Source organism: Eurypyga helias, unplaced genomic scaffold (assembly GCF_000690775.1).
Source record: "Eurypyga helias isolate BGI_N326 unplaced genomic scaffold, ASM69077v1 scaffold4054, whole genome shotgun sequence".
Lineage (NCBI taxonomy): Eukaryota > Metazoa > Chordata > Aves > Eurypygiformes > Eurypygidae > Eurypyga > Eurypyga helias.
The window spans coordinates 1-50,942 of record NW_010248102.1 but is presented as its reverse complement, the minus strand read 5'-3'; the positions used below and the strand labels follow the sequence as shown (position 1 = coordinate 50,942).

The following is a 50,942-nucleotide window of genomic DNA, read 5'->3' as shown; positions in this document are numbered from 1 at the left end:
ATAACACTGCATGATGTTCAGCTTTCCTGTGAAAGTTCATAAATGTTTTTCTGCTCTTTTTATTTGTAATTTTTTTTCACAGTAATGGAATGGAGAAGAAAGTGAAAGCAGCTCAGGTTTTGACAGCCATTGACACAGACAATCCAACAAACAAACAAAACTGATCACTTCTTACAAATATTTAAATCACGCTGAAAATGACAGCACACACAGTGTCTCAAGGCTTTTACGATGTCAGATTTGACTGGAAAGTTGTGACAGAGCTGCTCAAACATTCAGCTTGCTTAAAACAATCACAACAGTAACACAACACTCAGTCTTGTATCTCTCAAAAAACGTCTTAATTTCACAGGAATTTTCAAATTCTACTGAAGATAAACACAACAGAGATCTTCTCATGAAACGTGACTTTCTGTACCAGTTTGCCCATGTTTTAAAACCATATTTCATTTTGAATAAGAAGTGAAAATATTTGTGAGTGATGCAAAGCTAAGATGAAATTTATACAGCGCATGCTATGTTTCTCAGCTTAGGTTAAGCATCTAAAAGAACAATCATTTTCTTAGAAATTTTTCTTTTCTTAGAATACAGTATGCAAGAAAACGATTTCAGCAACCACTTGTCCAGCACTAGATTCTTTCTCCTTTCAATGGAGAAAAAGCATATAGGCTTAAAAATTGGCAGAAGGACTAGAAATTAACTATTCAGAAAAATGTCATCCTGAAATGATACAAATATCTCAATTTGTGGAGCCCTCAAGAAGGAAAAAGAAACTTCAGCCAGATTGCTGCGAAGTCTTTGTATCATTAAGGTACATATAACCCAGAAAATTGTAATTGAAATGGTGTGTTCCATCGTGTTTTGCAAATTATGTTCCTGGAAACGATGAAGAAAGTATTTGCCATCGTGCTTCACGTTCACCCTACAGCAGCTATGGGAACTACTTCTCATTAATGGCCAACTCAGCTACAGTTCTGGAGTAATGTCACTGCACAGAAATCCTAGCCCTATCAAGTTTATTTTCCTTGCACATCCATTGATATAAAAGGGTTTGACTGCGTTTTCCTCTGTATTTTGGTAAAGTTCTCTTAGCTGTTACATGATTAAGTACACTCTACTGTACTATGATCAAAAGCATCTGGAAAGGTGGAAGTGAAGAAATGCTCTCTGGGAAAGTGCGCTTAATGCTTGCACTTCAGAGTCGCCCATTATCAACATTTCATAGCTAGTTTCTTTATTTTCAGGTCCCCAAGGTAAGAACAGTAAATTATGACTTGAACTAAACAAGTCACACTTGGCTCCAAAATCAGATTTTCCTACCTCCAGTTTCAGGTCCCAGAGGCGGGCAGAGGAAATCCTGGTCACAGCCAAAGAAGTCATTTTTGGCTCTGAAATAAATTTTCCTGCTTTACTAGAGCCAAACCCTACCATTGAGAGTACCATAGCTTTAAGCAATACTTTAACATTTTTTTATATATATTTTGCTTTAGCAACCTGATTCTTCAGCAATATGAAACTGTTTTCAATACCTCAGAATTAGGGTTTTGGCCTCTCTTTCTTAAATCAGCATTGTTTATTATCAAGTACACTTCAGAGCTTTAATAATTTCTTTCTTCCTAACACTGACAAAGTGCTTTAGACTCTTCTCTTCGTGAAAATGAGTGAACGTGAGATACTACATGTTGAAAATTTTTAAGTGAGGCAACTGGAAAAGAAACTAAATTATATTCTTTAAAGGTTCCACAGAAAATAACTTATAAAAGCATACAGTTACTTCAGGAGACCAAACGCTTGCCATTTAATACCACAAGTCGTGGCATATATTTAGCACAAACATATGGAGAAAATAAAATTGGATATTAAACATCACACTTGACAATGAGTTTCTTGCCCAAGTAGACGGATGTCTGGATCCAAAATGTTACAATTCAAAATATATAACAGAAGTTAATGAATAGGATGTTAGCATCAGATAACATGTATCTGGGATTACACATCTTTTGCTGTCACGTTATTTATGTTCTCTAATATTACAGTTCACTGGTATTAGCATCAAGTTACAAATCATAAAATACAGCTAGAAAGCAGGTTGATCACAGACAAGTAATATTAGTGGAGATGAGCCAACATCAAACTGCCAACATAAAATATTGGTCTCCAAAGGTACGATTCTACAAACCCTTCTGATTGTGCACAGTCCTCGAAGTATTAAAGGGATTACTCACATAAGTAAAAGCTATGTGCAGGAGTAAGGGGTTATGGAATTGAGTCTTAAGAGGACTTTTATTAACCCAAAAAGCAGACATGCAAGTGTATTTTCATGCAGAAGCAGAGTACTTGTTAGTGATTTAAATCAATCCCAGAAGTATATCATTCATGGATATTCCAAGGGAATTGGTAATCACTTGCATTTCCTATTTTTAAAGGGATGTCATTATTAATCATCTTATCAGGTTCTTCATTCGGTATATCTACTTAAGCACCTATTGCCATGTACCTGTGTTCACAGTTTTATGTCTATACAGGTCTAATGCAACTGTATCACTGTGTTTTGAATTTTCTTCTGTCTGCTCAAAACTCAAGCTCCTCCCAAAACTTCAAAGCTGGAACTTTTAAAATTTCCAGGTTTTTTGGTTAGCCTACAAAATCTAAAGAAACACTAACTGACTATATCATAAAAGCAAATGTTGTAACTGTGCTATAAACCTTAACTGTTTCATTTGGGAAATTACTATGTCCTAAATTCCGACAAAGAAAGATACACTGTACGGTTTCCTCTAATGTTTAAAAAAATCTGGATTCTTCTAACTCCCTGAGAAAATGAAAAAATTCCAACAGAAAAAACTGTTAGTAAGGAGAAACATTTACAGCAAAACCAGCCACCCTGAAAGAAAGTCACTCGGTTGTACTTGGAAGGGAGAATTCGTAACTTCTTAGGATGATGGGCACTACTGACATGCTTGGAAAATGATCCTGAATAGGAAGAAGTATTTGAATAAAATACTGTAAAGATTTTCCTCCTGATAGTCGTATCATAAATTATTTCTCCTGTTTAATGCAATGAGTATTTGAACATTAGCTTTCACTTTAAAAAACAATTCTATTCCCACGCCAGTTCCAAAGGATTTAGATCTGGTCATAAAAGTATGGCTAAAAGAACTGAAGTTGCATCATAAGCAGGATGGCACAAGTATCATTTAAGCCCCACGGCTTGTGACTTTTGGATTCTAATAGCTAATGAATCCGTAGTACAGCCAGCCAAACTCCAACTGGACAATAGTTTAAGGCTTAACTATAGACAATCAATTATCTATAATTAATAAAGACTCTCTCTTCATTTCAGGTAATACTAATAACTATCTGCTACGTGACAGCATCGTTCATAGCATCTCTTCCAATCTCTACAAGTTTCATGCACCTTTTTTTTTTCCTTATTGACTAATTAATACTCTTTTGTTCTACGCAGTTTTACTCACTGAAGATCACTCCAAAGCATTTAGAAGAATTATAAAGTGTACAGGAATAAAACTTTGTTTTCCTTTCTACAGGTAAGGTCTGTTGGTCTAGGGGGACTAAAATAACAACAGTATTATAAATTTGTTAATACAGATTATTAAAATCAGGATATCACACTGTTTTTATGTAAAGTTAAAAATCTTTTGAAATGTAGTGCTTGCTTTTCCATACCCTTTGATAATACATTTGTTTCATTGCATTCTGGGAAGCAATACTATGGGATCAGCTCACCCACAAACATACCAAAAGAATAGTTTCAGGTGAAAAGTGGTGTCATGTCCCATTCTCCCTCCCCTTTTTCTTTTTAATATTACATGCCAATCGTCATTATCAACAGCCAGTTTTCATAAAAAGTAGAATTTAAATTACTTTCCTGAGCTGACATGACCCTGAAAAAGATGCTTAATCTTCCAAATTTCTTTTTTACCTGTGCTTATATTTCTACAAAGCTACTAACTGACCTTCTTCAGCGAACAGAGTGACTATGCTTCACTGTCATTCTTCATGCAATTAAGCTCAACTGGTAAAAGAAATATGCATTAATCCAGAACTTTTTGGGGTATCTGATAAACCTAAAGCCTGGGACAAAGCAAAGTATCATTCAATCTAAAGGAAAGTACTACTAGCTGGATATCACTCTGGATTGAAGTTCTTGAGCAAAAGAAACATTTACAATAAAAACAACCTCCTCTCCTATTATTCGAGAAGCACTGCCATGCACCAGACAGCTCCTCAAACCTGATGCTAAGAGACTGGTGCATGCCCTTCTCTCATCTAGAATTGATCACTGCAGTGCTTTGTGCATTACCATATCTAAATATATACACTCAAACCTTTAGCTGCCTACAATTTGGCAGCTAGTGTTTCTATCCCTACTTAAAAATTTAGAGGTTTCTTTTAGCTCAATTTAAAAAAAAGATAGTTCAACACAACACTGATTTCTCTGAATTTAGTCATCAGTAGTGGGATGTACTGCCCGTGATTCTATTATATTACATATTTGGTTGAACACAAGGTAAAAATCAAATACACTTTTTAATCTTAAGGAACATAATCCACTGTGAACATAATTCACCCGTGACACATTCTTTTCAATTTAATTTTGTATCATCTAGAACACAAAAATACTGACTTATTGGAAATCATTTGGAGTAAATTGTAAGAGTTCCAGCCATACTACAGACCAAGTATTTCCAAAATATCACTTCAGAACATGCTTCTAAAACAAAGCATTTCTAACACTAGAAAGCGTGCTATGTATTTGTTGAATGTAAATGTTTTTATACTGCAGTACAGCATGTCATATTTTAGTAAGACAAAAAAATGTTGCAGCTGAATAAGTGCTTCAAGAAAATGATGCAAGCACTGGAAGAACATGGCACTAGGCAGCCACCACTAACATAACCTTACTAGGCCTTATAGGATGTGGGTTTTTTCCAGCAAGGCTGTAATTAGGCACACACTGTAGACAACAAAGAAGTCTTTGGTTGTTCACTTAAGCTTAGAACACACCTCTAAAACCAAAGCTGTGACTGTTTCGGCTTTCAAGTGCAAATCTATGATTTTCTTGTTTGATTTGGCATTACTCATAACCAGAATCCAGCTGTTCCTGGTATTTATTTATTGTGGTACTTCACTCTGTTTCTTAGCATCAGAAAGCTCTAAAAGCCAAGAAGTTCTAAAAGGTACACATAAGAAAGCAGTGATGTGGCTATTATTATTACCAGGAAGAAGTGTGTTAGCAGCTGGGCTACTACCTCAGCGGCATGCACAGATGACTAAAAAATAAGTCAACTTACAAACTAGTCAATAATGAATTGAATTTTTCAGTACATAGAAATGTACTGTAAGTCTAGAAAAACATTTTTCCATATTCACTGGGGGTAATTACACAACAGCACAGGCAGCAGGATGCTACTTTGGCCACCTGCTGAAAAATAGAAACAGTCTCAAATTTCTTTCATTGGAGGCAATTCAGAATACTATCTTTAGAAGGCAATGAGAACTTTTTGCCTGAAGTCAGATGAAACTTGAATTATCAAAAACGTAACGTTATCAGTATCCAGGAAGAGCTTTTGTTATATCATAATTTCATACCTCAAAATTTCAAGCTAATGAAGCAGCATTAGCTTGGAAAAGGTTTACAATTCCACTCTCTGTTTAAGTGGGAAGTGTCCTACACAGTGACACTACAGAAGGCAATAGGGATTGGAAAGGTGACACACTATGGTCAATGATCTAGCGTGTGAAAGACATGCCTTCATTATATTACTATTTTACATTATGACTACTGTTATCTTTCCCCCTATTTTCCAAAATAATCTTTTGACCAATCCGAAGAACTTATTTTAAACTGTTTTCCTACCATTTACCCTAGATACAGTGGTGGGTTATTTGGTTGTCTAAGTCAGGAAATAACTTCATTTCTATAGCAATTACATTAGTTTTGGGATACAAAACCAGGCAAGTGAAGATGGAAACATACTGGTGTTTGGCAGAGTATAACGTTAACAAGCATTTAACAACACAATAGCCTTCACTAGCAATGTCAGACAAATATTTACGATACATCTAGCACGGTATACATTTATTCAGAATGATGTGAGCCCACACAACCTGCTGTGCTGTTCCTCCTCTTAACTGTGTAGCAGGTAACTCAAAGAATTCAAATGGGATTGAGGAGAATCCAAGGGTAAACATTTAGAAAACATATTTGTGCATATTTGGGGTTTTAAACACGACACAAAAATAAAGCACAACTCTTTCAATGAGGTGTTGATATCCTACCTGAAGGTCTTTCACATTTGGAAACGGAATACCTATGGTTATAACTGCACGGGCATTCTCATCACAGAAATCCAAGCCTTCACTAACTTTTCCTCTGCATACAGCTATAAGGAGTGCTCCATCTTGAACAAGCCAGAGAGGAATATACAAATCATTCCCAGTGATAAACTGAGTATCAGAAGAAAGTTTCATCAACACCTTTTAAAGAGCTAAATATAATATAGCATAAGACCCAGTGCATCAGTCTGCAAAAGGTGAGTGGATATAAAAATATGGACTATTTTGTTAGAGGCGTGAGATTAATTCCACTCGATCAATAATACTGCGATTTTGAATATCAACTAGCAAAATGATTTCGCACTACATAATACAGTGGTACCTCATTATGCAAGAGCCATATGTACCTACAACAAAATTTTAAATTTTAACATTAAATTTTGCATTCCAAAAGTCATGCTACTTATTGTTTGCCACACTATAATTCTTTGTTCTCTATACTAATGTTTGAGTAATTTGAGGAGAAATCCTATAATGGCTGTAATAAGATGGCAAATCACCGTTATGCAATGTACTGTCAGTTTGATTCTTTGGGAAGCCATTCTGCACCCTACTGGACACACAATTGCACATCCTTACACCGTTCACTGCCTTTTCAATACCATTATTGGGATTATGCATCACCATGTACATCCCTATATCCTCATGCAATAATATAAACAGCATTTAATCTTCCTCATTTATCAGAATAATTTATGAAGCTGAGATGAACGAATGGTTTATCCATACCTTATTCTACTTTAAGAATACTTTTTTATTTAAAACACGAAGAGTCTGTATCAACTACTTTGTCTGAAGAACATACCTTTTTCTCCTTTATGTTTTATTGCATCATAGTATATTTTCAGCAGTTCATCAAAGTCACTCTTTGCCCCTCCTTGAGGCTCTGCAATGACTGTCTTAACCAGCTCCAGGTTTCTCCATAAGCCAGTGTGCATCCAGCGATCTTTTAATTTATCCAACAGCTGAAAACAAACAGAAACATCCAGAAGAACTGCAACGAAAGGTCAATCACTTGAACTGTTCAAATAAAGCACACAAAGGCACTTATTTTAGTGAAATTATGTTACTCAGTTTTTGTCTTTATGAATGTTTCCTTACTATATACTGTTCCACAGCTATACACCACTTTGTAAACATGATGGCCACTAATTTTGCTAATTGGAAACAGTGCAGATTGTTGAGTTATCAAAGCAAAACTCTCTAAATCTATGAGTGGTCACTAAAGAGCATCTTCTGGTATTCCTCAAAGCAACAGGAATGTCATTGAAAGAAAACTGGAAATTGCCTGGTTTGCTGATTACCACATAAAAGATCCATAAGACTGGAAGCAAATTCTAAATTAATTTGAAACAAGCCTTTATATCTTAGATTAAAATGTATATAGATAAGTTGGGGGAGGAGGTATTGACACAGGATTTACCAACAGCTCCCTCTGCTTCTCGAAGGGCCTGCCAGCTTTGTTATATCTACAGATTCTGAACTGTGCACACTTTACTCCAAGTCAGTTCATGTTCAAATCTTGCAAGCAAATAAGCTTGTTCCACATCTAGTGTGAGCATGACGAAAATACGTATTGCATTACAAAAAGCAAGGTCCAAAATTACCACAGAAACTGAACTGAGATGGGTGGGGGACCATTTTCTGTTAGTAGTCATCACACGCCATTTTCTCATCAATTTTTAGACTGAATTTTATCTAGACATGGAGCAAAAGAAGCCACTCCTTCACCTGACATGCTTGCCTGATGGTGCACAGCACTGTCCTCCAGACAAAAGCAAGACAACCAACACATTTTAGAATGATCTGAGTAGATTTGGTTCAAAGGACAGAAGTAAATACTTTATTTCATTCCTGTTAGTGTTCAGTGATCATTAGTGCGTCACTAACTATTGTGCAGCAGTTACTGAGCTTCACACGCACAGAGATTCTAAATGCACAGAGTCTGTAATAAGGGTTATGCTCTTACTTTGTCTGTACTTCGCTCAACTCCACTCACTGATGACTTTTTCAGTCTTTTGATTCAGTCTATATAGACAGCTCCATCTTGGAACATGCATTTGTCCCAGTTCTTCAAAAAGCCACAGCATTCCTTAACTTCAACCCATTTGCCTTTCTGACTCACGCCAGCCAACATCTCAGGCTCCTGAATGGTTACAAAATTAATCTGTCCCATGTCCAAATATATGGTTTAAGCATTATTGTGAAGCAAAACTAATGGTAACTAATTGTTGTCACACCTGACTTTACAGGTGTATTTACACTTGCAAATTTATAGGAAACTGTTTACAAGATTAGTAATTGTGTATTTCATGTTCTAAGCACTGAAGATCTGAACTTACTCTCTGACATTAAATATTTGGATTGAGCCCTTTTGAGGTACATGTGGTTCAGAGGGGACAAATGCTGTGTTATTGTTGATTTTTCACTATCTTTGTTCAAGCCTCTGTTCAGGGAATTACATTTGCTTACTACTGACAGGACACTTTCCTAAGCAAGCACAGAGAGACTAAGTGATAAATAGTACAAAGTTTCCTACATATACAGACGTTATTGTAGAATAAATCATCTTTCCTAGATGTGTCTGTCCTACTGTTGTCCCCCTCTCTACCAGCTCTGTCATTTCCTGGCAGCGTTCTGTCTGTAATCTCTTTTTATATAAAAGGTTGTAATCCTATGACCAAGCAATGACTGTCCATCTTGCCATCCACAGCCTGCCACTATGTCTTCAGTTCTTGGATAGGAAATGGAGATAATTGTGGTAAAGAAAAGAATTGAGCAAATTATGCCTCTAAGTACATCCCATTTGGGATCTGCTAGAGCTGCCAGTGACTGTAATAATATTAGCTTTCCAGATTTCATTCTTCCTTCTATGGAACTAATGTCTGGCTGGGCATTCACTTTGCAGTCCCTGCTAAATCCAGTCCTAGCACTGCCTTCTGTTTACCACACAGGACACAAGGAGGCCAGTAAGATAATATAGACAGGATGTACCTGGGTATAATTGAATCTGACATTTACATACATAAAATTATCCATGCTTTGGACTCTAAGGGTCACGTGCCCCTGACTTTGTCCTCCTCCTACCATCTCAGCTGCTGAAAACAACTGGTATTTTTCCTCAAACCTTTATGACACGCTCTTTAGCTGAAAAATTGTTTCTTATTTTTAAGAGAACCAAAGTCTGCTGACAGTTTCAGAAAGTTTCAGAAAGGGGAAGTTTCCTTACAAAATATACTTAATCCCTCAATTCCACTGTATTTCTCCCATATTTGAAAGTAATATAACTTAAAGTCATAGTTGGAAAGATGGCAGTAGAAAACCTTCCTCCCAATTCTTAAGAAAACATCCCTTCTCTTTTGTGGGTTACCCAGCCCCTCCAGGCCATCATCTGTTAGACCATAATAGGTTCAGGTTTCTTGTTTAATTGACAGCAACCATCACAACAGAAAAATCTACAGTTTTTGATGGAAATAGGTGAATTATGCATGAAAATCTTTGGCAAGAATGGAACAAGTCATTTAATTCACACAACAGTTATTACCTCTTCCATTTAATGGAGTTTGCTAGATAGGGAAACTTTCTTGTACACCAGAAATTATGCACAAACCCACACAATACTCATGCTACAGATACAGACGCTAAAACGACAAGTATTGTGGACATGACTGAATACAAATAAATAAAATATAGTACACATACATGCCTCATAAGAGCTAGGAATCAAATGCAGGATTCTCATAAAAAAATATTTCACTTCATGTTGAAAAAGTGCAAATGGGCGCAAGATATAATGCCAGGAATCACAGGAAGCAACCATTAATGCCCATAGTCAGTCACTTTTTCTACCCAAGGGAATAATAGTTTCTGCAGTGGAAGGCAGTCTGCGTATATTTTATTAAACCCCTTAAAAATGGATTCTCAAATGGTTTATTAACAAATGGTCTTCCTCCAAGAGAGCAGAAAATCTTGTTAGAAAGAATCTGTCATCTTCCCATGCACTGAAGGATGTTTACTTTGATCGCTTTTTCCTTTCTTCCCTTCTGCAATTTAAAGACACCTGTAAGCTACGATCCATAGAAACCTATGATCTCAGTGTTTAGATTCACCCTTCATTTTTGTCAGTATCCCCCTTTTTAGACAGCTTTTGAACCACTCTTGAAGTTTGGGAATGGAGGAAACTGTTTTCTCAACATCTCTTGCCATTATGTTGCACTCCTAGACAAAATCCTCTCATCCTGTGTCCACGAAGGGAAAGCTTTGCCCCTTTTCATTTGCCGCTTCGTTTTATACGGTGCCAAAAATCGCATTAGGCGTTTCCCATGTCATGAAGCAAGACCGAAGACTTGTTTAATGTATTTTCCCCTCAGGCAAGTTCATTGTAATTTCCAGCATCTTAGCAAAGTTGAAAAGTTAACTTGCAGCCACCAGGCTGCTGGGGATGCACTCTCTCTGCAGTATTCATTACCTCCTGACAGTGATTTCTCAAGTAACAAATACCTGAGATGAGGGAGGGTCTAACAGAAAACACTAACTTGATGAGTTACTTGCTTTGGTTTACAGTTCCCTAGCTCTTGTCCTGCTACAAGGACCTGTTACTAAATTTCTTCACATAGAATATTCCTTAAATATTTTAGCATGGATTCATGTAATGAATGGATTGCACCTTGGCAGCAGAGTAAAGAGGCATTAGAGAAATAATCCCTCCACCAAAAAACGCTTGGGGAAGCTATGGAACACTTAAAAACATGAAAGGATGTTCAAGAGAAGTGCAGGACAGAAAGGATCATAACCTAAGCAGCATCTGACAGCAGAGTAAAATAACTCTGGCTTTATCGGCCAGTTTGACAACTATTAACTATTTAATGATAACCGTAAATTACAGCTGTATTGTATATTCTTGTGCGTCCTTAAGAGTATAGGCTGTCTGGTTACCAAGACATTTATATAATGACAAATGAACAAAAGGTATTTCAGGGTGCACAAAACTTTACACAAGTATCTTGTGTTCCTCTTCAAAGTCTGCTACTGTACACTAAAACCCCCACTGCTCCTAACTTCTGTATGTTGTCATCTTGTTTCTCTGTAACAGTTTTTTAATTATATGAAGTTCCACTTTTCATTGTTATTCAGATATAAAGGGTAGCTGGAGGGGGGGGTGGGGAGGAGGAAACAGCCATTAGGTTTTTCTTAATAAAAATCACAGTATTGGCACCACTGTTAGTGCAAAAAGTCAGAGATGCCCAAGGGACTAACATTGATCTAAAAGCCTTTTCCCATGCAGAGCTCTTCATGTGTTTGCTACCAGAATTTTCTTTTTGAATAAGCACTGCTTCAAATCAAAGTGTGTCTCCAGTGGGCTGGAAACATGTTTGAAGGGTCAAATAGAAGTTCTACATGCAGTCAGCACAAAACTTCAGAAATGGAAAACAGACATCTACGGCCAACCCAGAGCCTGAGCAACAGGACTTACCTCGCTAGACTCCGTTTTGGTAGAACTAGGAGGGCCATGGTACACTTGGGACTCAAAGGGCAATCGCAGGTAACAGGGTTATCACCCAGTTCACCAACATGTAAAAGCCACGCTCAAAGACGTACAGTGCTGCTGTAATGAAGTACTCTTACAGCATCCTTTAAGTGTCACTCCACTAATGCACAGTCCACAGACAAACTATGTTTACATGAAATGGAGTGAAGAAAGGTGTTGTCAGTTTTAAAACTAAAAAGAACACTAAATTCTCATAATACAAATATTTTCCCTTTAACTTCAAAGCTATGGACATGGTAGTTTTTTGGTTTTGGTTTTGTTTTTACTGTAACGTAGACATACACAGCTTAAGATCATTTCCACCTATGGTTTGTAAAACCTGCAAAGACTGGCCTAGGCCATTCCCTGATGAATACCTACAAATGATTATAGGAAGAATTTCCAAAGGGAATCTTGACTAAACCAGAACACTACAGACATGTAGATTACAGACTGCGGGCATGGAATAAAGGGATGCTCCCAAGCTCTAGCAGATTAAGAAAAAGACACTTTTACACCTACAAAACTGAAATACATGTTATTTTCCTAGTACACAGACTAGGGAAATTAACCATTATCTCATTAAAGAGTTTCTTTTGCTATGCAATTTTAATCTGTTTTACAGATTTATTCTTTTTTAACTTTGCAATATCAAAAAACATTTTAAGAAGCTGCAAATCCAGCTGTGCCTCTCTCCACATACAAGATGAACAACTGTTTTGGCAACCCTAATTACATTCAGAGAGACAAGAGAACCTCTTGAATTGAATGGTGCTATTCCAGTCCTTTCACTATCTTACTTTGTGAAAAAGGCCATAAATTCCCCATGCACGCAAAATCAACCACAAAGTAAGGATAATGTATCCACAGGCAATACCAACTGCCTACAAATCTAGCTAGGATGAGGGAACAAAACTAAACCCTAGTCATTTAAATAAAACAATAACACTTTTTCCAGCACATGGTGCTCTAATTCTAAAACCAGCGCTTCTCGCACTCTCATCCAAGTCATACTTGACAATAACACTTTTTCCAGCACATGGAAAATTCTAATTCTCTTCTAATTCACTCTAATTCTAAAACCAGCGCTTCTTGCACTCTCATCCAAGTCATACTTAAACTTATGAAAATGAAACATGTATCCCTGCATATTTTAAACACACATTAATGAGGTCTTAGACTTTTCTAATTATGCCACACAATGTCTTACCAGAAATTTCGATTAACACATTATAACAGAGAAAAAATATATCATAAAATAGACCACGGGAGATGCAAATCTGCAACTGATGGATATTGTGATTCAGTAACCAAAATAAGCTAAATAACCTAGATACAGTACTCCAAACATTTCACAGTTAAACTTAATAGTATTAAATAATTTTCACTCTTTGTAAAATTATTTAAAGTTTTTTGTTTATTAGGAATGTGCATGAAATAGTTATAAAGTCTTTTAATAACATACTACTTAGGACAGACCTCACCAGCAGTGTGCCTAACATTTTAAATAGCTTTTCTCTGTATTTTATGCTAGATGTAAACATAATTTCTATCTTCTTCAGTAACAGAAGACATTAATTTCTGTATCATTCCTCTCCTCTTCTTCCACTGATCTCAAACTCTGTTCTGCTTCAACAACTCAATCTTTTCAGTGAGTGCTTTTATCTTATCTAAGCAATAGGAGGCAGCAGCAGAGGGGAGAAGGGAGAGGAGTGCAGATACCAAATTGATACATTGACTTCTATCAAATGTTTTTGCTTCCATGCAATGCTTGTGTCTCGACAGAAAAACAACAGGTGTCAAAACCAAACAAATAAGATGCTTTTTTTATTCTTACCTCTACTGAAAATCCTTACATTCAGAAAGGATGTGAAGAAGAAATGATCCTTCTGCAAATTTAAGCTATTAGGATGGAGGACATAATATTTTCCACTAAAGTAATCCTCTGATGGTCTCAAGGCACAGATGTTTTTATAATGTATCTAATTCCATAGGTAGTGCATTACCTTTAATACGCAGTTTGCTGAGTCAGCTGGTTAGCTCCAGCTGTAACTTTGTTCAAACCACTCCCCCACGGGTCCCAAAGCTCCAGCCTGTTCAGCATGATGGTTAATTACCTGGTTGAATGTCTGCTTCTATGATGAGAGAATGAAACTGTCTCTACACTAGTGATAATCCCAAAATATATTCAGTCATTAAATAAATGCATTTAGTACGCTGCCTAAACACTAGTGGCCTTAAATTCATGCTATTTCAAAGCAACCCTGAAAAATGCATCTGGCCAGACTCCACCCACTTGTTTCACATCACTTACATACTGGTATTACAGGCTCATATTAAACTAACTTCTTCAAGAACTAAGATGTTCGGGAAAGTATAGAATTAGCAAAAGTTATTTGACAGTTCCCTCAACTAAACGGGTTGCCAAGACTCAATGACCCAGAATCCTACAGGTAACTGGCCTCCAGGACTATTGGAAATCCTCAGTCTGGGAGAAACAACAATTTACAAAGGCAACGTGGTGGCATGGGACCGGTAATTAATTCCATTTCCACCTTAAAATAAAAAAAGCAACAAATAAGTCCTTTGAGGTTAAAAGTAAACACAAAGGAAATGGTAGAGGGAAGAAATTAAGCAGAGTAAGAATAAAAGATTGACGTGACAAGAGGTAACTGCCTGGAAGGATTCATGTGAAAGGAAAAAGCTGAGTTTCCTTCCAAAAACAGGTGGGAAAATATCTGGGCCAACTAACCAATAAAATCCAATGTCCATTAACCAAATCTTTACAATAAATTTGGAATAGCACTCTAGAACTATTACAAATTGTACTAAACAAAGCACAGTGTCCCTTAGTAAGAATAAAAGGTCACTTGTATGAAAAGAAACAATGAAACCCAGTAACATTTATCAACATCACCAAAAAGACTGCATGCTTTCAAGAGGACAAGGAATACGCACTTTTTAGCCACAAGTCATTTACCGAATTGGCAGAGCTCATTTACATTTAATCTTTTTTTTTCCTTTTTAATCAACCTGTACGCTTTTTCAAGGGTGATTTTATTCTTAATCACATTCCTCGCCACAAAAAAAAACCCCACCAACTCAATTTTGCTTGACACCCAGACATTTGCACTGCACCAGGCTGGGACTACACCAGCCAAGAATAACTGAGTCCATTGAATTATTTAAGCAGTTGTTCGCACTCAATTAGATTTTCATGAAAGGTTAAGCAATAGAGTGATTCACAGAAACCTCTTCGTGTTTATGGGAGGCATCTAACATAATACAAGGTGGTATTTAAGATTCATTCTTTTGAATGACTAAACTGATACAAAATACTAACATATCTAGTCACCAAAGGAAGTATTTTAAGCTTCAAATTCCATTTTCTCAATTTTAATTATAACAAATTCCACTTAAAGAGAACATCAAAAATACTTCATTTGAGAAGTAAAATCTACTTTCAAAAGAGAAAGTTCATTTCCCACTGTTAATGGGAAACTGGAGAAAAATACCAAATGCCCATAAAAATACATAGACACAGGTAATCTTTTCTTTACGTTCCCAAAATAAACTAATTTAATGCAACATTTTAATGGAAACAGGCCACACAAAGATGCTATTCTTACTGAGGAGAGGCTACGCCTCCTTTCTACTTCACATTTCCCCAGCTATTTATTATCATCATGGGGCTGTGACCAGCATTGCCAAGAAGTGTTCTTTTGAACCGGGCTTGGTTTACAGAGTACTAACTCCAGATCTATTTCTGTCTGCTTTCCTCTCCCAAAGAGTCACAGAACCTCTGTAATGAAATGCTCCGTAATTGCAAAACAAAAAATACATTTAAAAATTATTAATAGGCATTTTTTGTGCCATCAGGAAAAAGAAAGCATTCTACTGTAAAACCAATAATTAAAGAATACAGGGAATGTAATATGTTCAGACTTTGACTTCTTTAAGGAATATGAAGATCATGCAACACAGAGAGGAATTTTAATGTGGAGAGACCTTAGCAAATTCCTCAAATGAAAGTAAACATGGTGAAGAAACGAGACCAGAATGCATGCTCATCTAAGTACAACTTCCAGAAGAAAACACACATTCCACGCTTTTTTCCAGAACCCTTCACTTTCAGCTGATGAGTAAGGATTTTACTGTGCATTTAACCGCCAACCCTCACCACCTGTTACAGCAAAACCCCAAGCAAGCACATAAAACACAAGCACACATATTTAATGCAAGGAAAGAGATTTTAAAAACTTCAGCTTGCACAGATAGTCATGATGCCAAAGCTAAACCCAGATTACCGTAGGGGATCAATGCTCAGCAGGTTATCCTCTTCTGTAAGAAAAGCTACATTTTATCGAAAAGGCCACAGCAGCCCAGAGATGGAACACAGGAACCCACAAAGGGACCTCACCCCAAGTCACACATTTATCTGACATTTCACAGCTCTTCCAGACTTAGGAAGAAAGATCATACAGTCTTTTAATTTTCCTAACAGGTGGTCTCTGTCATGGAGTCATAGAATCACAGAATGGTTTGGGTTGGAAGGGATCTTAAAGCCCATCTACTTCCAACCCCCCTGCCCTGGGCAGGGACACCTTCCACTAGACCAGGTTGCTCCAAGCCTCATCCAGCCTGGCCTTGGACACTTCCAGGGATGGGGCATCCACAGCTTCTCTGGGCAACCTGTCCCAGTGCCTCCCCACCCTCTCTGTGAAGAGACTCTCTGTTGAGTCTTTCCTCAACACATCTCCCAGGAGAAAGTTGCCCTCAATTGGAAATCCGTATCCCTGCTACATGTGCTATTTCAAGAGATTTTTGACTTAGATGCCTCATAATTTCTCCACAACAGAAAATCAGCTTGAAGAATAAGACTTTAAAACCATCTAAGAGTCTGCGATTTTCAAGAACTTGAGTGGAAAACGTGTCTCTAAGTTCAGAAGTACTGTTCCTATTTTCTCAAAGAAAACCTTAAACAAACATCAAAGAAAAGCAAATATTTAGAACCAAGATCGATTTTCAAGAACTTGAGTGGAAAACGTGTCTCTAAGTTCAGAAGTACTGTTCCTATTTTCTCAAAGAAAACCTTAAACAAACAAAGAAATGCAAATATTTACAACCAAGATGAACTCATGTGTTGAGATACCTAGGTATGCTAGGAAATGTGGGGTGAAATCTGTGCTAGCCCACACAGGCTTGGCAGACACACTGGGGGGTGGGAGGAGAAGGGAAAAAAAAAAAAAAACCACCACCAAAAGATAAAAGCTACCGTGCAACTCAAGTACATAATTAAACTAAACCTTGAACATGGTGAAAAACTCTGTATTATGAACAAGATTCTGATCACCATGTGCACACTCCAGCACAATAAAAGGTGAATAATTCATAATCATTTTCAAAGAAAAAGTATGCATCACTCAACTTGGGGGAAACACAGGGGATTTCACTGGTATGATTTTTCTTTAGGGACAATGACAAAGTGCCGCTCGCCAGCAGGAAACTGAAGCACTGAACTGTGTTCCATGTGCCATAAATCAACACTGCAGCCTACAGGATGTCTCTCTGGTACCAACATACCATCAATTTTTCAATAACCTCCTTAAATAATGGAATATGTGAACGGTGACAACAGTAATGAAAAATGAAATGTTTTGCACGCCAAAGACTCTAGAATAACACAGTTAATATGGTGCTTCTACAGCTAAATAAGCTTTTTTAATATAAAATCTTTGCCCAAAAACCCCAACATGTTTTAGCACACACCGGTCTGGATAGCCTTTGAAGCATTCATTCTTTGAGCTCCATTGCAGCTGTTTCTAAACAACCTGATCCAAAGCAGGGTTTCTTTTGTGGTTTTAAAATTAACCAAGACAACAGCTTTCCGTGTTACAAGAACTGCTTGCACATTCACCCTAGGCTATCACTACACTTTCATGTTCCAGCGAGAGAGCAACCCTTCACGCAAAGGACGCTCTCCAGAAAAATTTTTTGTAATAGGATTGTTTACATCCTGGGCTGGAATCAAATACCAAATTACTAACTGCTCATGAATGAACTCAGCATCCTACACTGCTGTCGCCCTCTTCACCAGTCAAAAACCAAGTTCAGTCATCTTTGACCTCTTTCTTCCCAGAATAAAGGAGGCAGGGGGGAGAAGACATGGTTGCCTTGGCGGCACATCAGCAGTGATGCACAGTACCATCTGGGAAATCCAGTGCAAACAGACGTGCAGTGTACTCCTAGGCATGAGGCCGACCATGTCCGTGAATGCTCACCGAGTAAAGGGGGGCAGGCAGATGCCTGTCATGAGGAGCAGACTCCAAGAGGGGGAGAGTAACAGGTTTTAGCCTTTAGTCTTCTATTAACAACAACACAGAAAATATTTTTAAATTTATAGAAGGCATTTTACACACGTAGCTATTAAATAATTTTAAGGAAGATTAATATTCTCTTTCTCAGAATGGTTAGTAGTTTTTCCCTTGTTATACAGCAAATCAGTGCACATAAAAGAACTAAGGCAATTTCTCAGCAACAATCATGTGTTTTATGCACGATGTTTAGCTCTGAATAAGTAATTACATAATGGTAAACTATAACAAAGAACGGTATCGGGTCTGATTCTTGGAGAAAACCAAAACATCTCATTTGGAAAGTAGGACCCCTAAACAGAAAAATCAGTACAATTCCAGACCTAAGACAAAGAACAAAGCAAAGGAGAAGAGGAGGCTCCGAGGAGACCTCATTGCAGCTTTCCAGTATCTGAAGGGGGCCTACAAGGGTGTTGGGAGAGGACTTTTTACAAGAGCCTGTAGTGATAGGACAAGGGGTAATGGGTACAAATTGAAATCAGGGAGGTTTAGATTAGATATCAGGAAGAAATTCTTCCCAGAGAGGGTGGTGAGGCACTGGAACAGGTTGCCCAGAGATGATGTGGATGCCCCATCCCTGGAAGTGTCCAAGGCCAGGCTGGATGAGGCTTTGAGCAACCTGGTCTAGGGCAAGGTGTCCCTGCCCATGGCAGGGGGGGTGGAACTAGATGATCTTTAAGGTCCTTTCCAACCCAAACCATTCCACGATTCTATGATTCTATAAATGTTGAAATACAGAAAAGTGATAAAGCTTTCTACACTCATGACAACGCAAAGGATGACCCTCACCAATGTCACCAGTATGAGAAACATAGACTTCAGTCAGCAGCAATTAAGGAGGGAACAATAAGCAATTAATCTTACACAGCAAGAAGCTAATGCATGACTTTACTAAAAGAAAGTTTTACAGCAATCTGCCAAAGCTGATTAAGTATATAACATTCCTATAACGAACAGGAGATAAGATAGGGTTCCACAGATAAAGGAACATGAATAGTAAGAATGAATTTGGAACTGTTATCTATCTCACAAAAAGAATCTGGGGTGGAAAACCTAAAAGAAGGATCCTTAAACACAAACTTTACCATAAATCCAGTGCTCTCACTGGAACTGTACAAAGTTATGCTAAGTAAGAAGCTGGTTTCCTGGTTTGGGGTGTTTGGATTTTTTTTTTTTTTTTTAATTAAGTATCCTTCCTTCCCAGGTGAAAAAGACTTATCTGATCTTATGTAGGAAGAGGAAGGAACAGCAGACCTTCCAGAGTATCTGGTTCTTAAGAATGTCCTACCTCATGATGAAAAATAGGAAGAAAAAGCTGAAAACAAAGTTTCAGAAGGAACACAATTCAATTTGGCTACTAACAAGCCAACTGGCTCATTTGTAAGCCATAAACCAAAACTTTATTTTTTGTGCGAGTTATTTGTTTCCAAACATTTTTGCAAAAAAGAATCCATTAATGCCCTGTGAACTGAACCCAAAAGCAATAAATATCCTTTAGAATAGGTCAGCTCACCAATTACATTTTATCACAAAGAATCTTGCTTAACCAATTAGCAACTAAGTCTAAGACATGATTTTCTAAGATACAATTTCACAGGCTTCCTGACTTCCCAATGAAGCAGATATTTCTGAAGTTAAAATAGCCCAAGTGTACCTTTCAACACATTTAATATTCAAATTCTTGTATATGCTGTTACACTGCTGATCCAGAACATGCTACCTAAATATATGCCTTCAAGTATATTTTATCTCACCTAGAGTGTTTTCACACATGAAGAAATAGCATCTCTACCACACCAGGCAGTGAACCTCTAAGAAATGCCAAAGGGACCAGGAACTCTGCAGGTTGCACTGGTACAGAACAACGGTACATTCAAAGTAACCTGTGCAAGATACACCTTCTTCGTACAAATAACGCTGCTTATGTATATTCTTTCTTACTGATAAACTACTGTTCTTCCATCCCGCTTTCTCTCCCCTTCATTAAGAGCTCTTGAGGAAAAAACCTGACTGTAATTGTTATTTACTACCTGGACTCTCTCATTCACAGAGTGCAAACTTTGTGACTGTGAAAACTCATTTTCAATGCAGTTACTATTTATATGGTAGGAAAAAAAATGCAAGCAGAAAGTGTTAATTACAATGGAAATCGGAGCATGTGTTAACTTGATACAACAATTCAGCTTGCAGCACTTTGACAAGTCAGGGCTCAGAAGTGAGGAACAGTAATAGATTTTTAGTTTATTTTCCTGATGCTGTATGCTCGGGGTATTTAAACTAAGAGCATAATAAAATATTAAACTGCACAGCTCTCAGGGTGTGAAAATCACAAGCAAAACACTCATCTACCAGTATGGCATATAACTTTTTTAGACATAATATCCAATAATCTGCCACAGACTGTCGCTACAGATTCTACTTTATATGATGCACAGATGCTATCAGAAAGTATATCTGCTCTGCGTAAAAAGCAAGTGCCACAGGGCACTTGAATACTTGCAAGTCCCTTGCTGGTCGCCATAGCAGTACAGTAAGCCACAGGAAGTGTATTTGTTCATTCTTTGCAACCAGTAATTTAAAAAGATAAGGTGGGACCCAAGTCACACCTAGAAATTTCCCCTGAGCCAACAGCACTGAACTGCTACAGCACTCAGTCACAACGGCCGTTGGGTACTCGAGGAGCGGCCGTGTGTAAAATGTCTGATTTGCAATAAGTGCTACATATGAACAGCAAACAGCTCTGCCATTCCCACAGTTTCTGCGCGTTTCCACAGAACGGGAAGTCAGAACAGTTCATTCCTTTCATATCACTTCACCCACATTTCCATTCACCCAGAATATTCACCTGAGTAACTCTCCACTTTATGTGGTTAATATGCGGTAAAGGCAGGCTCCGTTAACAATGCTGCAACTTCACACTAACAACTTCGTAACATAAACCATATTTCAGAAAAAAATCAGAATTTCCAAGTGAGTATCTTTATAGAGTCTCATATTAAGGTCAATCACTGAAAAACATGTTTTAAAAAAGCATAGTAACACTTCTTCTCCAAGACTGAGCTCTAGCAGTGAAAGGGATGATCATGCTCCCTTCCTTGAGTGTGCAAGGAGCAATCTCTGACACTTCTCTGACCTCCTGATGAGCCAAACTCAGTTCACAAGGCCAGCAGGAGACTAACCAGGGTAAGATAAGAACTTTTCCTTTGCTCTGGAGATCTGCATCAGCTGACACACAATTCAGAGTAGCCAAGCAAAGGGGGGAAGAACCCCGCCACTCAACAGCAAGCTGGCGGATCATCTCCTTAACTTCCCTGAGCATATCTAATGTTTGGACTGCCTCTAATTTCCCAGAAACCAGGAAAATTACTCCATAGCCAGTAATCTAGGATCCTGTCATACTATTTAAGAAAGAAAACAAATACCGTGCAACTATTCAGATTGTCAATTATCACCCTCCAAAGATAAAATTTTACCTTTGATACAGCCCAACCTTTTTCTTGGTCTGCTTTGTAACACAGGTGGATGCTCAAAACTGAAATTAGCCACCAGTAACCAAGCAGTGGGAAAAAAACACCCCGAAACCAAAACCCAAACAACTCAAGAGGTTCAAAAATTCTAAGTGAAAACATCCCAATAAATCATTATAATAATACACATCAGCTTTACAAGTTTAGGAGAACTTCAATTATACCTTTGGAGCATAATTCAGTACTATTCTGCCTTTCATATTTCAAGGAGGTAAGTCTGCTTATTATAAGTCTCCTCTATAATTACACGAGAAATTATCTTTTCAGGGTGCGAACTGCCAGCTCCATCTTCAAAATAGTTTGGCAGAGTAACTTGATTCAACAATGACATGAAAAAAGGAGGCTCGCTTACAGAATTTCAGGATAAAGATCATATACCTGTATACAGAAAAACCCTTATTCTAATTCTTTTTTTTACAAACTTCCATTATTCTTTCTACTGCGGCTGTTCTCTATTTGAACTGATAGCACCACGATAGTCTTCAGGGCCTGAGGCAGAGAACTTTTTGTCGTGATGGAATGGGTAAAACCTTCCATCACACACAGTGATTTTTACATACAGGTCTTCGCTGTGCGCAAGTCAATGGGAAAAATGGAAATGGCAGACTTCAGAAATCACATTAAGATTTACAGGAGCTACTGCAGCTCTCAGAAGACACCTCAGATTATGCACACCAAGCCTGAAAATTGTTCTTTTGGATGAATGTGAGGGCTCCAACAGCTAGACAGTTTACATTACAGACATTTAAATGGTTAAATGATGGGAAAATAGATGATAAAACTGAAAGTAGATACTGTATATTATTAATGGAAGCAAAAAGACCCATAAAACATTATGTAGCTGAGATAAAGGCCAGATAGAAAACTACCCAGGCAGAGCAAGAGTGAAAAACAAGCAATGAAGAAACAATAGTGGAGAACAAGTGTAAAAAAAATTCCATCTATGTTTATATTGAAATGCATAGCTTTTGAGTCATTACATTTTGGCTTTTTAGGTGACATTTTCCCAAAATTATGCCTTATGAGACAGAAATAATTTTACTATGTTTTTCAGAGTCAGGCAAAAGACACAGCTTTTAGTATCTGGCAATAAGCCTTTCTTTTTAAAGAAAGAAAAAACCCCCAGAGGGTCGCTTCAATGTCACGAGCCCTACCTCAGCCCTCTGCAGTCCCTGAAAAACCTCCGGTGACTTCCAGGGGGCATTGCACAGAGTCGTTAGTGCCAGGAAAAAGAGACAGAGTGCTTCTCACGTGTTGTTTAATTACTCTTCCATCATTTTGCTCCACTTTTATTGTTAGGTACTTGCACATAATTTGAGATAGCAAGGATGACAGAATTCTATTCCCTTAAGTCTTTTCTTGTTTTTAGGGTTTCTTACATACTGTAATAGCACCGTGCAGCTGTTTGGCTCACACAAATAAGGCTTCTGGAGTAAGAGAATGCCTTTCCCTTGAGAGCAGCAAGCAAATGCTGTGCAGAAAGTGAGTATCATTATTAATTTACAATTATTTTGTAACTTACCCCTAACATGCCAGCCTGTTTAAAGGCCTTTCTTCTCATCGCAATGAATGTGATGTTGGAGATTAGCTATAGCTACTGCATCTAAAACTAGATGATACATTGAAACAGACTGTCTCCTGTATCATTTTAAAGCTGAAAGTGTAAATTACGTTCTATAACATTAAAATTATGCAGAAAGTTAATGGTCACGTATCTTCAAAGAACAAGTTTCTGTCATAAAACATACTTGGTATGAACAGACCCCTACACCCTGCAAACACACAGGTCTAAATCTCTTCCTCAAAGTACTCCTTCAGCTGTCAACAGCAATATCAGGGAGAATATTACTCTTGATAAATCATTTATCCCTGCATAGTATACCTAAATATACCTAACGGAAAAATTTAAGCAATCCTATGGAACCCACCTGACATTACTAGATAATTCCTCACATAAGCACTTTGCAACTGTACCATGGAGCAACCATCTGTGGTGCAAACAGCTATTTCCCTATTTAATTTCAAATTCACCTTTTAACTTCAAAAACCTAATGGCCTCCAATTTTTCCTCCATACACATTACAAACAAAAAGACACAGTGGAATGTTTATCTCTTATCTGGGTATTGTCATTTTACTGTCTCAGACTTCTTAAAACATGCTTTTTGCTAGGGAGGAAATCAGTCAGCATCAGACCTAGTGGGGAAACCCTGCACTTGCTCAATGTCTATGGCTCTTACATAGTTCCAGATGTTCAGAACATTAATAATGCACTAACTCAAAACCTCTTTTTGAAACTTTAGAATGTGCAAATTGCATTAAAACCTCTTTGCCCTCATTAATGGTATTGTTACAATCCCAGTACTCTGGAAAATGTTTTTTGGCATTTGTTTAACTTCGTGATATTGCCATTTACTCATTTTAACAGCCAGTGCTCAAATCTTAAGGCTTTTAATAGGCCTGGCTAAACAGACTACCATCTTTTAGAAATTTATTGGAGTAATTTATTGAATAGGTAAACGTTGTCTGAAGGCAGTCAGGGTTTTTTTTTATTAAAAGCAGAAAAAAAAGGTTTTCTTATAATTTATTTACAAAACTGTGTTTCAGAAGTTTTAGAAACTAAAATATTCTGTTCTTTTTTCAGTGTCATGACCAGTTCATTTTCTGCCACTCTGACATAAACTTCTTTAAAAAAGTTTCTATCAACCTGATACAAATCTCAGTAAGAAAAGGGGTCTTAAACTAAGAAGAGCCAGACATTCAGAATTAATACTGAAACTATCCCTCCCTCAGACTGTCATGTATAGGGGCGGGACATTTATGTCCAGGGCAGGAGACAGTATGTTCAAGGACTTGCTCTCATATCCAATGCAGACACACTGCTGTGCAAAGGCAGAAGAGTGCCATAGTCAGAGGTTAAACTGAGGTCCCTCCTGTTTATTCCAACTAACTACCTAGACTGAACCTGAAGATTCTCAGTCTGTTTGAAAACAGCACGTTAGATCTATCACCATGCTCTATGCTGCATACAGGATTCATTAACATTGCTTAAGACCTGCTTGCCTACAGTTGTGTGACACTGACAAGAATGGTTTCTCAATGGGATGGCAACAGCACTTGCCTGCAACTTCACCACAGCTTTGGTGTATAGCTTAAACATGGAAAGGGAGTCCAGACAATAGAGATGCTCCAGTCCAAATGGATTTACCATCTTGTCTGTTCTCACTGAAGAAAATATGATCAGCCAAGAGAACTGGAAAATGGGATGAAACTGACAGAACTTAGAACTACCAGCTCTTAAAATTATGAGAATATAGAAATTCAAATGTGAAATTCAGCATTTATTTTTTTGTAAGTGACAAAAAGCTACCATATATATCTCACTATAACCTTACCCTAAAATTCTCAAAGATAACTGCAAATGCAATGCAGCATTAATTGGTCTGTACCTACAAGTTAATAGTTTTGCCTCACTAGCTAACATAGTACATGCAATGCCAATTTATGGTGAAGGGTGTTTGTTCATTACTAGTAGGATTGAGACTGCCAGATGTATTGAAGACTGTATATTCAACAGTTTGGTCTCAGATTTATTGTACACAAAACTGGTGACACACTCACTTGCACAGAAAAATAACTACTACCTATTGTTGGCGCTGACTGTATTGCAAATGTTTACCCTGTTATTTAAACCTCAAGTTCAATAGCATCTGTGATAAAGTGACCTAAAAGTTATGTTCTCGTGGTTTTGGTTGCTTTTAAATTATACCCTTAGTTATAAAGTACCGCTTCAATAATGGAACAGGGCTTTCAATTAGCCTTGTAATTCCGGTTTCTTGTTTTACTTCGTCTGTTCTGTTGTTCTCTTCCCCAATTCCAGCTCCCAACGAAGGGCTGGTGAAAAGGAACAAAACTCAAAACCACCCCTTAATATAGGACGTAGAACCTTCTTTAGGATATACCAACTAACCTTACTTGAAATAAGTTAGTCTGAAAAAAGGTCATCCAGGAGCAAAGTGCTCTAGGAACCAAATGCCTTAGACCACTTGGTTCCAACACAGGATTTGTTTGTTACTCTACAACAATGCTTGGATCACTGCAGTATGGAGCAAAAGCTCTAGACACGTGAACAGTTTTGCAGCAGACGTTTAGTGGTAATAAAGTCCTGCTACTTTTTCATTATTCTCCACAAAAGTCTCCTAAAAACATTAATTCACTGGAAATTATACATGCAAAAAGTATCAATGTTAATGCAATATAAGAAACACTTATAAATTCTGCATTCATTTTCTTTTCTATTCTATTGCCTTAACTATTTTTGTGATAAACTACTCATTAGAGGTAGAATTCACATGGCACCATAGCTGTAAACCTCAAACAACTGTCACCTGCATTTTAGAACAGTAACACAACTGGTATGAAAAAAACAGTCTCTCTTTTACAGACATTTGGATACAAATACTACATAAAGAGTATAGCAGATAATTTTTAAATGTACATTTATATCATTCAGCCACTTTTAAGAGGTTTATGAGGTCAACAACAAAGCAGTTACTATTTCTGTCTTCTAAGGCTAGTATTTCTTGAAATTATCTTCATTTTCCCAAGACATTTCCCTCTATGAAACTATTTGATACAGTGTAATGCAAAATACACAGCAACACTGTGCAGCTACTGAGTAGAAGCGATATTTGACCTCAAAAGTTAAAGCTTTGTAAAGGAAAGCAGATACAAAAGAAATATGATTAATCTGAATCAATGGAGAACACAACAGATGTAGGAGAAGAAAGAAATCATGAACAAATCTTGATTCTCAAGCAAAGAATCATAGAATCACAGACTGGTTTGGGTTGGAAGGGACCTTAAAGCCCATCTAGTTCCAACCCCCCTGCCATGGGCAGGGACACCTTCCACTAGACCAGGTTGCTCCAAGCCTCATCCAGCCTGGCCTTGGACACTTCCAGGGATGGGGCATCCACAGCTTCTCTGGGCAACCTGTCCCAGTGCCTCCCCACCCTCTCCGGGAAGAATTTTTTTCCTGATACCTAATCTAAATCCCCCTGCTTTCAGTTTAAACCCATTACCCCTTGTCCTATCACTACATGCCCTTTTAAAAATACTTATCAGTTCATAAGTTTTACTGTTGAAAAGAGTCACTCAAACCCTTTTGATCAACTACGTTATTTTAAAAATTTTACTTCCAAGTTACAGCTCAACGATTAGCAGATACAAATTAACCAACAATGCCTCACAACAAAAACCAAAACACGAACATTAACATTGTTGCGCAAAGCTTATTTTTAAAAAAAAGCTACCAAAGAAAGGTCAGTTAATTCATCATGATGGATTATCACTAAAATTTATAAGCATTAGCATTTTTCTCCTTGCTGGATACCTTGACTTTGATATGACACATATTGAATGAATCATCTAAGATGCAGGCACCAGGCAAGATATATCTTAATGCAGACAGGTCGGCTACATGAACCCTAATGGTCCTTATCTTAATCTTGTTTAAAAGCATCTTAGATTTCTGAGTAATCTTTTCACCTCCTGATGTTCTCTTTTATAGAGTGCTTTTGCAGAAGTTGCTACTGATTTTCACATAAATGCATTTTTGTTGCATACTATCACCAGTTTTAGTAGCCCTAAAAATGACCTAGGTTTGCAATTTAGCAAATGTTAGGATTAAGCTTATTTTGAAAGAAGTCAGTGTGTCAAAACTCTGATAATGACCATAAAAATGTGTATGTTATTGTAGGTTACCCCATTGGTGAAACACAACATCACAGCTGTTCATAACAAACAGACACCTACCAAATGTGGAGACATATCTGATGCATTGTTTTCTTCCCATCCACATATTTTACTCTGTTGTATTAACAACCCCAGATAATCGCTACATGTATATTTTAATATACTCTTCAATAAAAATGCGGTTATTCAAATACCTGATTAAGATAAAGGGAAGTGTCTATACTACTGCTTTTTTCATATTCACATTGCATCTAGTAATTTCAAAGTACAGAGTTAACAAGGTGGCAGGTTTTTACCACAAAACTGCACTGAGCTCTTACTGCCTTGATTAACAAAAAAACCCCAAACAAAACAAAACAACCCCACACACACACAAAAAAACCCAAATCAGGGGATGGAGGAGAAAGCAGAGAGGAAGATAGCAGATGAATTATTTTTAATTGAAATTTTTTTTTCAGTGACAGCAGTTCATTAGGTAAAAAAGGTCTTTGGAAAGTACCTTCTCAGCCTGACAAAGTATTTTCTTAAAGTGATCATTAGGGAAACAGAAGGCTTCCAATGTTGTAGACTTTAAATTCTTTACAAAACAGTTCAATAGCATTCTATAGATTATAAATATCTTCTTGTAAGAGGCACAGCAGAACAAAATATAGACAAGTAACTACTACCTCTTCCTGGCAGTAGACAGCTTCTTCAAAGAAATCTAGACTCTCCCAGAAAATAATCTACCTGAATAAACGTTAATAGAGAACAATGCAAGCCTTTAACGGATGCTTTTTGCACACATTAGTACTGGAAGGTGTACATACGCAGTACATCAACGTGCTCTGCTGACATTGATAACAGTCGCCTCAGATTTCTATACACAGCATCCAGTTTTCTTATTTTATGATTAATGTGGTGACATTCAGAAATTTTACTTGCCCTCTGTTTATTTGCACAATAGAAACTTTTTAGTATGTTGATACCTCTTCTAAGTGAGTATGAGATACTTTTTCTTTCTACTATATGCTTCAGAAGATTGAAGCAAATCATCAAATTTCTGACAGTTTGTTTCTTCAGACCCAACATGAATACAGAGGTCAGCACGTTCACCAACTACTGGTGAGATGTCTTCTTTACTGTGTACAAAGCAAACAAATTCAAGAAAAAATACAGCAAAATAAATATTACCCATAAAAGCCCCTTAAATTCCAAACTGGGAAGTTCAAATGTCATTATTCATTCTACTTCTGCCATAAATTTATTTCTGACATTGTGTAATGACAGGACAAGCAGTAAGAGAACACTGCTTGGGTGCTAGCTCTGGGGTCCCAACAGCATTCATCACAAACCATCTGGCAGTGCAATAAGATGCTACTTCTGTCTCTAGCAGCCTCCCTATATACAAACAAGGAAAGTAACAGACAATTTACTACCTGAATTAAATTAATACTGGGCTTTCCAGGACAATAAAGTTAACCGTATTTGCAAATCAGAATAACTAGGGATATCTGTAAAGAGGTTTTCAGGCAAACAGGTAAAAATGTGCAGCATGCATGCTGCTAGTCAGGTACTGAAACAGACAGACCTACCCAAGGAACAGGACTCCGTCAGAGATGCAAAGCAAAGGACATCATTGCTGAGCCACAGTTCTTAAAACTAAACCAGAATGTTGAACTGAAAAATGCACCTGTAAGTGTACGCAAACCGAAATGCAGTGTACATGCCTAAATTCATGGTCCGCCAAATCACCTGGATACATGGTACTCAAAATTCAGTGTTGCCTCCAGCCTTCCAGACATTTAAAAAGACTTTATTTTTCACTTAATCCAGAGTTGAACCATAGAACAGGTTGAGCCTTCAAAAAAATCTGCTTAACTCAAAATAGTAAGATACATGACCATGTATATTAATCAGATCTTGATAGCCTTGAACAATTCCTTTAAAAGTTGCAGTTTAAGGAGACATAGCGATTTCCCCATTAAAATCTTTGAAAATCAGTTTTGAAATGGAAATGTGCAGATAAGCCATATTCTGTATGATAATGAAAGAAAAATACCTTGTTTTCCCTGTACTAATACACTTACGCTTATATTATCCTGTGTTTTCAACATATTAATCTCAGACATAAAGACAACCCAATCCAGCACAGAAGAAGTAGAATGAAAAAGGGCATACCATAGAAAAATATTGGCAATGTGATTTTAAAATATCATCCTTCAATTGTCGGCAATTTATATTTATCAATACTTTCGCTAGGATCATGGAATTGTTCCCACAAAGGAAAAAAAAACAAAACTCTCAACGTGTTTAGCTAGGTGACCTTTCAGTGAAACATAAGGGCAGTGAGAGGGGGAAGGGTACCAGAGCTGTCCGGCAATCTCTGCTCTATTAAATGTCATTACAAAACCTCTCCATACTTTCAATTTGGATTACTATTCTCCTAAATGCTTTCATAAATATTTGCCAGGTCTGTATACATAAGATCAACCATCACATGCTGTTCAATGTTATAGTAAAAGAATAATGATGATAGTGAAAACTGAAATATGATCCCATTTCAATTTTTAAATAAAATGAACGCAAAATATATTTTCATATCATTAACTTTGCATGTAAGTGCAGAGTTTTGTGAGCTAGATTAAATAAATTTATAGTCAGCTATCTCCTTTTTTCAGTGACTGTACATTACCTGGTCTAATGTGGTCACCTAATGGTTACTGTCAGTAATTGCACTGATGACTGTAATTCTTTATAGACACCCTCATTTTGCAGCCTCTTCAGTTAAATAATATAACTCACATGAAGGTTTTGTAAAAAAGAAGAAATAGATTTTATTTCTTTTTTAAAAATATTCTCTGTTAAGAAACCTTAAAGATGAGGGAAATGGTCTGAAACCTTTATTTCCATTATGCTGGGGTTTTTGTTCGTTTTGATAGGATTTTTGGGGTTTTGGGTTTTTGAGCAGTTTTTGTTTTGTTTGTTAAGAGGATTTTTTTTTTTTAAATCAAAAATGATGGTTGAAAATGAACAAAAGTCACCTTCTTGCAAGCATTAGAAGAAAAGTGGGCATGAATTACAAAATTATATTGCAGGTTTATATTCCCATTTCTCAACTGTTAATAGTTCTAACTGTCATTGATAAATAACAGTAAGAACTAATAGAGAAGAAAGCAGAACTTCTGTGAGGTACAGATTAACAACCTTTAGATATCTGTTGTCAGTGAAATTAGGTATTACGTAGCTTGAAATTGAGAAATTTGATACTTTTCAGCCAACGCCAGTGAGCAATTCACCCGGACTCAAGGAAGATATGCTAGAGTCACGAGTGCAGTGAAATGGAACAAGAAACAAGTAATGAAGAAATTAACTGTATGAATACTGCGTTCACATAGCACACAAAGAACATGCAAAGGCATCCTTGCTGCACAGTCACACACGCACAGTTTCCTTTCCTGATGTGTACTCACACAGAGGTGATTTTTTTCTTGTAAATAATTTCAAAACATTTAGAAAAGCAATTTAAGAAAAAAAAAAACCTGCAGCTCAGTCTGGGTTTTCTTTTTTGGTAAAGGTAATCAAAACAACTGTACTCGTTAACTAAGATAGAGACATCTGATGAAAACAAACATGGGCATGTTTTTTCATGAAAGCACACTTGTATGCCAGTCAGCATGACATCCAAGAAATCACAGTGTAATACAGTCAAAACGTATTGTTCCAATACGGCGAGTTTACAAACATTCCTATATGTTAATGCATAAACCAAAAGATCCCACAGGACATTTTCAAGTAGAGTGTGGGTGGTTTTAGAGGAAGAATATGAATTCAGATCTCCTTACCTTATAGGACGGCAAAAAGCACAAAATTCCTTGGCCGACTGTTCGACACACTGAAAGCAGAAGTGCTCCCACCTCATCTTGGAACTCAAACGTCTCTGTATGCTGGAACGTGGCACACAACTTCCGACCGTTAGGGCCTGCTCCAATGGTGCCAACCCAAACCTGGTGTATTTCATATTTTAAAAGTTAATTGTAAAATATATGACACAAGCTATATTAAATTACATTAGGTTAAATAATGGAATTGTAAATGTGAAGGAAAATATTGAGATATTTCTAAATAAATTAATGCCAGTGCTTAAAATCAGAAGAGAAAGGGCAACAACTGAAAGAAGATGGCTATTACCAAAGTAGTATGACTTCAAGTTTCCACGTCTAAAAACTTTGCCCTTTTTCATTTGAATATTCACAATTGCATTAATCCAAGCAATAGTCTGTCCTATATCCTTCTTTTTACTTACAGGATGTAAAACATCATCATTTTTATTTGCAAGTTATTGCTTCTTTTACAGTGGTCAGCATTACACCTCAGGAGAAGGAACAACTCTGCGAAAGTTTACCTGTGAGTTCTGAATTATGTGATTGGCCTCCAGCTGAATAGAAAACTTCACACCAAGCTCTGAAGAAAATGAATCCATTGGAGAGAGTGTACCAGATGTCAGAACAATTGTCCTAACATCACTTAAGTCTGAAAAAGCCTACATTGGAGAAAGAAAACAAGGAATTTAGACAACCAATACAGCCACTTCAAGATCTTTTACATGTTTGTTATCACTCAAATTACTTAAGGCCTTCTACTTAACACTCAGCTTACCACAGCAGGATTCAAGCACCAAAAATTAAGCATGAGGACTGCAGTTTTCTGCCGAAAATTCCTTCTATGCTTGGGCCGTGTAAGGAAGGCACTTGTATCTGAAACATCAAGCTGGTTTTCGTTCACCCAGGTGTAAGATTGTTGTAGAGCAACTCTGTAGTCATCTGCATACCTACATAGAGATGTATAAATATCAATACAACTACAATTAAGCAATCAAACTGTAAGCATTAAGCTAATACAAAGCAAAGACTACCATGCATTTACAATTTAATTATAAATAATAATTTTATACAGTTTATTGTCTAAAAATAGAAAAGCTGTAGATTGTGAAGTGTGTAAAACAGCATTCACTAGAGGTAGGCAATTCTACTCAAGATGTAAAATTTCAACAGTTGCCAGTTTCCCTTTCAGAAAAAAATGAATCTTAAAAAAAAAGAATATTTAAAAATATGGTTTAAATAAAATATATTTAGTAACTGCTGGAATTAGTAGTCAAGGTATCAAGACAGTCAAACAATAAGGGTTATGTAGAAAACAAAACCCATGCATATTTAACTTGGCAATGCAGCAAGAAAATTTATTCCCAACCTTCAAATAAAGTTCTTCAATACTTGAATTAATTTCTGAATAATAAAAAAAATAATTTGGTAGTATTTAAGTTCTTCCCACATAAACAGATTTTCCAAAGCTTAATGAAATGTTAGTTTTGCTCAGAAGCCAGACACCATAACTAAGTTGTTGCATAAATGAAAGAGGCAGTTTGGCACAGCAGCTGAATCCACCACCACCACCACTCCCCAGCTCAGGCTGTGTTTGCACTGACCTGCTATTATCCTTAAAAAGATACAAAAGAACCATGAATAACCCTTTCAGCACAATCTGAGTGGCAGGGCTCACAACAGGTATCTCAATAAGTTCCTCTTTACCAAGCACTGATATTTTTTCTTCTTTTTCCAGGACAGTAACAAGATGTTTCTATAGGAGGCAAACAAATTCCACCTTAACAACATCCTAAGTATCTTCTCAAAACCAAAGCTAATACAGATACAAGACTACCAGCACCCTGTTTTAAAAGTTCACCTAAGATACTTATAAAGTCAGAAGGAAGACAGAATTGGAAAGGAAAAGTAACAATGCTTTTAACATATTTGACTTCGCAGAAGGGAGAGAGAAGCTTGAAACAGGGTAAATACATTTCAACAGTCAATAAAAATGTGGATGGATAGAACAGACAAAAATATCAGTGACTCAACAGTTCAATTTAAATAACTGTACATGATCAATTACATCCTTTAAAACACTGATTCTCCACAAATTCCAGTAGCTCAAGTGGATTACTCCTGGTTTCCATCAGGTATCATTTTCAGACAGCTTTTCAATATTGCAATAAACTAAAAGATCAGTTCACATTTGACTTCTGTACATTTTAAGATGTTTAACACCGTCAGTATTACGCACTCTGATACTCATTTATATACCATACCTGTAAAATGGGAAAAGTAATACCAGTTATTCCCATTTGGTGCAAAATGGGGAGCACTTCTTTTCCATTCCAAACCTTGCAGTAAGTTTCATACCCTCTTTCTACTAGTTGACCAGAGCTCTCCTGTAACCAGCTGTAAGAGAAAGAAATCAGAAATAATTTCAGCATTAATTTTAGAGATACTTTGCAGGTACAAAACAACAACAACAAAAAAGTCAAACATTGCATCAGACTTCTGTGATGATGATAAATATTTTACTACATCTAAGTAGAGAGATGCTGCTCTTCCTGCACTTTGCACTTCCATGTACTCTTTTTTTTACCCTGTTGAACTAACTTCTACGGAACTGCTCTTGACACAGCTCAGTGAAGGGAGAGGAAAACTCGTCCCTGTATATCTGTATTTTATCATCATGTAATATTTTTACAATAAAGGAAAAGGATAAAGGGATAAAGATAGAATCTGTTCTTAAGATATGTCAGGCTCATTTAAGAACGATTTCTGCTGAAGTTTTATTCTGCTGCCACTCATTATTACTTTAACTGATGCAAGGTGATTTATCACCCCTGTTAATTGCAGGCTTTCCCATTAAGAAAAAAAATCTTGAAGCATTAAACGAATACTTTTAATAATTTTAAACAGCAAGGGAAATTGGGGCAATAAAACCTGCGTATTTAAACCTACCTACAGCTATTTGTAACTCTGCTACAATGTAAAAATTAAGCAGAACTATAACCATACTGACAAAGCAAAATGTGATGGGACTTTCTAAAAACATGATTTAAACATGCAGATCATCTCATTTGTGGCAGAGCTGAGATTTTCTCTAACTGAACGTATCCTTCATCATTCCTGCAGGATTGCAAGACTTTCCCTCTGTCTAGAAAAGCAGTCCCTCTGCGGAAATGCCGAAGCTGTCTGTCTCATCAACCAGCAGGAGGCATCAGAAAGACAGCTGTCATTTCTACCACAGTTCAAAATATTTATCTGTAAAATCAGTCAGTCATTATCAAGTACAGCAACAAGGCTTAGTGACTGTTTCTGTTCCAGATTTCCTGTCCTGTCACTGCAAATTATCTGATCAATGGAACAATTTCAAAACACTTTTCTTTTACTGGTAAGATGCAAACAAAACCCCATAAATACTACCATGACAATCGCTTCTTTGGCTACAATTTGCTTTATCTTATTAAGGAATGGCAATCACTAACACACACAGACCTTCACCCGTGCAGTACTCTGCCCCTTTCTTCCAAATGCAACTTCAAAAAGACCTGGAACTAAAATTAGCAAAAGGCTGCTATGACGGAAATGAAACAGACTGACAACGGATTAAACATTTCAGGAAATTTAACACTTCTGTTTCCCTGTTATGAACTTCAAACACCATCACACACTTTTGTATTTGCACTTATAGCATGACCATTTCAAACTTAACACAGTGACCTTCCTAATACTAAAATACCACAGAAAAGCAAATTCTAGAATAAATTTCATCCGATTAAATCTAATGTTAAAGCATTTACTTGAAATACCTGTTGATTCAGAGTAAAACAGTAAGAATAAATAAAATTAGCTTGATTCCCAGAAAGATATCTATGGTTTTGGCATGAAAATTGGTGCAGGTGTATGTATGCAGTATTTTCAGGAACAGAGAGAATGAATGTTACAAACATGCCTATAGTTCAAGAAAGTACATTTGCTCCTTCCCTCCCACCCAGATAATCCCATTGTTGATACAGTTTACCCCACTGAACAAACTGATTTGTCCTGGTAAATCTGCCTATCATCAGAAAACCTTGCCAGCGTAGCCAGTATATCTTCAAATTCCTCAGAAAGGTCATTTTAGCACCTCTGTGACACTAAGCCTGTGCTTAAGTGCTTTCTGGAATGAGGGCCCAGGATCTTTATAACTGAAATAAGATTTTTCTAATTACTCATGCGTTTGGCAAAACCATGTCACTACGCAACAGCATTTTACCAATGACTGGCCATTTACACCCAGTCTTCTGCTTTCCAACAACTGCCTTTCATGCTGTTGGCAGATTTGCCAAGAAAATCAACCTTAGTTTTTCTGATAAGGTTAAAAAGCTTGAGGCAATCAAATCTCCAGCCATGCTGTTCTCATCTTTTACTAAAATTTAATATTTGAAATATCCAAGGTAGGAGAATTAAAAGTTGCCGGGGGAGGGGAACCTCAATCTATCCCACTCCTACCAGTTTAATGCCAGTGCCAGCACTAGATGCCCAGAGCCTGGAGGAGGATCACAGGTCAGCAGAGCACCAGAAGGAATTCCAGCCACTCCAGCCAGTCAGTCAGCTTCCTCGGGGGCACAACTCCCGATGTAGCATAGGCAACGAAGGAGAGGAGTCAGAGATGTGAACACACCTGCAGGGCTGTGATCTCGCTGACATCACGGAGACATGGAGGGATGTCTCCTATGACTGGAGCACTGGAATGGAAGGATAGAGGCTCTTTAGGAAGGAGAGGCAGGGGAGATAAGGAGGAGGTGTTGCCCTCCTCTATGTCACTGACCAGCTGGAGCACACGGAGCTTGCCCAGGGATGGATGAGGATCTGACCGGGACCTTACGGGTCAGGATTAAAGGGAGGGCAGCAGATAGGTGACATTATAGCAGGGCTCTGCTAAAGGCCACCCGACCAGGAAGACCAAGCAGATGAATCATAGAATGGGTTGAGTTGGAAGGGACTTTCAAGCCCATCTAGTTCCAACCCCCTGCCATGGGCAGGGACACCTTCCACTAGACCAGGTTGCTCCAAGCCACATCCAGCCTGGCCTTGAAGACATCCAGGGATGGGGCATCCACAACATCTCTGGGCAACCTGAGGCCTTCTACAGACAGATAGGAGCAGCCTCACGCTCACAAGCCCTGGTCCTCATGGGGGACTTAAACCACCCTGATATTTGCTGGAGGGACAACACAGCAGGGCACAAGCAAGCCAGGTGGTTCCTGGAATGCATCGATGACAACTTCCTTATCCAAGTGATAGAGGAGCTGACGAGGAGGGGTGCCAAGCTGGGCTTTGTTCTCACCAACAGGGAGAATTCCTTGGTGGGGAATGAGAAGCTTAAGGGCAGCACTGGCTGCAGTGACTATGAAATGGTGGAGTTCAAGATCTTTAGGACAGTGAGGAGGGTGCACAAGCAGGTCACTATCCTGGACTTCAGGAGAGCAGACTTTGGCCTCTTCAGTGATCTGCTTCAGAGTACCATGCAATAAAGCCCTGGAAGGAAGAGGGGCCCAAGCAAGCTGGTTATTATTCAGGGATCACCTCCTCCAAGTTTAGGAGTGATGCATCCCAACAAAGAGGAAGTCAGGCAAAAACACCAGGAGGCCTGCATGGATGAACAGGGAGCTATTGGACAAATTCACACACAAAGAGGAAGCCTACAGATAGTGGAAGCAAGGACAAGTAGCCTCAGAGGAATACAGGGAAATTGTCTGAGCAGCCAGGGATCAGGTTAGGAAAGCTAAAGCCCTGATAGAATTATATCTGGCCAGGGATGTCAAGGGCAATAAGAAAAGCTTCTGTAGATACATCAGTGATAAAAGGAGTACTAGGAAAAATGTAGAACCTCTCTGGAAGGAAATGGGAAACCTGGTTACCCAGGATATGGAGAAGGCCAAGGTACTCAATGACTTTTTTGATTCAGTCTTCACCGGCAAGTGCTCAAGCCACACTGCCCAAGTCGCAGGAGGCAAAGGCAGGGACTGGAAGAATGAAGAACCGCTCATTGTAGAAGACCAGGTTCGAGACCACTCAAGGAACCTGAAGATGCACAAGCCCATGGGACCTGACAAGATGCATCTGCAAGTGCTGAAGGAACTGGCAGTTGGAATTGCTAAGCCACTATCCATATCTGAGAAATTGTGGCAGTCCAGTGAAAGAAGACCAGGTTCGAGACCACTCAAGGAACCTGAAGATGCACAAGCCCATGGGACCTGACAAGATGCATCTGCAAGTGCTGAAGGAACTGGCAGTTGGAATTGCTAAGCCACTATCCATATCTGAGAAATTGTGGCAGTCCGGTGAAGTTCGCACTGACTGGAAAAGGGGAAACGTCACCTTACTGATCAACTCTTGCTGTCATAGAATTACAAAAAACCCGCTCAAAACCACTCCCTCAATCATCCTCATTTGTCTATCCACTGAACTCCACCGTCCTTGTGTTCCAACAAGGCAGATACTAAGAGATTCAGCACATCCTTGATTTAAATTTCAGTATAAAACCAAAACATTAAAATCCCATCCCACTAACATGCCAGTGAGAAAGACTGATTAATAATTTTGTGTGGACAACCTTTAATTATGAACAATCAGAAATTCCAAGAGGACAGTGCATGCTTTATCCAAAGAGTTTGCTACCTGAATTCTCTAAAGACTTCAACAAGTCTCTTCTTAGAATTTGCATGTACCCCAATTTTTCAGAATCTTATCTCTTTGCTCAGGTTTGAGTTGTTTCATAGGGAAAACAAAGGGCATGACTGAAATTCACTTTCAAATATGAAGAATCCATTCCAAATAGATACCAATCAGATTCCAACCTGATTCCAAGAATAGATTCCAACCTGTTCCAAACACTTTGTGTCCATGGCTCTGAAAGCATTTTATAAATGTGAACTAATTAATGCTTTGACAAAAAAATGCTATTATTATTTGTCAAATAAGCAAACGGAAGCATGTGAAAGATAAAAACGAGTTATCTTAGGTAAAATTTTCATACAGAATGTCATAAACCAGGACAGCAAGCCCCATGAAATCAGCATATCATTCAAGAGCATAACAAACTCTTTGAAAGTAAATTGCAAGGCTCTCTTTTAAGACAAGAGCATTTTTTTAAATAGACCAAACCCCTCTGGATTCCCCAGATGAACAAAATACCAGGTGACCGCATAGTTTGAAGTATACCCCTGTTGTATTTTATGGGATGCAACGTAGTAACCAGTAAATTGCACCAGCAAAAGGAATCTAAACGTACATTTTTATTGATATGCTGTGATTAGAAAGCATTGTCTTACTTTGTCAAAGAGCAGCACACAGCTCTTAGGGGTTCATGATCCTTCTGCCTGATGTTGTTATTGACCATGAAATCTAGCTCTTCTCGAGCAGCTCTTAGTTGACTCTCTGTAACACTGTAGCTCATTGACTCCCGAGCACAGTCCTCAATATTATGGGCTTCATCTAAAATGACTACTTGGCCTTTCAGGTTAATTTCCATCTAAAAAAGAAAATTATTATCTAGTAAAACAGAGTGAAAGACATCAACAAGAAACAGCAACAAACAGGGTCCTGTTAAAGTGTATAATCTGCAAGCAACAGAAAATTTTCAGCTTTTTGATCCAGGGGTAACCAGGGGAAAAAAAAAGCTTTATCTTAGCCTGTATGAATATAATCTGGACTTAGGACACTCTCCATAAACCAAACAACTGTGAAGTTTGCAAGCGTTTCTTTGCCACTGATTGAAAACAACATGTGACTGATCAGCTAACGTCCACACCAGGGGAAGCATTACTTGGAATACAGAAATGCTTGGGGAGAGGGGGAAAAGAAAAAATTCTTTAACCTAGAAATTATTTTGTAGATAATATTTTGGATATAAATAGGATCTCAGTTGACCATTGCTTCTAAACATCATGGGGGTTTTTTTTATATTTTCCTTTAACTTCAGTTACCGCAATCACCTTTTTTTTTTTTAACAAATATACTTACACTTTCCCGTATCTGTGGGTCTAGGAGATAATTATAAGGACAAAATACAATATCTGCGCCCACCATGAGCTCTCTGGCTGCAAAATATGCACAGGCGCGAAGCTTCTTTCCCAGGCTCACTAGATCCTCAATATCCCAAGCCTGATACATTCTATGTACAGACTGTTGGGCATGATGTTCACTCAGTTTATGAACACCATGATAGTAAGAACAGGACTTGCCCTAAAAGTAAATAAGCACAGATAGTTAGTGGTTACAAAAAATAATGAAAAAAGAGTAAGCTTAAATCCTCCAAATTGTTACGTGCATTTGGCTATATTCCTGGAAGCACTTTTAACGGCTACTTTTTACGTTGGACAGGAATGAAAAACACATCATGTCAAAGGTAACACGCAAATCCATCCTAAAACATGCATCAATAAAGGACACTTCTTCATCTATAAAACCAAAGACAATTTAAGTCTTACTAAGAATGTTAGCCTAGCAGTCAAGTATGTTATTCCTATGAGCATATATTTTTTCAGTATTGATACCATGTACCAACATTTTCTAACTATTAGTATTTAATTTAAACCAAGTTACAGGACACATTTTTAACTAACATAGTATAAAGAAGTCAGAAGTGTTACTCATTCCAACCGCTCAACTACCTTTCATTTCATTATGTTTAAATAAATGCTCAATTTCTGAAACAAAATTACTCACATGCTTTCCTTCCAGCAACTCTACACACATTTCATTCCTGTTACTACCACTACTAGATACCACTGGATGAATGCAGGTATAATCCCGGCTAGAAAGAATTGTCATAGGGACACTGGAATGCGCTGTTCTCTTCAACTCTCTGGTTATCTGCGATATTTGCTTGTGTGTTCGTGTCCCAAAAAATATTTTGGGAATGAACAACCGATCTCCATTTTCTTTCTTCTTTGTGCTACTAGTATCTTTCTCACTTTCTTTTCCAGAAGAACAGGAACACTCAGTGCAAGGGCCAGATGACTGCACCAAAGTAAAAAAAAAAAAAAAACAACAAACACATTAACAAAATCCCACAGTAAGATGAACATGCTAAATCTGCTTATGGTCTATTTAGAAAAGGCCCTCTAGGTAGCTCAAGAGAGCCTGTTAAATGACCAGGTTGGCCTCTCAAACTGGTAAAATTTTAAAAACGTTAACGCATATGCACCAAGGCCAGATGCCTGAAAACCTTAAAAAGCTTCTAGCAAACACAAGACACAACCTCATCATAACCCAATCACAGCAAGAATTATTATTGAAGTGGAGTATTTACATGCAAGAATAACACAAATAAGCTGCTCGCATTTAAGCTTCAGCATAAGGACTCTCCTGTTACAGCACCTTCAATGAAGAAAACCTTGGATCGACACCCAAATTAAAATACTGAGAACATTCTTCCTTAACACAGAATAAATCTAGACAGTTTAATTAAATTTCTTGCAGATAAAACAGACTAGGTCATATACTTCCCATTAGAAGCATGTTTGCCTTGCCATTATGTCAAAGGCCATCTAGTAACTATGAGAATAAAAGACACATGGGGAATAATTCTAATCAAAACCTAATCCTCAAATATACTTGTTAAAAGTATTGTGTTGGTGGTTTTTTTTTCTTCCTGAGAATCACCACGTCTCATAATATAAAATACTGGAACAACTGTCATGAAATTGTAATAATTAGTGTGAAAAGATACATAGAAAATGAATAACTCATGAGTAAGAATACCCACAAACACCTCCCATAAAAAATAATGAATGTGTAAAAGTGTAAGAGAGTTTGTATTTGGTTTTCAGGTGATAGCACAAATAACAACAAATAGTTGTCCACGCAAATACTCCTCCCTCCCCTTTTAATTGTAATCAGTAAGATTACCCATTATAAACAAATGCTAAGTCATGCCGTGTGTTACACCACAATTCTGGGGATCAAGCTGTCTTTTAGCCTCCACTCTGAGGAAAAGCAAGTTCGTATTACCCTTAGTCCCACTCAGCCTTGTCTGCCATTAAATATTACAATACATGATAGAATGCATGTAAATGTAACCCTTCTGGAGCTGTCACTCACTGGGATAAAAGGTTCACTGATGTGCCAAATAAACAGGCCCTCAAAGCAGATAAAGTTACACCCATGCTGGAATCGTTACATTCCCCTCTCAGGTTGCCAGTAACAGCAGATTTCATTACGGTGTGCTGCCACATTAAATAGCCAGTTCCAAATATCCTGCCTTCTATACTGAATAATTACTTATTCACTGAAAGGATAAAAAGAAGAGTTATGAATGGGGTTCTTGTCGACAGGGAGGCAGGAAACAGCTGACATACGGTGTATGTTACATATGCGGCAATACTCCGCTCGGTTTGTACTCACACAGCCAACTGCAATGCAAATTGTACCTTGATATTTCTATCACCTACATTCTGGTTTGCTCTTTGAAATAATGAAAACCACATTACCATGCTAACAATTAATGTAACCGAAGCATTTACTCGGTTGGGCCTTTAAAAACATGTTTATCTTTTCATTTTAATTCAAGTCAGATTGTGTTTTCAGAGGTAAAAAGAATCGACAGAATTCCAAGATGATACCATGCCACTAAGACTTCACTGCTAATGCTAAGCCTCGCATTTACTTTGTCAAATAAAAGTAATAGAAAATATTAGGACCAATCAGGCAGATACTTTGCAGAAGTTGTTCTAACAACAGGAAAATGCAGTTCAAACAAATATACGCATAAACATGAACAGAAGGCTCTTCTGTGATGGGTTTAACGAAAAACAAACAAATAGTTCTTTTGTATGAAAAGTGTTTTTTTCCATAAGGCTTACAAATTACGCTATTTTACAGGTGGCCTTAAAAATTTTTCTTAAAAGGTTTGAAACTGGTATAATACTGGCTTTAAGAAGAACCTCAGCCAATACTGCAGTTTTAAAATGTTACCTTTAACTTTGAAAAAAGTTTTTTTTTTTAAAAAAAAATCAACATTAAGAAAGCTGTAAACTCAGACTAATTTTAAAGTAACTAGTAGGAGTATACAGCTGCCTGCAGTAGTCATAACTTTTCTAAAAGCCACAGACTCCATTAGCCCAGAATTCATAAATAAATAAATAAAGCCTTTTTTAGAAGGTTCTTTATAATGAAGAGAAACTTTAAGAAAATGGTTAAAACCATTGAAAAATTGAGTTCTTCATGGTTTGTTTACACATTATTCAAATGTGCCGATTTGCACTTCAGTTCTTCTTTATCCTTTAGAAAATGGTTTGGCCACCTATAAATTTTATTAAAACCAAACTATTTTAATTCTGTATCTCTATAAAAATAATTTATTGTAGCTATCACATGGCAAAATCTAATGTGGTGTTAATCTAAGGAAAGAGAATACTCTCCAGCTGAACAAAGCGATAACTCCAAATATGGAACTGATATGGCAGTTTCCATAGCAGTGTTGCCTCATAAAGTACTAATTTTGTACTAATTTTTAGATTCATAACACAGAGACACTGGTTGAACTATAATGAAATTATAAAATGTTTCAATCTATTTATTAAATAATGGGGGGGCAGAGCTGAGGAGAAATTATTAAAATAATAGAAAAATGTTTCATAATACTCTCTGGCTTCAGAACTAAACCTGTTTTCAGCTGTCTAAATCTGGCAGATTTTCATTTGGGAGAGGGGGGAAAAAAGTAAATATACTCCTCTACTTTCTGCGGTATTTAATCAGAAACATCCAGTAACAGACGCTGTTAGAGATCTGATACCAGACTATATGGACCTCAGGGTAATCCATCTTGTTTTTACTTCTGTCACAGGATACATAGAACAGCCTATCGCATCAATATTTATACGGCAAAAACGTCAAAGTCTGATTAAAAAAGGAATAATCACATCCACCAACCTGTCCTACGTGTAAAACAGAGCTAAACAAACACTGGGGCTATGATCTTTGAAACACAAAGAGATAAGAGGAGTTCTTCGTATCTTCATCTACATTTCCCGGTTACAAAGCCATCTAAATGATGCAGCAGTGAATGCCCCTTGTGTGAAATATCACACAAGCACAATCTAGTCAGATATCAGCAGTGACATTACCAGAGCTTTTCAACTATCCCTTTAGAAGCTCTCAGAAAGCACCGTATTCCACTGCTGCTGCAGCCTCTCGGCGGAGCACACAAAGCAGCTGTTTATCCTCTCGCAGTAACCAGCAGGTGAACCCGGTTCAATATTTATCACAGGCTTTCACAGATCACTGCTAACCAAGCAAACGTTTTAATTAAGCTGGAACTCGCTTCAAAGAGCTCATTCAAAATGTCAATCAGCGGGAAAAGGATCAGATACGGTGTCAGGTGAGAGCGTGTAATACAAATCCACAACTTTCTTCATCCCATCGCGGTAAATTAGCCCATTCTAGAGTCCAGACCCTGATTGTAACAGGCTGCCAGTCTCCTGGAATGTGTAACAGAAGTCACCCAAACTCCTTTGTGAAGGTTGTAAGCAATATGTTAAACTGCAATGGGCTAGCACATTAAGACAGATTCTTTTCACAGCTGTTTTTCGATATCCCAAGTGTTTGTTACACTGCTCTCCATTTACTGTTTACTTTTTTTACCTCGTATAAATGGGGATTCCTTAACCCAGCGCCCCAGTTCCTCAGACCGTATGCTTTGACTGCAGTCATCAAGAGACTACCCTACAGGTATAATTTCTCATCTAAACTCACACTAGAACTGCCCTCTCGTCTGAGAATTAACAGCAGAAGGATATGCATTCCCAGGCTCTGGCCTGAAAGCAGCTAAGAGAAGGCAGTCACCTTGGGCAGAAGACCCCCACCCGCTGGATCGACACGTGTTGTTCTGATGCAGCAAGGCAGGCCAGTGCCTCAGGCTCTTACACCCACCAACCCATTCCCTCGCTGCTGGGCTACACGAACAAATACCTGACAAGGAACTAAATTTGCTTTAAGCACAAGACTGACTACAGTAAGCCACAGGTTATACAAAGGAAGGGCCATCTCATTGATTAAGAAGATATTTTTCTTGCATTACTGCATCATCCTAAACAGAGTCCATTCTGGCAACAGTGTTGAACATAGCCTCAGCTGGCTTTATTTCATAACCCACACTCAAAAACCGTTCGTATACCTAAGAGCCTATGCTGTGATGCTCTTCACAACATAAACTCCATGTAGTTAAGCTGGAGAACTACTAACGTTAAATAAGGCCTCCCTGCAATTGTTTCTTGATACCAGACAAGCTCTCAGTCTGCTAAAGTAAAAGTTCATCACAGGAAAACAATACCTTATGCTTTCATTCTTAAAAAGAAACTTTTTCCAAAGAAACAAACACTCCTTTCATTCTTAAAAAGAAACTTGCACAGAAATAAACACTTCTCTTTCATCTTAGGTTACTTCTTTCTAAAGAAGTAGTAAACAGTGTAGATGAATAGTGAAGTGTACTGTCAGACCTGTGGACACACTCATGTACAGCTCACCTACTGTAAGAAAAATGAAGACTTGTCTTAAAAAAAACAGATTATGACTCAGTATTGTATTATTTCACAGTTAATCTATACTAAAAGTTTTCATTTCACTACATGAAATTTCTAGAGGTTGTAAATCAAGTTTTTCACATACGCACAAAGTACCAAAGCAATCAAGGAAGAAAGGTCTTTTTATTCGAAAATCAACAGCACACTCTGCTGGCCTTTGTATTTCCACCTACTAACTGAAGTTCAGTGACACAAAGCATTTCAAATTCCACTCAAAAGTCCACAGAGCTTTCCAAAACTAATAAAAATTATTCCCCATCAAATGACCTAGAACACAGATTCACTTTTTTCAAGAAGAGATTTAGCTCACAATGTCTTAAAGTAACACCAAAGCTTTTGGCTCCTTGTGTGATTACAAAGGCATAGCATACTGGAGAACAGCTCGTGAAGTTAAAACATACACTGATTAAAACAGAAGTGAATTTGGGACATACAAAGAGCCAAGTGCTGTTGGAAGAGGTGGAAAGAAACTGGAAACGCTTGTTGAAACCAAGCGTATTTCCAAATATGCATAAAACCCCTGCACTGAGAAGCCAAGTTACCTACAGATGGGTATTACCATAAAGCAACATTTAAAAAATATATTGGAGAGGGAAAACGTTCTCTGCCTTTTGAAAGAAGCAAGTAGAATTCTGTGCTGAAGAAAGAAAGGTAGGTCAGACCTCATTCCTTTCCTATATTGGTCTCAAACATACAAGTTCATGATTTCATGGCACGCTCCTATATTTTAATATTGATGGACTATTCTGTCACAACCTTTATAGGCATTCGTGGGAACTGCAGCACTAACGTCATTTGGCATCTGACACTCATCTCTGCTGCCTCACATTTTTTCTTCCACTCGTTTTGGTTCAACAAACCAAAACCAGTAGGATTCAAGCACCAAGAAATGCAGGAAATGCCTAGCAGAACGCTGCAGAGACAGATGCGTATTTGTGTTTCAACTTTTTATGTGATACTTCTGCTATGGAAAGTGGGAATTTAAAAAAAAAAAAAAAAAATCAAACCCAAACCACAAATCTATCACAGAAACACACGGGATTTTTCTTCTTAATCATGTGCAGTATTTATTATTAATTTTTTGTTATAATATATTGTAATGGTCAGCTCCAACCTTCTCCATACTACTTTAAGGTCTAAAAGGCACACACATTAATATTACATGCAATCTTTCATTTACTACATATGCCACAAACAATGAATGGCAAACTCTGATGTCACTTATTTTCCATGACCCTATCTCAAGTTCTTCCATAATGCCATAAATTTACTATAAATTTGAATATAACACACAGGTTTATATCTGCTATACAACTGTTCTCACATATTGACTGTTTACAGGCTGAATTGCTGGGCTAAATTTTGTTCTACTGGGGAGTCACGGTGGCAAGGAGTTCAACCCACTGCTTAAAGAACCACTTTCACAGAAAAAAATTAACACTTTGCAAACCACACCGGTTAGACAGCACCATATAGGAGTAAAAGCCACTGCAGTTCTCACTATAGCTAGGGACAATATATTACTTTAAAGCAACTTAAATACTTGGGAACCTTTACATCAGGCTGTAATAGAGCCGGAGGTACAGTGTTTTCTGAAAGTACGTTAACAAGCTGCATTTCACGCATAATCTCTTTACAGAAAAATATTTTTTTTAAATTCGACTTGAACTAAGAGATCTGACGTAAAAGATATTACTCTATTACTTACTGTTTTGGGAGAAAAAGTAGTGGTTTTCACATTTTTTTCACAGTGAACGATCAGCTCTCCATTTTTTCTCTGATGATAAACTTCTAAAGCATCAACTAGCTGTGCTCCTTTTGCAAAACAATGACGTTTTCTAACCTGCTGAGGAAAAAGAGTGCCGTGTTCAAACGCAACGGACAGAAGTACGGGCTTACTTCACGGAGTCTGTTTCAGTGGCATCACTCGTATTCGTTAAGTTTAACCAAATATAAGCTACACAAGAGTCATTTGAGAAAAGCTATAAAGTTCTAATGACAAAATTCTGTAACAATGACAACAATCTGTAATTATTGCTGAGCTTTTCTTCTTTAATTTTCCACTGTTACAAAACTGATTGAAATCATACCACTACATAGGTATAAGCAGAAAACTTTCCTAACTAAAACAGGAAATAAATTCAAGCCATATTGATCTAGAAATTCAAAAAGTAACCACCTGAGCAATACTCTACAGCAATGTGAAAGCTATTGACAGTGTGCATCTGCATACAAGCACTAACTCATGCGACACCAATATGGACACACGTTACTGAAACACTGCACTCCACACACCAGGCCAGAGATAACTACATTTCACAGGATATAAACCAGAACGAACACGTTCACATGTTATTTGAATTTCTAATACTTACTTGCAAGAGCACTTTCAACTCCAGAATCACTGAGTTGATATTACAGATCAACTGAGAATAAATATATTTTGGGACTATTAGGTGCTTAAATACACAAGATGTAATTTAGGACATGGTAATGCCAACAATTTAGTGCAACAGACCCCTTAACAACAAGTAACAACAAGATGAACAGAAGCCTGTCAGCTATGACTGCGACATGACTCAGGCACTCTCTCTGCCTTCTCTGAAATACTGATTGGTATTTGGTAGCTTTGTTGAGCTACACGTGGGTTATTTTACTGCCAATAAACTTTGCTCACCTGCTGCTCAGTTTCTAAAGGACGAATCCTTTTCCTGTCTACTTGAAAATCATCATTCCCATTGTCACACACAGATAACCTTTTTTTGGCAGACAATTTCGATGCTAAAATTTCATTTGCCTTACATTCTGTAATTAAAAATAAAATAAAAAGGTATGTCCATGACATGGAATGAATTAAATAAGGACAACAGTTTACAAATAGAATTTACTATAAATACCCATGATGTAGGAAACAGTATTAACGTTTCTAGACCCATTAACCACCATTTCCATACAGGCTTCCATGCAGGGCAGAATCATGCAGTACTAAGGACAACAGTTTACAAATAGAATTTACTATAAATACCCATGATGTAGGAAACAATATTAACGTTTCTTTCCATGCAGGGCAGAATCATGCAGTACTCTTATTATGACGGTAAAAAAGTCCCTGACTTGACAGCAAAAAAATTTGACATCACTGGCTATGTATTTCACTTCCAGAACAGACTTTTAGCGGCCTACTGAAGTGAGTTACCTGTGTTTGTTAGTGGGCTTCCAGGTTTTACAGAACTTCCCATTTCAGAATTATTACAAGACCAAGAAGCACCCTGATTCACACTCGTTGCAGCATCGTTGCTCTCAGACTGGGAATGACACGCACAGCGGCATGGCGGTGAGGTCTCAGGCTTTCTGCCTTCCTTTTCACACGATGATTTAGGCAGTGATTTCTCTAAAGATAAAGGACACAGTCGTTTCTCTTCCATTAAAAACTACTCAAGACTATACATGAGAACACTAGACTCTCAAAACAGTTAAAGAATTTCTTTAGGTCCTAGTTATAAACCTTGTGTCTCTCTGTAAAGTCTGAACACACTATCATCACCCTCTGAAAAACCACAGTGCAAAGAACTGTAACGACTTCCAGAACTGAAAAATACACTCTTCCTTTCAATTCAACCTGCTAACTACAAGCCACAAGCATTTTCTTTCAAAGTCCCAACAGCCCTATAATCCCCTTACAAAGATATCTAAATTCATTTTAACATGTGAATTACTTTGCTTGGCATGTGGCCACTACTGGTTTGTTTAACGCCATGCTGCCAATAAGGCAATATGTATAATGGGGGACAAAGACCTGTTTAAGTTTCTGAAACTCAATGTTTAAAGGCTGGAAACCAAGAAGAATTCACTATAATGTATTTGGGCAATAAAAACTGGGCACACAGACACTAAGACAACTTACCATACAGAGACTGCTGCCATGATAATGCAGAACAAAGTAATGCCAAGCTTTTGCCGCTTCCTGTAGGGCTCTCCAGCAAACAGTGTTGCCTGTTATTTAAGCCCTTAACAATCTTTAAGGAGAATAACAAAAACAAAACCAGAATTAATAGGAAAAAGAACCCAAAAATCAAAGAGGATGTGTTCAGCTAAGCTAGAAATAACTTCTAAAAATAGATCAGGACACACACTGTCTTATAAAAAAATGAGAAGAAAACCAAAACCAACCCCTCAATCATCTTTAATAAAAACAACAGGTCAGCAAGCCTCAGCTGTATTTCTCTCAAGAGGCACATGCCTCACTAGCAATGCTCAGCGGTTCACTTACAGAGAGCTGTGAAATACTTACCTGCTAACAGCAGTACCTGATGGGGCTAGCTTGCTTTATTCAGTCTTACCAAAACATTGAAAACATCTGTCAGACAACCAAATCATTTATCCCACAGAGAAAAAGCATTTAAAAATGGTCAAACCTGTTTCAAAGTGTGTCTGTTTAAAAGTGTTTAAATGTGAAGTGTAATAATGAATTTTTTAAAACTCTCTAAAAAGTGAAAGCTTATTGAAATACTATGTTCTGTTTACAATACAGATGGTTTACTAAATCATTTCCTCCTTACATACTTGCAAAATTATACACAATTTTTATTACAGTAGATCTAGTTAAATAATCACGAATCTCACATAACACAGAACTTGTTGCTTAGCATAAATGTTCACAAATCCAAAATGTACTCCAGCAGTTCCTAGTCACGGGCCAGGTATCATTGTAGAGCACAGAGAACAGTAAGTTACGTTACAGCTGAAATTCGCAGGATCTTGGAGGCTGTGGATTTCATGTTAGACTTCCAGATGCTGATAGGTACTGGAGAACAAGCTGTTAGTTTAGCAAAGGTTTGTATAAATTCTACTCACAGCATTCATCATAGCAAGTTGGGAAGGGTAAGCCTTGCAAGGGAACAAGATCTTCACCCCACCAATAGTATATTCTGACACGTCAGAAGACATTGCCAGTCTTTCCTCCCCTTTACTTCAGGTTTGTAACTGCAATAAAAACCAGTATTAACAAGTCAACGCTAACACCCAGGCAAAGCCTGAAACAACATACAGCTCCAAACAAAACCAAGCAGAAACTGCTGCCCTGGTAAGGGGGCTAAGGATGTTAACAGAACTGGCATATAAGAATTCAAACTGCACATCATCAATTCAGACTTGGTCCTTGTTCCAAATGAGTTGCCACCATCAGCAATTTAAATAAAAGTCCAGTGTACTGCACACGCAATTTCAGATTCTATTTCTCAGACTAAATATTTTTGGGATAAGAACCCAAATCCTTGGGGCAAAGTATTTTAGGAGTTTTAATAACTAAAAATAGCCAGTTCTTATTTCTGCAGGTCTATTAGCTTGAACTCCATGACACTGCAAGCTACAAAGACACAGCTGGCAACAGCAGCCTGCACTGTTCAGTCCCTAAGAAAATAGACCCGGACACTGAATTTAAGAATGAGATGATTAAAACCTAACACTTTTCTTCCACGAATAATACACCAGTTATTCAGGGGGGAATGAGGTGTCAGTCACTATACTATTCTGTATTACCTTGCATTTTTCTCCCGCTGGATCATAAAAGAAAGTCAGTTTCCCCCATGCTAAAATGTTAAAATTACTGATTTAAAAATACCAAAGAGGCAGAGATGGCTTAAAACAGGACTACAGGTTCTGAACTACACAGAGGGGTTTTTTTCTTACAGCTTTCCAGCATGTACAAAATAAAAGAACAATCTTAAATTGGCAGATTCCCTGTGATAAATTAACTCACTAACCTGTGCCCTCATCTGACTTTTAATGAGTAAACAAACGCATCCCAAAAATACCAACGTATGGCACGATTCAGCTTCATCATCAACTTTCCCAACAGGAAAAAGAAATCCTGGCAAAAAAATGTTTGCTGACATGAGTTTACACCCCGCCGCTCCTTCCCAGAACCTAACCGCACCCCTTCAAAAGGCTTTTCCCCAGCACATAGCGGGGGAGGGGGGG

The 50,942-nt window shown here is 37.6% G+C and overlaps 1 protein-coding gene across 1 annotated transcript; it reads right to left on the bottom strand.

Annotated features, from left to right (window-relative positions):
- Nucleotides 1-6,303: 6,303 nt before the first annotated feature.
- BRIP1 (BRCA1 interacting protein C-terminal helicase 1) lies at nucleotides 6,304-49,910 on the bottom strand (the record flags this gene model as incomplete). The annotated part of the gene is made up of 15 exons (XM_010150940.1): nucleotides 49,818-49,910; nucleotides 48,868-48,979; nucleotides 48,160-48,354; nucleotides 47,641-47,768; nucleotides 46,672-46,806; nucleotides 40,108-40,401; nucleotides 39,403-39,624; nucleotides 38,712-38,911; nucleotides 33,669-33,801; nucleotides 33,009-33,160; nucleotides 32,183-32,354; nucleotides 31,929-32,066; nucleotides 31,369-31,530; nucleotides 7,166-7,325; nucleotides 6,304-6,425 (listed from the first exon to the last, which is right to left on the bottom strand). Coding segments are annotated over exons 1-15 (2,418 nt in total), but the record flags the coding sequence as incomplete, so codon positions are not given.
- Nucleotides 49,911-50,942: the final 1,032 nt, after the last annotated feature.